Below are 71,734 nucleotides of genomic sequence, written 5' to 3'. Positions count from 1 at the left end.
GGTCTCTTGTACACAACATATATATGGGTCTTGTTTTTGTATTCATTCAGCAAGCCTGTGTCCTTTGGTTGGAGCATTTAATCCATGCACATTTAAGGTAATTATCGATATGTATATTCCTATGACCATTTTCTTAATCGTTTTGGGTTTGTTTTTGTAGGTCCTTTTCTTCTCTTGTGTTTCCCACTTAGAGAAGTTCCTTTAGCATTTGTTTTGGAGCTGGCTTGGTGGTGCTGAATTCTCTTAGCTTTTGCTTCTCTGTAAAGCTTTTGATTTCTCCGTCGAATCTAAATGACATCCTTGCCGGGTAGAGTACTCTTGGTTGTAGGTTTTTCCCTTTCATCACTTCAAGTGTATCATGCCACTCCCTTCTGGCTTGTAGAGTTTCTGCTGAGAAATCAGCTGTTAACCTTATGGGAGTTCCCTTGTATGTTATTTGTCATTTTTCCCTTGCTGCTTTTAATCATTTTTCTTTGTCTTTAATTTTTGTCAGTTTGATAACCTGTGTGTCTCGGCATGTTTCTCCTTGGGTTTATCCTGCCTGGGACTCTATGAGCTTCTTGGACTTGCGTGGCTATTTCCTTTCCCATGTTAGGGAAGTTTTCCACTATAATCTCTTCAAATATTTTCTCTGGTACTTTCTCTCTCTCTTCTCCTTCTGGGACCCCTATAATGTGAATGTTGTTGCATTTAATGTTGTCCCAGAGGTCTTTTAAGCTGTCTTCATTTCTTTTCATTCTTTTTTCTTTATTCTGTTCTGCAGCAGTGAATTCCACCATTCTGTCTTCCAGGTCACTTATCCGTTCTTCTGCCTCAGTTATTCTGCTATTGATTCCTTTTAGTGTATTTTTCATTTCAATTATTGTATTGTTCATCTCTGTTTGCTTGTTCTTTAATTCTTCTAGGTCTTTGTTAAATATTTCTTGCATCTTCTCGATCTATGCCTCCATTCTTTTTCCGAGGTCCTGGATCATCTTCACTATCATTATTCTGAATTCTTTTTCTGGAAGGTGTCCTATCTCCACTTCATTTAGTTTTTTTTCTGGGGTTTTATCTTGTTCCTTCATCTGGTACATAGCCCTCTGTCTTTTCATCTTGTCTGTCTTTCTATGAATGTGGTTTTTGTTCCACGGGCTGCAGGATTGTAGTTCTTCTTGCTTCTGCTGTCTGCCCTCTGGTGGATGAGGCTATCTAAGAGGCTTGTGCAAGTTTCCTGATGCGAGGGATTGGTGGTGGGTAGAGCTGTGTGTTGCTCTGGTGGGCAGAGCTCAGTAAAACTTTAATCCGCTTGTCTGCTGATGGGTGGGGCTGGGTCCCCTCCCTGTTGGTTGTTTGGCCTGAGGGGACCCAACACTGGAGTCTACCGGGGCTCTTTGGTGGGGCTGATGGTGGACTCTGGGAGGGCTCACGCCAAGGGGTACTTCCCAGAACTTCTGCTGCCGGTGTCCTTGTCCTCACAGTGAGACAGAGCCACACCCTGCCTCTGCAGGAGACCCCCCAACACTAGCAGGTAGGTCTGGTTCAGTCTCTATGGGGTCACTGCTCCTTGCCCTGGGTCCCGATGCACACACTACTTTGTGTGTGCCCTCCAAGAGTGGAGTCTCTGTTTCCCCCAGTCCTGTCGAAGTCCTGCAATCAAATCTCACTAGCCTTCAAAGTCTGATTCTCTAGGAATTCCTCCTCCCCTTGCCAGACCCCCAGGTTTGGAAGCCTGACGTGGGGCTCAGAACCTTCACTCCAGTGGGTGGACTTCTGTGGTATAAGAGTTCTCCAGTTTGTGGATCACCCACCCAGCAGTATGGGATTTGATTTTATTGTGATTGCACCCCTCCTACTGTCTCATTGTGGCTTCTCCTTTGTCTTTGGATGTGGGGTATCTTTTTTGGTGAGTTCCAGTGTCTTCCTGTCAATGATTGTTCAGCAGTTAGTTGTGATTTCAGTGTTCTCTCAAGAGGAAGTGAGAACCCGTCCTTCTACTCCGCCATCTTGAACCTATCACCATAATTTAAGTTTATTCATTTTCATCATTGTATATTCTGTTTTGTAAATATGGCATAATCTGTTCAATCATTCTATTGTTTTCTTCTCTCATTTATTTTTTAGCCGTGCCATGTGGGATCTTAGTTCCCCCAGCAGGGCACAAACGTGCGCCCCCTGCACTGGAAGCACAGAGCCTTAACCACTGGACCACCAGTGAAGTCCCCACAATCATTCTATTCTTGACGGCTGTTTGGGTAGTGTCCAGTTTGGGGCTATTACAGATAATGCTGCTATGACTAATCATACGTGTGTTTTTCAATGGATATATGTAAGCATTTCTATTAGGAATATACCTAGGAGGGATATATTCACCTTTAGTAGGTGCTATCAGTTTTCCAAACTGGTTGTACCAGTTTACATTACCCACGGCAGAGTAGTAGGGGTCTAGTTGTTCTATAGCCTCACCGATACTGTTTTTCCCTCCCTCCTCTCTCCTTCCCTTCCTCCCTAGTCTTGTCTTTTTCTTTTTAACTATTCTGGTAGGTAAGTAGTGGCATCATATTGGGGCTTTAATTTTCATTTCTTAGAGTCACTTTTTTATTCCTCTATTTCTCTCATACCTACATGCAATCTGTCAGCAAATTCTATCAGCTCTATCTTCATAATATATCCAACATCAATGTACTTTCACCATCTCTACTGCAAACACCCTGGTCCACACCACCATCATTTTTCACCCATATTATTATAGTAGCCTCGTAAGAGGAATGTATGTGTCCTTGGGGCTCCCTGAGTGTGTCTTTGCCCCTGAGCCCTATTTCCCCTATGGTAGCCACAGTGATGCTCTTCAAACAAAAATCAGATCACATCACTCCTCTTCTCAAAAGCCTCCCATGGCTTCCCACCTCACTTAGAATAAAAATCAAAGGGGTTATAATTGGCCTACAAGGCCCTAAGGGATGAGCGTCCTGCTACTTCTCTCTCCTTTGCCCAACCATATACTATAGATAAACGAGCCTCCTTGTTAATCAAATAAACCAAGCTTACTCTCGGGACTTTTGCATTTGTTCTGTCTACTTAGATTAGATTGTTCTTCCCATGGCCATGTGATGGTTCATTCTCTCTCTTCCTTCAGATCTCTGCTCACCTGTCATCCTATTTTAGAGGCCTGCCCTGACTGTGCTGTATAAAACAGCAACTCACCACACCCTGGCACTCATTATCCCTTTATTACTGTCCCTCACCTCCTTTACTTTTCCACATAGCACTTATTATCACTGACATTTTAAAACTTTACTTGTTTACTGTCTTTCTCTCCCAGTAGACAGTAAGTTCTATGAGGACAGACACTTCATTTTGTTCTCTGCTATAGTCTCAGGTCCTCAAATGGTGTCTGAAACAAAGTAGACACTCAATAAATATTTTTGGAATAAACTCATATAAATTGACAAGTCGTGATAAGTCCAGAAGAATAATACTGGGATACTGAAAAGGCACATCACATAAGGAACCCTTGAGGGAGCCAGAGATGTTTAACCTAAAGAAGAGAATATTTGGGGGGAACAGGATCACTGTCTTCAAAAGTATGCCGGGCTGTCACATGTGGTTTTGGAGGTCAGAACTTGGACCTGACCCATTTGAATACTTCTAGTGACAGGGAGCTCACTATTTTGTGAAGCTGCCCGTTCTGTTATTGGATTGCTCTGTTAGAAAGTTACTATACTGAACTAACATTTATTTCTCTCTGACTTCCTCTTATTCATTAATCTGTTCTCCGGAGCTTCCAGACCAAATATCCTTCCCTCTTCACCTCTAACTGGATGAAATGAGACACTAATAGGGGAAATTCGCTGGCAGTCCAGTGGTTAGGACTTCAGGCTCTCACTGCCAAGGGCTGGGGATCGGTCCCTGGTAGGGGAACTAAGATCCCACATGTTGCGTGGCGTGGCCAAAAAAAAAAAGAGAGAGAGAGAGAGAGAACACCAACATGTATGCCTGAGGAAATTTAAAAAACAGAATAAAACAAAAAAAATGACATGACTTTTGTTTTGCAGAAAGGAATACACATACTGAAAAATGGGAGGCTTGAAAAAATCAAGGGTGTTGTTGCTTGTTGTAAGTGGGAAGGTATTGTGAAGTTGTGAGAGGAAAGACAAAGAAGAAAGATGAGTTGATGGCTCGGGAGAGGAATCTTGGGGAAAAGTTCAGAAATATCTAAAGGAGAATTTGGTTAAGTTTCTGCTGTATGGGGCAGGCATGATGAACCTTTTTACTAGGCTCTCCATCAAGTAATCAGTAAAATATTCCTGCATTGTAGAGCTGGATCTGTTTTTGGGGGGAATATGTAGAAGTCTTGAGTCTGGTGAGTGTGGAGACAGGCTGAGGCTGCTCGTGAGAGGGCCGTCATATGCAGGTCCACATACATCAGTCCTTCAGCCAGACGAGGGGAGATCAGAGGAAACAGAGTTTTGGATTCTGTGGAAATGAGTTTTGGATACTGGAAATGAGAATAGTAACATCTGCCAGGAAATGAGAATAATAACATCTGCTAGGAAATGAAGATAATACCTGCCCTTCTTTCCTAATAAACTTGTTTGCCAGATCAACAAAAATTTCAACAATAGAATAAAAATATTTCTGTAATGATAAAATTATATATAAAAGGGATTATTATTATTAAAGTTAGTGGAAGACTGGATGAAATAACTTCCTTTCTCAAAAATTGTCCATTTATTTATTCATCTAGTCATTTGTTGTCTATCTTCTAAATCTCTGGCACTCTTCTAGATCCCTGGCACTCTTCTAGATACTAAGGCTACAACGATGAACAAGGGTTTTTATTTCCCTAGAGAAGGAACTAGTTAACTACTGCCTGTAGAATTAAGTATCACTTCTTAGCATTGCATTCTTTTTTTTTAATTGGCCACACCACACGACATGTGAGATCTTTATTTTTTTAATTCATTTTAATTTATTTACTTATTTATTTTTGGCTGTGTTCGGTCTTCGTTGCTGCGCGTGGGCTTTCTCTAGTTGCAGTGAGCGGGGGCTACTCTTTGTTGCGGTGCGTGGGCTTCTCTTTGTGGTGGCTTCTCTTGTCGTGGAGCACGGGCTCTAGGTGCGTAGGCTTCAGTAGTTGTGGCACATGGGCTCGGTAGTTGTGGCTCGCGAGCTCTAGAGCGCAGGCTCAGTAGTTGTGGTGCACGGGCTTAGTTGCTCTGCAGTATGTGGGATCTTCCAGGATCAGGGGTCGAACCCGTGTCCCCTGCATTGGCAGGCGGGTTCTTAACCACTGTGCCACCAGGGAAGCCCCGGTATGTGGGATCTTAGTTCCCCAACCAGGGAATCGAACCCTTGCCCCCTGCAGTGGAAGCACGGCGTCTTAACCACTGGACTGCCAGGGAAGTCCCCAGTATGGCATTCTTAATTTGGTACTCAAATGACCCATTTTATCTCCCATGACATTTCCTTACGTAAACTATACTCAGAGCAGCCGCATGAGACCATTTATTATTCCTCAAACTTACAGTTCTCTTTCACCCTCTTTGCCTTTATGCTTTTATGTCCATCCAGAATCCAGTCATTATTCATTCATCGAACAAACATGTACTGGACTCTTTCCTTGTGTTGTGTTTTATGCTGGGACATGTCAGGAACTTTTTTGTGACTGCGTAGGGTGTTTATTTGCAGCGCGCGGGTTCTTCGCTGAGGCACAGGGGCTTCTCTCTAGTTGTGGCTTGGGGTTTTTCCTCTTTTCTAGTTGTGGTGCATGGGCTCCAGAGCGCGTGGGCTCTGTAGTTTGCAGCACGCGGTGCTCTCTAGTTGAGGTGTGGGCAAGCTCTGTAGTTATGGCGCAGGGCTTAGTTGCCCTGCAGCATGTGGGATGTTAGTTCCCCAACCAGGGATCGAACCTGCGTCCCCTACATTGCAGGACAGATTCTTTACCACTGGACCACCAGGGAAGTCCCAGGAACATGTTGATAAATAAGATATAAAGTTTGCCCTCAAAGATCTTAGCCTGGGAGGGGAGAAACATCTTTCCCCCTTTCACCTACTGAAATCCTTCTCTTCCTTCAAGGCCCAGGTGAATCTATGGCCTCTGTGTAGCTTTCCCAGATCCTTTCCCTCAGTACATGGCTTATAATTACTTTGTATCCTTTTCATTCCTATTGTGTGAAATTAAACTGTTTTGTATGCCTCTCCTTCTAGACTATGAGCTCCTTTCAGGGATCATGTTTTACCCATTTCTGCATCCTGAGAGCAGTTAACACGATGCTTTACATCAAATAGGCCCCAGCAACAGCTGGTTGAATTGGAAGAAGAATAAGTTACAGAAACCTACACCTCAGACCTGGCAGGAGGCATAAAATCAAAACATACATTGTTTTGCATTTTGTTTTTATTTATATTTATTTATTATTTTTAAATTGGAGTATAGTTGATTTACAATGCCGTGTTAGTTGCTGGTATACAGCAAAGTGATTCAGTTATATATATATGTATATATGTATAATGGAAAAGAATATGAAAAAGAATATAAATATATATGTTCTTTTTCATATTCTTTTCCATTATATGTTATTACAAGATATTGAATATAGTTCCCTGTGCTATATGCTAGGACGTTGCTGTTTATCTATTTTATACATAGTAGTTTGTATCTGCCAAACCCAAACTCCTAATTTATCCCTCTCCCCCCCTCCCCACCCCGCTTCTCCATAAGTTTGTTTTCTATGTCTGTGAGTCTGTTTCTGTTTTGTAGATAAGTTCATTTGTGTCATATTTTAGATTCCACATAAAAGTGATATCACGTGATATTTGTATTTCTCTGTCTGACTTACTTAGTATGATAATCTCTAGGTACATCCATGTTGCTGCAAATGGCATTATTTCATTCATTTTTTATGGCTGAGTAGTATTCGTGTATATACCACAGCTTCCTTTTTTTATATAAATTTATTTATTTTATTTTTGGCTGCGTTGGGTCTTCGTTGCTGCACGCAGGCTTTTCTCTGGTTACAAGTGGGGGGCTACTCTTCCTTGCAGTGCGCGGGCTCTAGGCGTGCAGGCTTCAGTAGTTGTGGCTCGCGGGCTCTAGAGTGCAGGCTCAGTAGTTGTGGTGCACGGGCTTAGTTACTCCACGGCATGTGGGATCTTCCCGGACCAGGCCTTGGACCCGTGTCCCCTGCATTGGCAGATGGATTCTTAACCACTGCACCACCAGCGAAGCCCTACCACATCTTCTTTATCCATTCATCTGTCAATGGACATTTAGGTTGCTTCCATGTCTTGGCTATTGTGAATAGTGCTGCTATGAATATTGGGTTGCATGTACCTTTTCGAGTTAGGTTTTCTCTGGATATATGCCCAGGAGTGGGATTGCTGGATCATATGGAATTCTATTTTTAGTTTTTTAAGGAACCTCTATACTGTTTTCCATAGTGGCTGCACCAATTTATATTCCCACCAACATTGTAGGAGGGTTCCCTTTTCTCCACACCCTCTCCAGCCTTTATTATTTGTAGATTTTTTTTTTTTTTTTTTTTGCAGTGCGCGGGCTTCTCACTGTTGTGGCCTCTCCCGTTGCCGAGCACAGGCTCCGGACGCGCAGGCTCAGCGGCCATGGCTCACGGACCCAGCCCCTCCGCGGCATGTGGGATCTTCCCAGACCGGGGCATGAACCCGTGTCCCCTGCATTGGCAGGCGGACTCTCAACCACTGCGCCACCAGGGAAGCCCATTTGTAGACTTTTTAATGATGGCCATTCTGCTGAGTGTGAGGTGATACCTCATCGTAGTTTTGATTTGCATTTCTCTGATAATTATTAGTGAAGTTGAGCATCTTTTCATGTGCCCACTGGCCATCTGTATGTCTTCTTTGGAGAAATGTTTATTTAGAGCTTCTGCCCCTTTTTTGATTGGGTTGTTTGTTATTTTGTTGTTATTGAGTTGTGTGAGCTGTTTGTATATTTTGGAAACTAAGCCCTTGTCGGTCACATATTTTGCAGATATTTTCTCCCAGTCCGTAGGTTGTCTTTTCGTTTGTTTATGGTTTCCTTTGCTGTCTTTTCATTTGTTTATGGTTTCCTAAGCAAAAACTTATAAGTTTGATTAGGTCCCATTTGTTTAGTTTTACTTTTATTTCAGTTGTTTTGGGAGACTGACCTAAGAAAACGTTGCTATGACTTAGGTCAGAGAATGTTTGCCTATGTTCTCTTACAGAAGTTTTAAGGTATCCTGTCTTATATTTAAGTGTTTAAGCCATTTTGAGTTTATTTTTGTGTATGGTGTGAAGGAGTATTCTAACTTCATTGATTTGCATGTGGCTGTCCAGCTGTCCCAACACCACTTACTGAAGAAACTGCCTTTTCTCCATTGTATCTTCTTGCCTGCTTGGCAAAGATTAATTGACCATAGGTGAGTGGGTTTATTTCTGGGCTCTCTATTCTGTTCCATTGATCCATAAAAACATACATATTGAACTGAATTAAAAGGATGGGGAAAAAAAAAAGGATGGAGAAGACAGTAAGCCAAGCTACCCAGAAGGAGGCTTTTAGAATACATTAGGGAGTCACTTGTTTACATTTATTCCAGATTTGTTTACTTCTTGTGCAAACTCAAATTTGGCCTCCAGTAGTCTGGCTATTGGCAGGTAGGCATAAGCCAAACATTCTGCAGTTGTCTGGGAAGAAGAATGGGACTTCTAGAACTCTTACATTTGCCCAAAGGCCAGCTGTCTGGACTTAGGAACTTAGAATCCTAGTTATCAGAGCTGGAAAGTATCTTAGAAAGTATAAGCTCCCTTTCAGAGAGGCATTGACTTAGCCAAGGTCACACAGCTATGAACAAATATTCACATGTGTAAGCATAGGCAATGAACCTTCCATTCATACTCTACTCGGTGTAGAACCTTCTAGAAATGAGGATCATATCGTCTCCGTAGAAGGTCAGAGTTACTGATCCCATTGTTTTTCTGACGCTTTACCTCTCCTTCTTCGGAATGTGAATAAGAACTTTAAGAGAATCCCTGCAAATAATCCCATTACTTCTACAGCTTATGACTCCCACCACCTTTCACAGCATGGTGTAGCAGCATTAGCTCAGGGTCAAAAGTCAGAAGTCCCAAGTTCTAGTGCTAGTTCCTACACCAGATAACTGTGGAACCTTGGACAAGCAGCTTAGTCTCTCCCAGATTCAATTTTACCATCAGGTCAAGAATATATGATGTAGGGCTTCCCTGGTGGCCCAGTGGTTAAAAATCCGCCTGCCAATGCAGGGGACATGGGTTCGAGCCCTGATCCGGGAAGATTCCATATGCTGCAGAGCTACTAAGCCCATGAACCACAGCTACTGAGCCTGCGCTCTAGAGCCCGTGAGCCACAACTACTGAGCCCACATCCGGGAAGATCCCACATGCCGTAGAGCAACTAAGCTCGCGAGCCACAACTACTGAGCCCACGTGCCACAACTGCTGAAGCCCGTGGGCCTAGAGCCCGTGCTCCGCAACAAGAGAAGCCACCGCAATGAGAAGCCTGTGCACTGCAACAAAGAGTAGCCCCCGCTTGCAGCAACTAGAGAAAACCCGCGAGTAGCAATGAAGACCCAATGCAGCCAAAAATAAATAATAAATAAAATAAATACATAAATACATAAAATTCTAAAAAAAAAAAATAAAGTTGAAAGTTGAAATGACTCCTTGATCCATGGGCTACAGAATGGCTGTTGTGTCAGCAGGCATGAAAATAACATTAATTTCAATTAAAAAAAAGAAAGAAAGAAAGTGTCAACAAGCAGAGTATATTAAAAAAAAATGACATTGATCTCACTGTCCATCTCCATCAGAGCTCTTGGGTGACCAGGTGCATTAATGAGCAGTAATATTTTGAAAGGAGTCTTTTTTTTTTTCCTGAGCAATAGGTCTTAACAGTGGGCTTGAAATATTCAGTAAACCTTGTTGTAAACAGATATGCTGTCATCCAGGCTTTGTTGTTCCATTATAGAGCACAGGCAGAGTTGGTTTAGCATAATTCATAAGGGCCCTTGGATTTTCAGGATGCTAAATGACTATGTCTTCGATTTAAAATTACCAGGTGAGGGCTTCCCTGGTGGCGCAGTGGTTGAGAGTCCGCCTGCCGATGCAGGGGACACAGGTTCGTGCCCCGGTCCGGGAAGATCTCATATGCCACGGAGCGGCTGGGCCCGTGAGCCATGGCCGCTGAGCCTGTGCGTCCGGAGCTTGTGCTCCGCAATGGGAGAGGCGACAACAGTGAGAGGCCCACGTACCGCAAAAAAAAAAAAAACAACAAAACCCCCCCAAAAAAACCAAACAAACAAAAATAAATAAATAAATAAAATTACCAGGTGCATTAGGCCCTAACGAGAGTCAGCCTGTCTTTTGAAGCTTTAAAGCCAAGCATTGACTTCTCCTCTCTAGTTATGACAGCCCTAGACAGCATCTTCCAATATAAGGTTGTATCATCTAACATGGAAGATCTGTTGTTTAGTGTAGCCACCTTCATTAATTGTCTTAGCTACATCTTCTGGATAACTTGCTGCAGCTTCTACATCAGCACTGGTAGCTTTACTTGCACTTTTATGTTGCAGAGATGGCTTCCCTCCTCAACCTCATGAACTAACATTTGCTAGCTTCAAACTTTTCTTCTGTAGTTCCTCAGCCTTCACAGAATTGAAGATAGTTAGGGATTTACTCTGGATGAGGCTTTGGCTCAAGGGAACATTGTGGCTGGTTTGATCATCTCTCCAGAACAAACTTTCTCCATATCAGCAATAAGGCTGTTTCACTTCCTTATCATTCATGTGCTACTGGAGTAGTGCTTTTAATTTCCTTCAAGAACTTTTCCTTTGTATTCACAACTTAGCTAACTGTTTGGTACAAGAGGTCTAGCTCTCAGCCTATTTTGGCTTTCAATATGCTTTCCTCACGAAGCTTAATAATTTCTAGGTTTTGATTTAAAGTGAGAGACATGCAACTTTTCCTTTCACTTGAACAGTTAGAAGTGTTATAACACTTAGAATCCACTGTAGGATTATTATTGGCCTAATTTCAATGTTGCTGTGTCTCAGGGAATAGGGAGGCCCAAGGAGAGGGTGTGAGACAGAGGAACAGTCAGTTGGTGGAGCATTCAGAACACACACAACATTTAGTAAGTTCGCCATCTTATATGAATACAGTTCATGAAGTCCCCAAACAATTACAATAGTAACATCAAAGATCACTGATCACAGATCACCATAATAGATGTAATAATAATGAAAAAGTTGAAATACTGTGAGAAGTACCAAAATGAGACACAGAGACAGGAGGTAAGCAAATGCCATTGGAAAAATGGCTCTGATAGACTTGATCAATGCAGGGTTGCCACAAACCTTCAGTTTGTAAAAACTGCAATATCTGTGAGGTGCAATAAAGCAAAACACAATAAAACAAGGTACACCTGTATTGAGATATAATTCACATACCATAAAATTCATCCATTTAAAGTATGCAGTTCAATGTTTTAACTGTATTGTGCATCCATGATCACAGTCTAAGTTTAGGATATTTTCATCACCCCCAAAATAACCCTGTGTCCTTTAGCAGTCACTTTCTATCACCACCTCCTCCTCCCAGCACTAGGCACCACTAATCTACTTTCTATATCTATGGATTTCCTATTCTGGACATTTCATGTAAATGGAATCATACAAGATGTGGTTCTTTGTGACTGGCTTCTTTCATTTATTGTAATGTTTTAAAGGCTCATTCATGTTGTAGCATGTATCAATACTGCATTCATTTTTATGCTTGCAGAGTATTCTATTGTAGAAATATACCACAATTTGTTTATCCATTCATCAATTGATAGGTATTTGGATTGTTTCCACCCTTTGGCTGTTATGAATAGCGCTGCTATGAACATTCATGTACAAGTATCTGTGTAGACATGTTTTCAGTTCTCTTGAGTACATACCAGGAATGGAATTGCTGAGTCAATTGGTAAATCTGTGTTTAACTTTTTGGGAACTGTCAAATGTTTTCCGAAGTGGCTGTACCGTTTTACATTTCCACCAGCAATATCATAGGGTTCCACTTTCTCCACGACCTCACCAACACTTGTTTATTGTCTGTCGTTTTTAATTTTAGCCATTTTTGATGGTGTGAAGTGGTATCTCATTATAGTCTTGATTTACATTTCCTTAATGACTAATGGTGTTGAGCCTCTTTTCATGTGCTTTTGACTACTGGTATATATTCTTTAATAAATGCCTATTCAAATCCTTTGCCTATTTTTAAATTGGGTTATCTGTCTTTTTATTTTTTTGTTGTAAGAACTTTTTATATATTCTCAGTACTAGATCCTTATGAGATATATGATTTCCAAATATGTTCTTCTATTCTGTGGGATATGTTTTCACTTTGATAGTTTCCTGTGAAGCACCAAAGTATTTTATTTTGAAGAATTGCAATTTATCTATTTTTTTCTTTTGTTGCTTGTACTTTTTAATCATATCTAAGAAACCATTGCCTAATCTAAGGGCAGTATTTACACTTATGTTTTCTTCTAAGAGTTTTATGACTTTAGATCTTATATTTAGTACTTCGATCCATTTTGAGTTAATTTGTGTTTAGAGCGTGAGGTTGGGATCCCAACTTCATTCTTTTGCATGTTGATATACAGTTGTCCCAGCACCATTTGTTGAAAAAATTATTCCTTCTCCATTGAATTACTTTAGCAAATTGTAGGAAATCAACTGACCACAACATAAGGGTTTATTTCTGGAGTCTCAGTCTTTTTCTACTGATCTATATATCTCTTGTTATGCCAGTAAAACACTGTGTTGATGATTGTAGCTTTGCAGTCAGTTTTTAAGTGAAGAAGTGTGAGTCCTCAACTTTTTTTCAAGATATTCTTGGGAGCTATTTTGGGTCCCTTGCACTTCCATATGAATTTTAATAGGGACTGCATTGAATCTGTAGATTAGTTTGGGTAATATTGCTGCCTTAACATATTAAGTCTCTGACCAAGGAATGCAGGATTTGTTAATTTATTTAGGCCTTCTTTAATTTCTTTCAATAAGGATTTGTAGTTTTCAGTGTGTAGATCTTATGCTCCTTTTGTTAAATTTATTCTTAAGTATTTTATTCTTTTTCATGCTATTATAAATAGATTTCTCTTCTTAATTTCATTATTGGATGGTTTATTGCTAGTGCATAGAAATACAAATGTTTTTTACCAATATTTTATTTTTTAAAATATTATTTTATTTTATATTGGGGTATATTTGATTTACAATGTTGTGTTAGTTTTGGGTGTACAGAAAAATGATTTAGTTATACATATACATAGTATCTATTCTTTTTCAGATTCTTTTCCCTACAATTGTTTTTTATATATTGATTTTGTATCCTGCAACATTGCTAAACTTGTTTTATTAGCTCTAATTGTTGTTTTAGTACATTCTTTAGGATTTTCCATATATAAAATCATGTCATTTCTGAATAGATGTACTTTTATTTATTCCCTTCTAATACAGGTGCCCTTTATCTTGCCTGATTTTACTCTTGCCTGATTGCTCAGGCTAGAACCTCAAGTACAATGTTGAAAAAAAAGTAGGGAGAGCAGAAATTCTTGTCTTGTTTCTGATTTTAGGGAAAAGGTTAAGTATGGTGTAAGCTGTGGGTTTTTCTGTAGATAACATTTATCAGGTTGAATAAGTTCCCTTCTGTTTCTAGTTTGTTGAGTGTTTTTATCATACAGGGTATTGGTTTATAACAAATGCTTTTTCTGCATCTATTGAGATGATCATGTTGATTTTGTCCTTTATTTTATTGATATGGTGTATTACACTAAGTGATTTTTATATATTGAGCCAATTTTGCATCCCTGGTATAAATCTCCCTTGTTCACGGTATATCATCCTTTTTATATGTTGTTGGATTCAATTTGTTAGAATTTGTTGAGGATTTTCGTGTCTATAAGATATTTGTAGTTGTCTTATAATCTATCTATATGGTTTTGGTCTCAGATTAATACTGGCCTCATAGAATGACCTGGAGAGTGTTCCCTTTTCTGTTTTTCGGAAGAGTTTATCAAGGATTAATGTTAATTCTTCTTTAAATGTGGTGGAATTCACCAGTGAATTATTTTGGGGCTGGGCTTTTCTTTGTGGGAAGTTAAAAATTACTAATTCAACATCTTTACTTGTTATAAGTCTATTTAGATTTTCTGTTTCTTCTTAGTCTGTGTTGTTTGTGTTTCTCTAGGAATTTGTCAGTTTCATCAATGTTGTCTGATTTGTTGGCATACAGTTGTTTGTAGTATTCCTTATAATCATTTTTATTTCTGTAATGATATTTGTAATTTGATCTTCTCTCTTTTTTTCTTGATAAGTCTAGCTAAAGTTTTGTCAGATTTGTTTATCTTGGGCTTCCCTGGTGGCGCAGTGGTTGAGAGTCCGCCTGCCGATGCAGGGGACATGGGTTCGTGCCCCGGTCCGGGAGGATCCCACATGCCGCGGAGCGGCTGGGCCCGTGAGCCATGGCTGCTCCGCAGCGGGAGAGGCCACAACAGTGAGAGGCCCACGTACCATAAAAAAATAAATAAATAAAATTTAAAAAAATAAAAATATGCTTTTAAAATTGGTAAATCTAAAGCACAGTTGGGTGAAGAGAAGTGGTAGGGAAAAAAATTTGAAAAGTAAGATGGGGCCAGATTTTACAAGGCCTTGACAGTCATTTTGCAGATTCTGAATTTAGCTCAATAAATACGGGAAATTTGAAAAACAGAACAATGACATGATCAGAACTGTATATTTTTATTGCCATGTAGAGGATTAGAGAAATTAGAGACCAGGAGAAAAATGAGGAAGAGCTATTGCCATGGTCCAGTCAAAAGACTGATAGACTTTCTCAATTTGGAGACAGACAGAGAGAGAGATTGTCAATCACAGGTTGGGCCTTCTGGAAGCAGATGCCAAGACAGGGTTTGAGGTGCAAGATATTATTAACTAGGGGGAGGAAGCAGGATTGAATAGAGGAAGAAATCAGACTGTAGTGTAGATCCAACAAAGACCCAGCCAACCTGGTGAGGAGCTCTGGAATGAACACAGCTCATCAGAAATACAGTGGGTCAGAATGGCTGAACCTGTATACCCGCTGCTGCGTTCAGGCACTGGATGAAGACAGCCCCAGGATGAGCATGACCTTGTGCAGGACTGTTCTCTGTGGGTGAGGCAGACCCTGAAGGAACTGAAGCAGCTAGGGGCTATCTGCTGACTATACTTCCTGTAGCTGAATAGCACGTCTTTCCTTTTGAAGGCAGAACTGGGTGGTACACCTCTGTGCCTACCAGAGAGGAGGAGATGAATTATGACATCTTGAACAAAAGCAATAGAGTGGAAAGGAGGGAGAGGATTCTACAGATATTGTATTTTATAGGTTGGGATAAAAAGGGAGTAAATAAAGGTTAACAGTGAGGTCTCTGTATTGATATGATTTGATGCTTATTCTGTTTAACTGAGAGTAAACAGAATAGGGAGACCATGTTTGGGGAGACAGATATGGAATTTCATTTTGAACATGTTGACTCTGAAATATCTGCAAAATATTAAGGTACAGATGATTTTCAAGAAGCAAGGCAAATGGGGGGGTCTGGAGGTCAGCAGCAAAGGCTATATTTATTGAGTATATATATTACCTTATATTATCTCATTTAATATTCATAATGCCTCTATGAGATAGGTATTGTTTTTATTATACCCTTTTAGTATATTTTATTATACCTTTTGTTTATGAAGAAACTAAGACTTGAAGAAGTTAAATGCCTGGCTCATAGAGGTAAAACTCGAGCCTGTCTTATGACAAAACACATGCTCTCAAAGACGCCATGACATTGTTTCCCCATGGAAACCACCACATAGAGACAGTATTTGAAGTCATGGAAGTTAGTAGGTCACCAGAAAGGGTACAGTTTAAAGGGGAACAAAAGGAGCCAAAAAAAGGAATTCTAAGGAAGTCAACATTTCAAAGGTGAATTGAGGAAGATGACATAGGCAAAGGGATTGACTGAGCAGCCAGAACACTTTTTAAAGATGAGAAGTATGCTATCTCAGAAGTTGGGGTAAAAAGAGAGCCCTAGTCCACAAAGTGAAATGTTGCAGATATCATGGAAGATGAAGGTTTCACAATTAGAGGTCATTGATGATCTTAGACCAGTTTACAGAGAAGTCAGATTGCAGTGGGTTGAAGAGAGAATGGGTGGTGAGGAAGTAGAAGCAAAGGGTATAGGCTACTTTCCCCAAAGTTTTGCAAAGTAGAGGAAATAATAATGCTGTATACATAAGTAAGGAATTTTATTAATGTTATTATTAATTGATTAATTAATAATTCCTTGCTCCCATATTACTTCGATTGCACACTTCCATCATTTCTCTGGTTATTTCTACCTCTATTGTATAATACCAGTGTCCCTTCCCAAGTCTAACATACCCGGAAGCACTGAATGTTGGTTGTTTGGGTTGTGGATGACTTGTTTTATTTGGTTATGTGTTTTGAACGCCTCAGGTGATTCTGTCTTTGGAAGATGGGTGGGCCACAGACCACCTCCGTTGCCCCAACTCCATCATCTGTTTTCCACAAACATAGATAAGCATTCACTTCGCAGACCAGTTCGGCAAAGGTGCCAGTTCTTAGGTTCTTAACAAACCAACTACCCTGTCTACCTAGGCTCCTCCCCTCCCCTCCCTCAAACTCTTGGTGGGCGGGTCTCGGAGAAGAAATGAGCTGCCATTCTAAATCTTCTGGAGTATAATGTCCCGGATGGGGAATCTGTACAGTTTTGCAGTGAGCTGAGATCTTCCTTTGCCAGGCCCCATCAGTCTAGCTCTTTTTCAGAGAGGGCTGGAGAGTAATTAACACCGCTGCCGTCCACCTGTGCACAAGAAGATGCCTACAGCCACTCCAGTGATGATGAAACAGCCCACCAGGATGCCCAGGACCAGCGAAGTGTAGGAGCGGCCTACTTGGCTTCCTGTAGAACACGCGGAGAGTTAGCTTGAAGAACATACCCCCAAGGAGTCCATGGTTTGAATCAAACCCCAAGGGATTCCTTCCCCAAAGGAAGCGGGGCGGGGAGGGCTAGTTCACCAATTTACGGAAGGTGTGTGTACTCTGTCCCAAACCGCCAGCCTTGGGCCTTCTGTTGCTCAAGGTATCCATCCTTCAGGTCCACGCATTTGCCTGGAACCCACCCAACACACAGGACCCTCCCCGATCCCACCATACCTTTCGAGTTGTTCCCGGTGATGTGTTTCTGCACGTACTGCACACAGGTGTCCTGCAGAAATTCCCTCGGTTCGTACCGAGTACGATTGTACTTGTTGAGCTGCTCCAGGGCGTAGGTGACCACACTGGAAGATGCCTGAGGCCCTGCCGTCCATGAGGCTGTCTTCGGTTGGAAACTCATAAAGGAGCTCCCATTCACAGCCACTTCGAAGAAGACACGGGCTTTCAAGCCCTCAGGAGGCAGCTCACATCCCAGGAAGCAGCGAATGGTCAGAGGAACTGTAGATGGGGGATTCAGGGTCAGGGGGCTATGTGGAAGGGTGTCTGGTGTCGGGGCATGTCCGCCAGGGGGAAGTGAGCTTTCAGGGTGCAGGGTGGATCAGGGACAGGGCCTCTTAACAGGGGCTACCCCGAGGTCATGCCAGCAGGAAGAGGACCTGACGGACAGTACAGTACGTCAGCTAGGACACCCACTCTTCTCCAGCCTCAATCTCCCACCCAGCAATCAGCAAAGGCAAAAAGACCACGCCCGGCAAGCACACCCGTCCCAGAACTTGGCCCCGCCCGGTTCTTCCACAGACCCTCACCCCGGTTAGGTCCCGCCCATAGGCCGCGCCTCCCACCTCAAGGGCCCACCCTCGCCAGCCCCCGCCCCTGCGTGCGTCACTCACAGGCCACGCCCCGCTCGTGGTGCACCACCTGCACCAGGCCCAGGAACTCCTGCAGGTAGCGTTTCACACTGTTCTTTGTGAGATCCCAGCTCTCGGGCTCCTGCAAGGGCTGCAGCTGTTGGATCGAGACGTTGTTGCCCGGGCCTTCCAGAACGTGCGTCAGGACCCCCCCGAGCGTCACGTTGCCCCGGTGCCACACTTGAGAGGGGTTGCGGAAGTAGGAGACCTGGATCATGTGGAGGTACCGCGGGCCTGGGGGCAGGAGTCAGCGCGTCGGGCCCAGGCCGGCGTGGGAGGGGTCAGCGTGTAACCCGAGATAATAACTCCCCACCCAGAGGTCGGCCGCCCACCTTCTTGGCCCTTCCTAAACCATAAAGTGCCCTCCCACCCTTCCTTCCATTTGACGCTCTCAGGAACCCTGCCAGGAAGGCAGGACAGGGGTTATTATCTTTGTTTTTACAGATGAGGAAACTGAGGCTAGAAGTGCAGGAGCCACTTGCCCCAGGGTAATCCAGACGGTCAGTGGAAGAGCCACTCTGGTCTGCTTTCTCTCTCTCATCCCTTCCTCCCCACCCTCCCATTTCTGGTTGGTTAACAAATCCTGACCTACAATGAAGTCCCAATTCCATCTCCTGTTCTCTGTCTCCTCTGCCACTGCCCCACTTCAGGCCTCAGTGGTTCTCATCTGTCCTGGAGTAGTAACTTCCTTCCTCATCCCCCCCTCCACTCATCTTTCAGTGTCACCCCTTCTAATCTGCCCTCCACCTGGCCCAGAAATAAGATTATGTCCTTCTGCTTAAAAATCCTCCAGGGACACAGTCCCCTATCAACAACAACAATAGTAATAGCCATTAAGTGCTTATTCTGACCTGGGCACTGTACTTTACATGCATCATTATCTTATTTGTGCTTTCCTTCCATTAACTTGATGTAGTAGCTACTATTACTAACCCCAGTCCATGTGGAAAACAGGTGAAAGTGGCATAGCAGAGTCAAGGTTAGCATGCAGGCAGTCTGAGCCCAGCACTCTTAGCCACTCAACTATACTGTCTCCAAATAGGATATCTGTCCGTAGAATCAAGTCCAAAGTCTTTAGCCTGACATTCAAGGCTGCCGGAGACTGGGCCCCACCTGCCTTTTTTGGCCTCTTCCCTATGCTTAGATAGTACCTCAAAGTACTTGGAGTCCGTCATACTGCCTTTCAGGTGACATGTGAATAGCATGCCAGGGTTGCTGTGCCTCCTGGCAAACTTCTGTTCATGCTTTAAGACCCAGCTGTTGCCCTCTCCTTGAAGAAGTTTTCCTAATGCTTCTCTTTACCCTCTCAGACACAGTGGGTCAGTTTCAGCGATCCCAGATTCTGCATAACTGTCTCCAAACACACAGGCTTCCATTCCTCTAGGCTATGGAATCATGTCTGGTTATCTCTGCCTCCTACACCCACTAAGGGCCTGGCATGGAGTTGGTGCCCAGAGAATGTCTGAGGGGGGAATGAGTCTGGCGATGTAAATCTCCTTGGGGACATGTGTCTTGTCCACGTTTGCATCTGAGAAGTTGTGCTCTGTGTCTGCGGATGTGAACGAGTATTTCTGTGTGGGTCACCCCCAGACAAGGTTCTTAACTGCTTTGACCAGTCTCCTCCTTTGTAAAATGGAGATAATAATATCACCCACCTTGTAAAGATTTTGTGGGAGTGAAATGAGTCAATACACGTATTAAGCATAGTGAGCACTGATTGAATACTGGTTATTATTTGCTCCCTCTCTGAGGGGGAGACTGAAGCTACAGAGGCTGTGGGAGAGGGGAGACGAGGCCCCTGTGCAATTACAGTGCAAGGCAGTAACTCCCCTTCCCTGCTTAAATGGATCCACTGTGGCAGCCTGATCCTTCACAAGTTCTCCCATCAACCGCAGCTTGTCTCTCCCCCGGGTTTCCCCTCACCAGCTGCCCCCAGTCTTCCTCCACCTTATCTAGTCTCCTCTTCTGCCTCACAGGTCTCAGCCCCAGTCTTTCCCCAAGTCTCCCGTCAGTTCTCCCAGTGTCTCTCATTCCTTCCATCTCTTGTCTCATCCCTAAGTCTCTTCCCATCTTCCCTAAACTCACCTCCATCCACCATCACCCTCAGACCTCCCTCTCCAGACTTTGCCCCATCTTTCCTCTCTCCCCATGGCTAATTCTCTCACCCTTTCTACAAGCCCCTTTCCCATTTTTCCAGTCTTGTTTCCCCCCAGCCTCCTGCATCTCCCCCTTCCCAGGGGCTGAACCATGCTTCCTCACCTTGGCTTTGGGACACGAACCAGTCCCCAGGACGTGCCTGCCCGCTGGAGAGATCCAGCCGGCTGCAGACACAGACACTGTGGGATAAGCTCCCCTCTGGTCTTGCCTGTGTACCCAGACAGGCTGAGAGTCTCCAGAACCATCCCGGGGCACGAGATGTGCCCTCGACTCACCATCTGAGGCTTCCTGGCTACAGAGGGCCCAGCAGGGCAGGAGCAGTAGTGGCGGCAGGGGCAGCAGTTTTGTCAACATCCTGTGGCTGAGGTTCTCGACCCCACCTGGGCTCTTGGCTCTGGCAGGCTGGGGGCTCCGGCTGACTGCAGCCTAGGGGAAAAAGAAGTGAGGACTGTCTGGGAGGGGAGGAGACTGGACGGAGGAGGCTGGAAGGTGGCCAGGGCATGGGAAGAGAAAGAGGTCGGCAGGCTTACAAACTGTTACTCTTACCCAGTCACATTTCCTACTAGGAGGCGGGCCTCTCTCTTTTCCTCCCTCTGCCCCACCCTGAATCACACTCTCCTGCCCGCAGGGACCTGCCTTTTCCCTTTTCCCTGGGCCACTCCTGAGGAACAGGGAGCGGAAAAGGGGGAGAAGGGCCAGAGAGAAGTCCTGCCTTCGCTGAGTCAGGGGGTGGGGCATCAACTTAGAGCAGATTCTAGGATGTTGAGATCAGCATGTTCCTGGTGGGGAAACCGAGGCCCAGAGAGATGTAAGGAATTAAAAAAAAAATAAAAGAATGACATAGAACAGTATAAAAGTTTTCAGTGCATCACCCTTAATAAGGGTAAACATTATTTCATGAAATATTTGTTCAGTTGTATATGTGTGTGTGTTGGTTCTGTGTGTGTATATTTCTATGGCGGATGGCAGTGTGAAGTTTATTTCTTACTCTAGGAAGCAAGTAGAAAAATTTGAAAGTCACTCTCCCAAACTATGTTAATCTATACTGTGGGATACTATGCAGTTGTTAAAAAAAACCCTTTCTGCCCAATGCCCACTCTGTTTTCATAATATTACTTAGCACTACCTGAAATGATTTTACTTATTCATTTACATGTTTATTGTCTGAATGTCCCATCAGGATGTAAGCTCCATGAGGATAGAGGCTGTCCATCTTATTTGCTACTGTGCCTGGAACAGTGCACATCATAAATAATAGCATAATAAATAATAAATGTCAGCTAAAGGATGACTCAGTGAGATAGTGATTATATGCATAAATCACCAAGAGTAAGTTACAGAATATTATGTACAGTTTAGAACCATTTATGTGTCAGCCACGCACACAACAACTAAACAACCTATTTCTTTATGCGAGTAAAGGAATCTGGAAAGATGTACATCAAATGTAGCAGTAGTTCATCTCCAGGGAGGGGCCTGAGATTAAGTGTGTGTGTGTGTGTGTGTGTGTGTGTGTGTGTTTGGTGTATGCGTTAGGGGTGACAATCTTGTGAAAGGCTTTCTCTATTTTGTGAAGGATTTTATCACTCTATCTGTATTGTTTGAAAATTTTGCATCTAGAATGTGATCATATATCTCTTGTTGGATTAAAACTAGAAGTTTAAGTAACGGATTGTGGTAGAAGACACATTATGAACTGATGTGTTGACATGAGACACTGATAAATGAAAAAAGGAACTGCAGAACGATTTATATAGTAAACGATACATATAGTAAAATTCCATCTATTTTTAGTTTAAAATTTTTACTTCTGTCCAAGTAATCCATATTTAATTCCATTCTTATATTTAAAAAAAACTTTATGTGTGTATCTATGTATTTATATATGCATAGGGAAAATGCCTGGAAGGGTACTGTCAGTAGAGATTACCTCTGGGGAATGGGATTAGATAAAGGGCTGAGGGGGGACTTTAACTTTTTATTTTATACACTGTTTCTTGGAGGGAGAGTAGATGTCGTAGTAGAATTGGGGCAAACCCTAGGCATATACCAGACTCCCAGTCTCTGAGCTGAAAATATGCAAGAGTGTCCATACTTACCTCTCAGTTGTTATAAACCAGCATAGAAATAACAAAGTTTTTTCCAGTTCGTCAAAGTGGTCTAGTTAGAAGGAGAATGGGGGCCTTGTTTTCCTGGACTGGGACTCAGGAAAGCAAAAGGACTTAAATCACTGCCAATTATATTGTCTTGCCTTTTGTAAAAAAATATTATGAAATAATTCATATTTGAAGAATTAATTCACGCTTGAATTTTATTACAAACATACAAGGCCCCACTACTCGGCATAAGAAATAAAATATTACCAATATAATTGCAGCCCCCTCTGTACTCCTCCCCAACTGCATCTCTCTCCCCCGTGCCCCACCACCAAAGTAACCACTAATCAGAATTTGCTATTTTTTATATCCTTACATTTCTGTATACTTGCACAATATATGCATATATCCTTAAGTAATATATAGTGGTATTTTGCATAAGTTGAGCTTTATAGAAATAGTATTGAAGTGCTTTTTTTACCTGACATATTAATGATTCATTCATGTTGCCCTGTGTAGGTCCATTAATTTCCACTGCTCTGTAATATGCCATCTTATGACTATGTCACAATTTATTTATCCATTCTCCTGTTGTTAGACATTACAGTCTTTTTTCCAGGTTTTTGCTGTTATAAACAGTGCTGGTATGAATGTTCTTATGAACATTTTCTTGTGCATGGGTGGGAGAGTTTTTGTAGGGGCAAACCTGGGAGCAGCATTGCTGAGTCATAGGGTATATGTATACCTTCAATTTTACTAGATATTGCCACACTGATTTACAAAAAGTTTGGGCCAATTTATACCCCAGCAGTGCGTGAGAGTTCCCTAGCTCTACTTCCTTGCTAGCCATTGACGTCAGATGGTTGGATGTAAAATGGCACTTTGTTTTGGTTTTACTTTGCTTTATCTGATTCCTGGTGAGTTTGTGCATTTTTGCTTTGCCTTTTTTCTCCCTTGGGGGCTTAGAAGGGTACTTTGGGATGGAGGGTAATAAAGCATATGATTGAACCAATTGAGAGCTGTGAGTCTTTGATCTAAGCAGATAGGGCCTGGGTCACTGGGGTTAAAGTGGATCCACACCAATATGCACAGAGCTAATTACAGAGAGATCTTTCCCACCAAGCTAAGATCTGTCATGGACAGAAGTGGCAGCAGCTACAGCTGTTTCCCAAACACCCTCCTCACACACCAGTGTCCTGAAAATTAAATAGCAGAGACAACAATTATTATAGGTAACATTTATCGTGTTTAGGAACAGTGTTAAGCTCTTTACACAAATAATCTCACATTCATATGCCAGCCCTACCAGGTGGGTTTCATTAACATCATTTTACTAATAAAGAAACTGAGGCTTTGAGAGGGTAAGTGACTCACCTAAGGTCATATAGCAAAAGCTACAATCTGAACCCACATCTCTCTGATGCCAAAGTTTGTGAATTTAACCACCACATAGTATCTCAAAAATTTGAGGAGATAACTCTCCATCAGTATATATTTTTTTGCATTCTATTGTGTGGCCCAGTTTACATCCATCAGTATATTTTTGAACACATACTTCCAACATGCTTGAATATTTATGTTATGTATAATATAAAATGTGCCAAAAATTTATACTAAGTGCTACACCTTTATAGCTTCCTCTGGGGCAGATAGCACCAGGCTCGTTGTCTCCATGTGACTGATTGGATAATTAAAGGACAGAAAGTGTAATTAACTTGCCCAAGGTCACAGAGTTGAGAAGTTCAGAGCAGAGATTGGAACTCAAAGAGGATGGGTGTATGGGGTTGGGTACAGGGAGAACAAAGAGAGTACTGGGGCTGGGGAAGCTGGTAAGTGGGGGCAGCTTAAGGGGTGTCCCCATTCCCTTTCTAAAGCCAGGGGTGAGGGTTGGAGGCAGAGCCTCTGCTGCATCTGGCCTGGGTGGCTGAGGGGCAGAAAACCACTGAGCAGAGTGGGCACAGGGCCAGCTGCTGGGATTTGACTGCGGCCTAAAGAATGAGGGTCCTGTTGAGTAAAGGAAGCAAGTGGTAGCATTTCCCACTGCCGAGCGCACATGTGGGGGGTAGATAAGGGAGACAGGAAGCTGAGCAGGGGCCAGTGCCGGTGCAGCCCCAGTAGGTGAGGAGAGGCCCTGGCAGGGCCGTAGGAGCTAGGCTGAGCTGGGGACTGGCAGAGTGCCCGGCGGGACTTCACAGGACCAGCCCTCTCCCTCCCTGTTAGCTACTGAAGAGAGGCAGTTGAAGCAACCAGGCCCAACTCAGATAACAACAGATAACAGCGGAGTGTGGTCCCTTCAGAGATCACCTACCCCTTAGGATGTGAAATAATAACAATAACATGTATTGAGAGCTTACAATGTGCTAAGCATGGTATTAAGTCAGCAGAGTACTTGTGTTTTATTCTCACTAGTGCCCTATGAAAAGCAGGAAGACATAGCCATCACTCCCGTTTCACAGATGAGGACACAGGAGCATAAAACAGTTACTTGACCTGCTGGAAGACACCCAACTAGTAAAGACAGATCTCAAATCCAAGCGACTTGTATCCCAAATATGTTTTCTTAACTATCAGGCCATCCTAAAAGAGTAAATGAGATGACTCGTACAAAGTGCCAGAACACAGTACGTATTCAGTAGGTGGGAGAGAGGAGAAAGAAACTTGGCTTTGGGGGCAGCAAACAGAACTGACTGTGCCACAGGAAGAATGGAAGGCAGACATTAAGTAGGATTTCCTGAAGGAGAGGCAAAGGAATAGATATGAATCTTCCTCAAGATTTCCCCCTGTAGGAGGGGGAAGGGTGAGCTGTGACAGGGCGAGAGAGAGAGTCATGGACATATATACACTGACAAACGTGGGGTAGATAGCTAGTGGGAAGCAGCCGCATGGCACAGGGATATCGGCTGGCTCGGTGCTTTGTGACCTCCTGGAGGGGTGGGATAGGCAGGGTGGGAGGGAGGGAGACGCAAGAGGGAAGAGATGTGGGAACATATGTATATGTATAACTGATTCACTTTGTTATAAAGCAGAAACTAACACACCATTGTAAAGCAATTATACCCCAATAAAGATGTTAAAAAAAAAAAAAGATTTCCCCCTGTACACACTCACACACCCCAACTTAGGAAACACGAAAAGAAGCCCCTAAAGTAGGATGATTCCAGCTCCTGCCTGCCTAGCAAGTGGTGGGAGCCTGGCGTTCCTGGCTTGGTACCTGCTTATCTTTCCAGCCTTATCTTTCCACGTATTCCAGTCTCAGCCAAACCTGCTCCTTCTGGTTTCCTGAACACAGAGCACACAAATGTTATCTTTTCACTTTCTTTATCTTATCTTTAGATAAACAGAAATTCCTAATTTTAAGATGGTCAACTTTATCGTCTTTTCTGTTAGTTCATGCTATTTGTTCCTTGTTTGAGAAATCCTTCCCTACTCTGGGATCACGAAGATATTCTCCTATTTATTTTCAAAAGCTTTATACTTTTGTCTTTCACCTTTAGGTGTATGGTGGGAAATAGAGTTCAAGATTAGTTTCCTTCTACCTCAACATAATAAAGGCCATATACGGCAAACCCACAGCAAACATCATTCTCAATGGTGAAAAACTGAAAGCCTTTCCTCTTAGGAACAAGACAAAGATGTCCACTCTCACCACTATTATTCAACATAGTTTTGGAAGTCCTAGCTGTGGCAATCAGGGAAGAAAAAGAAATAAAAGGAATACAAATTGGAAAAGAAGAAGTAAAACTGTCACTGTTTGCAGATGACATGATACAATACATAGACAATCCTAAAGATGCCACCAGAAAACTACTAGAGCTAATCAATGAATTTGGTAAAGTTGCAGGGTACAAAATTAATGCACAGAAATCTCTTGTATTCCTATACGCTAACAACAAAAGATCAGAAAGAGAAATTCAGGAAACTCCCATTCACTACTGCAACAAAAAGAATAAAATACCTAGGAATAAACCTACCTAAGGAGGTAAAAGACCTATACTCAGAAAACTATAAAACACTGATGAAAGAAATCAAAGATGACACAAACAAATGGAGAGATATACCATGTTCTTCGATTGGAAGAATCAATATTGTGAAAATGACTATATTACCCAAAACAATCTATAGATTCAGTGCAATTCCTATCAAATTACCAATGGCATTTTTTACAGAGCTAGAACAAAAAAATCTTAAAATTTGTATGGAGACACAAAAGACCCTGAATAGCCAAAGCAGTCTTTTTTTGTTTGTTTGTTTTTTGCGGTACGCGGGCCTCTCACTGTTGTGGCCTCTCCCGTTGCGGAGCACAGGCTCCGGACGCGCAGACTCAGCGGCCGTGGCTCACGGGCCCAGCCGCTCCGCGGCATGTGGGATCTTCCCGGACCGGGGCACGAACCCGTGTCCCCTGCATCGGCAGGCGGACTCTTAACCACTGCGCCACCCGGGAAGCCCCCCCCCTTTTTTTTTAATGTATTTATTTTATTTATTTATTTTTGGCTGGGTTGGGCCTTTGTTGCTGCGCGCGGGCTTTCTCTAGTTGCGGTGAGTGGAGGCTACTCTTCGTTGCGGTGCACGGGCTTCTCATTGTGGTGGCTTCTCTTGTTGCAGAGCAGGGGCTCTAGGTTCACGGCTTTCAGTAGCTGCGGCACACAGCCTCCATAGTTGTGGCGCACAGGCTTAGTTGCTCTGCAGCATGTGGGATCTTCCCAGACCAGGGATCGAACCCGTGTCCCCTGCATTGGCAGGCAGATTCTCAACCATTGCGCCACCAGGGAAGCCCAAGCCAAAGCAATCTTGAGGGAAAAAAATGGAGCTGGAGGAATCAGACTCCCTGACTTCAGACTATACTACAAAGCTACAGTAATCAAGACAATATGGTACTGGCACAAAAACCGAAATATAGATCAGTGGAACAGGATAGAAAGCCCAGAGATAAACCGATACACCTATGGTCAACTAATCTATGACAAAGGAGGCAAGGATATACAATGGAGAAAAGTCTCTTCAATAAGTGGTGCTGGGAAAACTGGACAGCTACATGTAAAAGAATGAAATTAGAACACTCCCTAACACCATACACAAAAATAAACTCCAAATGGTTTAAAGACCTAAATGTAAGACCGGACACTATAAAACTCTTAGAGGAAAACATAGGCAGAACACTCTTTGACATAAATCACAGCAAGATCTTTTTTGACCCACCTCCTAGAGTAATTGAAATAAAACCAAAAGTAAACAAATGGGACCTAATGAAACTTAAAAGCTTTTGCAGAGCAAAGGAACCCATAAACAAGATGAAAAGTCAGCCCTCAGAATGGGAGAAAATATTTGTGAACTAATCAATAGACAAAGGATTAATCTCCAAAATATATAAACAGCTCATGCAGCTCAATATTAAACAAACAACCCAATCCAAAAATGGGCAGAAGACCTAAATAGACATCTCTCCAAAGAAGACATACAGATGGTCGAGAAGCACATGAAAAGCTGCTCAATATCACTAGTTATTAGAGAAATGCAAATCAAAACTACAATGAGGTATCACCTCACACCAGTTAGAATGGCCATCATCAGAAAATCTACAAACAACAAATGCTGGAGAGGGTGTGGAGAAAAGGGAACCCTCTTGCACTGTTGGTGGGAATGTAAATTGATGCAGCCACTATGGAGAACAGTGTGGAGGTTCCTCAAAAACCAAAAAATAGAATTACCGTATGACCCAGCAATCCCACTCCTGGGCATATACCCAGAGAAAGCCATAATTCAAAAAAGACACATGTACCCCAATGTTCATTGCAGCACTATTTAAAATAGCCAGGTCATGGAAGCAACCTAAATGTCCATCAACAGGCGAATGGATAAAGAAGATGTGGTACATATATACAATGGAATATTACTCAGCCATAAAAAGAGACGAACTTGGGTCATTTGTAGAGACGTGGATGGACCTAGAGACTGTCATACAGAGTGAAGTAAGTCAGAAAGAGAAAAGCAAATATCGTATATTAACGCATATATGTGGAATCTAGAAGAATGGTACAGACGAACCAGTTTGCAAGGCAGAAATAGAGACGCAGATGTAGAGAACAAATGTTTGGACACCAAGGGGTGAAAGTGGGGTGGTGGTGGTGTTGGGATGAATTGGGAGATTGGGATTGACATATATACACTAATATGTATAAATAGATAACTAATAAGAACCTGCTATATAAAAATAAATAAATTAAATTAAAAAAAAAGAAAAGATTAGTTTCCCTTATGTGGATAGCCCATTTTCCCAGCACCACTTCTTGAAAGTCTGCCCTTCCTTACTGATCTGCAGTGACATCTCTGACTTATAGTAAATGTGTTTCTTTTGTTTCAGTGGCCTATTCTTCTCTCCCTGCACCAATGTCACAGTCTCTCAATTAGTATAGACTTATAATATATCTTCATTTCTTGCAGATCAAGTCTTCCCACCTTGTTCTTCAATAGTGTCTTGTTTTTTGTTTTTTGCCACACCACACAGCCTGTGGAATTCTAGTTCCCCGACCAGGGATCAAATCTGGGCCCTCGGCAGTGAAAGCAGGAGTCCTAACCACTGGGCCACCAGGGAATTCCCATGTCTTGGCTATTTTCGAGTCTTGAATTTCTATACATAAATTTTAGAATCATTTTGTCAAGTTGTTGGGATTTTAGTTGGTATTGCATTTAATGTGTTAATGGCTTTGGGGAAAATTGACATCTTTACAATATTGAATTGTCCAACGCATGATAGAGTATATCTCTTCATTTATTTCTATTTCTGTCTCCTTTGGTGTCTCCCAGAGTTACATGAGTTTCTCTCTAGACATCTTACCCATCCTTTGTTAGATTTTTTTCCCTAGGTCCTTCATATTTTAAAATGTTATTGACAATGGTAATTACAAGAAATTTCATGTTCTGTTTATTGCTGGTATATAGAGATACTGATAATTTTATTGCATTGATTTTGTATCTAGAAACCTTAACTATTTTATTTATTTCAGTAATTATTTGTAGATTCTTTCGATTTTCTATATGCATAGTCACATCATTAGTAGGTAGTGATAGTTTTATTCCTTCCTTTCGTTTTTGTAGTTTCTTTTTCTTAACTTATTGTTCTGGCTCTGATCTCTAGTACAATGTTGAATAGAAATGATAGAAAATATAACTGAGTATTCTTTTCACTTTCCTGCCTTAAAAAGGAAAGCTTTTATGATGTTTGCTATATTGAAAAAAAAACCAGATACCGTTTATTGGAGTAAGGAAGAATCTTTTTTCTTTAGGAAGATTATTTTTATTCCCAGTTTGCTGAGTTTTTAACATAAATGTTTTGAGTTTTTTAAATCCTTTATCATCATCTAATGAAATGATCATACGATTTTCCATCTTTAATTTGTTAATGTGGCAAATGCATTGTTTCTATTGTTAAACTAACCTTGCGCTGTTGAAGACAATTCTTCATGAGGTATTATCCTTGTTATATATATTTTACTCTCCTGCTGTTTTTCTCTAGCCTTCTCCATGTCCTCTCCATTCCTTCAAAGCCCTGCTGGGATACCACTTCCTTCTGAAAGCCTTGCAGGATGACCCCAGCTATATTTGACTTCTCACTCTACTCACAAAACCAATGGAACATTGCCTCCCCTGGTAGCTTCATTGTAGCTATATTGTCACCTTCTATCCCCTTGCCTTCTCTCCTGGACTGTAAACCCCTGGAAGGCATCTTTGTGTTCTCTTCTCAGCCTGCTTCCTCCTCCCAGGACCCAGAGCAGAGGTGGTATTGAGTGTAACACCAAGGATGAGGCCATGGGCTCTGGGGTGAAGCTGCCTGGGCTCACATCTCAGCTTGGCCACTTGCTAGCTGTGGGATATAGGGCATGCCACCTGGCCTCCCTGAGCCCATCAGTTAAATAGGAAGAATAATAATACCTGTCTCATAGAGTTGTGGTGAGAATGAAATGATATAAGTGAACCACTTAGTACAGATCCGGGCACGTAGTATTTTTGCTATCTTAGTCTATAGCACGTAGAGGACTGGGGTTGGGGAGCATGAGGGGGATCGAGCTTATGAGAGTAGAGTCCTCTAACTTAGCCTGGGAGTCAGAGAAGGCTTCTTGGAAGAGGTGATGCCTAAGGTGGTCCTGCAGGGCAAATGAGGGATGGCAGTGGGGGAAGGGCAGAAGGTGTGGGGAAGAGTTCTTTCAGATAGAGGGAGAAGAAGGTGCAAAAGAATATAATATGAGAGGAGAAAGAATATAACATGCTTTAGAAATTGGTAGTACTTAAGTGTGGCCAAAACGGAATAGGTGGGCAGCGGGGAGGGCAAAGTGATGTGAAGAGGTAAGTAGGAGTCCGATGAAGAGTCTGTCATACTATACTAAGGAATGGAGACTTTATCTTCAGATAATTCTCACCCCCTTTTTGGCGCACCTAACACCTATTAGAGTAGGTGTCTTTTACTCCAGGAAGCCTTCCCTGATGTCACGCAAATCTGTGTTGGATATTCCCTCTGTTCTACCGTAGCCCTCTCCCCTCATCACAGCTAACTTCTTTCCATGATAATTGTCTGTTTAAGCATCATCTCTCCTTCATACCAAAAGTTGTAAGAGGGCAGGGAATGGGTTTTAACGTTTCTGTAACACAAGGCTAGTAGAGTACCTGGCACATGGTAAGTGCTCAATAGATATTTATTGGATGAATGAACAAATAAATAGAACATCTAGGGAAGGAGAGAAAATTGTGACCGGCAAAATGCCTGGCACATAATTGGCCCTTAGAAAATTATTTAATCTTTTATTGTGCATCAGCTTTATCATCTGGAAAATGGGAATAAAAATAGAAACTACCTCAAAGGGGTATCATGGGTCTGTGAATTGCTTAACCTAGGATCTGACATTTAGTGTAAAGGCTAATTCTCAGCATGTTAAACACATAATTCTCATACAAACAGTGAGCATGGGTCAAAATTTCATTTAACTCATTAATAAGGGGGCTAGCAGGATGACAAAGCTAGTTCAAAACAGAATATAAAAACTGGGTTTTTTAAAAATTTAATTTAATTTATTTTTTTATACAGCAGGTTCTTATTAGTTATCTATTTTATACATATTAGTGTATACATGTCAGTCCCAATCTCCCAGTTCATCCCACCACGGCCACCTCCCCCTCCCGAAAACTGGGGATTTTATAGTCACTGAGAAAGAAAAATATTGAAATGATATTGCTAAATTATATTCAAATGGATTAAGGTCCTACAGGGTAATAAAACCATAACCTTAAGGATTATCTTCTCTACTAGACAGAAAAGGAAATCATCCCGTCCTATTACTTAACAGAATTGTGAAATGTCTGGGCCCTAATCAGTTGTGTAACTAATGTTAAATTGCTCTTCAGAGGCAGATGACTCTTGGGTAGACTTGCTGATCAGTGCTTTATTGTGACATCAAAAGGTCACATAATCATCTTTTTACTTTAGTAACATGTTTTAGATAGTTTTTCTTACCACTGGTAAGTTTAGTTTAGTAGATACTGTTATTATTATAAGGCTCTCAATAAATATTTGCTGAAAGGATTTTCATTCTGTTAGGCTTTTTTCCTTCTCCCCAGCATCAGAGTTGGGACCTACAGAACTGGTAGACTGAGTGGGGAACCCTGCAGGACCCTATGCTCTTCCTTCCTTCAGCCTGGGGTGTTGTAATGCCAATTCTGTCTCATTAAATAGGCAGAAGAAGTATCTGCTTTGGGCATCAGCAAAGCAGGCACATATCTCTCCCCTCCGTAAGAACATGTATATATATTTTTGAAAGAACTGGATATTTCCAAAAAGGCAGTGAAGTAGGCAACATGGAAAAAAATCAGAAATTTTGGGGACCACTATCCATTTATTTTTTTTCAATTTTTCAATTTAGAAAATTGTGGTAAAATACATATAACATAAAATTTACCGTCCTAACCATTTTAAGTGTACAGTTCAATGGCATTAAGTACAGTCACATTGTTGTGCAACGATCACCACCATCCATCAGCAGAACTCTTTTCACCTTGCAAAACTGAAACTCTGTACCTATTAAACAGTAACACATTGCCTTTCCCCTAGCCCCTGGCAACCACCCTCTACTTACTGTCTCTATGCATTTGACTACTCTAGGTACCTCATATAGATGGTGTCATACAACATTTGTTCTCTTGTGGCTGGCTTATTTCACTTAGCATCGTGTCCTCAAGGTTCATCCAAGTTGTACCACGTGTCAGAATTTCCTTCCTGTTTAACACTGAATAATATTCCATTGTATTTATATCACATTTTGTTTATCCAGTTATCCATTGACGGATGCTTGCATTGCTTCCATCTTTTGGCTATCACCTCCCTTTATTTTATAGAATAAGATTATTTTTGTTTTGAATTGCATATGAGGGATGGATACCATTTTCAAGGCTTGAGATCTCAAAGATTATAATCTGGCTCAGGGCCTGGGACTAACCAGACTATGAGGCCATCTGTGGGTGGTCATTTCTTGATTTTGTACTTTTGCCTAAATATAACCAGGATGACTAAGTTTCTCTAGGCAGATTTAGCCTAGAGAATGTTTACATGGAATATGAGCATTAAAAACGTGTTCTAGGGCTTCCCTGGTGGCGCAGTGGTTGAGAGTCCACCTGCCGATGCAGGGGACACGGGTTCGTGCCCCGCTCCGGGAAGATCCCACATGCTGCGGAGCGGCTGGGCCCATGAGCCATGGCCGCTGAGCCTGCGCGTCCGGAGCCTGTGCTCCGCAACGGGAGAGGCCACAACAGTGAGAGGCCCGTGTACCGCAAAACAAACAAACAAACAAACAAAAACGTGTTCTAGGGCTGTGACGTGCTCTAGATTTTGTATATACTGGGGACAGGGGAAATTCGAGCATTTCTACAAAGCAACAGATGGGAAATTTCCCAGGAACAAACTAGCTATCTCTTGGCAGTCCAAAAGTATGTAGTATGCAAGCTCTGCTCTGGGAGTTGAAAGAATCTGCTTGATCCACATGACCTCCAGATGCTAGAAAAGGAATCTCCAGATACTTCCCTGCTAAATGTATTTAAGAGTACTGGGTCAAAGGAGAACTAAAATGCCTGGGCTTCCAGCTTCAGGGAATTGAACCTTTTATTCTGACTTTCCAGCAAAAAGGAAGGGAATGGTGAATGTAGAATCGCATGAAGCTAAGGTTAGAGGATACTGCCGAAGTCAATCCCCACGTTTTAATTCTGTTTTGGACTTTTATTTATACAATTGTCATTAATTTCATCAATGTAGTAGAATATAGACTAGGTCTGAATCTTGGCTCTACAACTTATTCAGTGTGAGACGTTGATTATTACTAAACCTCTCTTCAATTTTTAAAATCTGTGTCTCAATTTTTAAAATCTTTAAAATGGTAATAATAATAGTATTGTCTCAGAGGATCGTGGTGAGGACTAACGTCCCAAGAACAGAGCCTGGGACATAGTAACTGCTATATAAATTCTTGCTATTATCTAGACATTTTGGCCTTCTCCTTCTCCTCTTCTTTATTATTAATATTATTCAGTTGGGAAGTAATCAAATTTTATTTGGAGTGTCATCCTACAGTTTTATTCTGCTTCTTGATTGTTTCTGGGGGAAAATTTCTGCAGTTAATGTGTATTGAATTCTGCTTCTTGATTTTTTGCAATAACTCTATGAATCTGTTAACATTTTCATTGTACTGAAAGGTAGTCTCATTCTCTCATTTTCCAGATTTGGAAACTGAATCCCCAAAAGGGAAAGTGACTTGCCCAAGATCACACAGAGACAATGACTAAACCAGTAATAGAACAAAGGACTTCTGACCACGAGTCCACGGCTTGCTCCACTCGACACAGAGTTCAAGAATACTGACCTGGGGTATTAATACACTCTGCCCATCCTCGAAACACGCACAGGAAAACTTGAACACTCTGTGATTCCAGGTATTCTCCAAAAGATGTCTTTCCTTTCTATCAAAATTTCAGGCAGTTCAAGGGAAAGTTCTGTGGCTTGACTTGTAATCTTCGTTGTATACCCAGCACTGTGCTTCAAGTTCTTGAGGGCAGAAATTATTGCCTATAACAGCTGGGATTATTAGGGACAGATGCTTAATAAATGGAACTAATTAACATACCCCCACTTTTAAAAAAAGAGGAATGGGACGCAGGGAAGAGAATATTTATTAAGAAATTAATACGTTCTAGTCACTGTGCTAGAATTTTCACCACTATCCCATTTAATTCCCAGACATCCTTTGTAGCATTGTCAATTTCCAGATTTTGAATCAGGAAATTAAGGTTACTCTGAGTCTTCATGAGTAAATATTCAAGATTGACATTTCTCTGATGGACCACAACCTTTTAGAATCTAATATGATAATCACAGAGTGAGAGGTAAAGCCAAGAAGGAAGAGACCTAATACATTCCAAAAGGTAAAAAAAAAAAAAAAGAGTTTTTTCTCATGAAAAACCATGAAATCAACCATATAAATTGTGAAAATATAAGTCATGATTGTATTTGCTCTGTGACAGTGTGGAAATGCACATTTTTATCAAGCTAGAAAAAGAAAACAAAGAAAAATTATGAGTATTTCAATCTTGCTCATCAAAAGAGACCCATCATTACCAAATCCAGGCAACCTGGCCCCACTCTCCCTGCAAACATTTAATCCACATGAGAGTTTTGAATGGAGACAAGAAGGTAAGTGACAGGACTTATGTAGAGAAGGACACTTAGGCCTGGCTGAGTTTCATAGCATGGAAGAGCCCAGACCCGAAAAATGCTTAGTACCTATTATGCTAGGCTAAAAAAATGGCCCCATAAAGACAATTAGGTCCTAGTTCCTGGAATCTTTAAGTGTACCCTGTTTGGAAAAAGGGTCTTTGCCGATGTGATCAAGTTAAGGCTCTTGAGATGGGAGATTATCCTGTATTATCTAGGTAGGGCCCAAATGCAGTCACAAGTGTCCTTAGAGAGGCAGAGGGAGATACGATACTAATCCACAGAGGAGGAGGTGATGTGAACACGGAAGCAGAGATTGGAGTGACACGGCCACAGGCCAAGGAATGTCAGTAACATTCTCTTTTCCCTGGGAAGCTGGAGAGGCAAGGAGCAGATTCTTCCCTAGAGGCTCCGGGCCTGCCAATATCTTGATTTTGGCCCAGTGAAACTAATTTCAGACTTCTGGCCTGCAGAACTGTGAGAGAATACATTTCTGTTGCTTTAAAACACCAAGTCTGTGGTAATTATAATTTGTTAGCATAGTCGCAGAAAACTAACACCATGCCCCTGTGTTGTTATCCAAGTCTCAATTTACTGTCATCTCCTTTCCCTTCCATCTGGCACTTCCAAGAAGAGTTTCCAAAAGCATCCTAATATCTTTTGTTTGTCTCTTCTGAAAGGCACTGTGACAAGCACTTTATATGCAGTAGCTCACTGAACCCTCATAATCCTATTAGGTGAATATAATACTAATATTATTCCTATTTTACAGATGAGTAAAATGAGGCTCAGAAGAAAAGCTGGTAGGGCCACACTCCTAACAGGTGATGGAGCTAGTATTCCAACTCAGGTCTGCTCAAATCTAAAGCCCACACTTTTAACTTCTGTACTGTACTACCTCAAGATCTCTGGGGTAAGTCAAGGTTTTAATTCTCGTATCTACTGGCGAAATTTCAGGATATATATATCTGAGGGATATTTTCAAGGACTTTGGACCAAAGGAGACCAAACATGCCTTCATTGCAGCTCAAGGAACTGAGCTGCCATTTTTTAGTAAAGAGCAGAGGATGGCCAATCCTAGCATCACAGAAAGCTCAGGTTAAAAGGACCTCAGAGATCCGTTTGTTCAAATTCCTCATTTTACATATGAAGAAGCTGGGCTCACAGAAGGGGAGGGCCCTGCCTAGGGTCACATATAGAGGCTTTAAGTGATAAAGTTGGGACTGAAGTCCTGGTCGCACTTCAAATCTAGGGTTGATTCTACTGCACATCACACTGCCCAAAGTCATGTGTGTTGCTATGGTCCAAAGGGCTGACAAAACTCTGGGAACTTGCAAGAAGGAAAATGGAAAAATGGGTCACAAACTTCTCAAAGCTATAGTGTCCCAGGTCTTCATTCTCACATGGGGTAACCTACAGGGCTGCAGCCCTGAGGTGCAGGGCTGAGATGGTCCAGGGGATTGGGAGTGGGTAGATTCTGCATTGGGACGGAGACTGAAGAGACCATGATGATGTGACCATGTCCCAAATAGGAGGAAAGGAATGTCAAGATTTCATGAATTCCTAGAACTGAAGGGATTTCTGAAAATCTTGAGAGTAGCAGCTTTGGAAGTAAGTTGTCTCTTACATGATTAGCAAGGAGCTCGTTTGGGAAACTCAATAAAATTCTAATTATGATAAAGGCTGAACATTCTTCATCCATCTTTAAATACATCCACTAATAAATATTGAGGCCCCACTGGTCTCTGCCTTCATGCTTAATAAGGTGGTTTTAAAAAAAGATAATATATTTAAAGTACCCATACAGTCTTAGTACACAAGTCCTTTAAAATGCTGTTGCTAAGAAAGAAATTGAAGATGTCACAAACAGATGGAAAGATACACTATGTTCTTGAATTGGAAGAATTTTTATATATATATATATATATATTTTTTTTTTTTTTTGCGGTACATGGGCCTCTCACTGTTTTGGCCTCTCCCGTTGTGGAGCACAGGCTCCGGACACGCAGGCTCAGCGGCCATGGCTCACGGGCCCAGCCGCTCCGCAGCATGTGGGATCTTCCCGGAGCGGGGCACGAACCTGTGTCCCCTGCATCGGCAGGCGGACTCTCAACCACTGCGCCACCAGGGAAGCCCGGAAGAATTAATATTTTTAAATGGCCATACTACCCCAGGCAATCTATAGATTCAGTGCAATCCCTATCAATCTACCAATGGCATTTTTCACAGAACGAGAGCAAATAATCTTAAAAATTGTATGGAAACACGAAAGACCCTGGATAACCAAAACAATCTTGAGAAAGAAGAACAGAGCTGGAGGAATCATTTGCTCTGACTTCAGATAATACTACAAAGACAAATAGTAATCAAAATAGTATGCTACTGGCATAAAAACAGAGACATAGATCCATGGAACAGAATAGAGAGCCCAGAATAAACCCACACACTTATGGTCAATTAATCTATGACAAAGGAGGCAAGAATATACAATGGAGAAAAGGCAGTTTCTTTAGTAAGTGGTGCTGGGAAAACTGGACACTTACATGTAAAAGAATGAAATTAGAACATTGTCTAACACCACATACAAAAATAAACTCAAAATGGATTAAAAACATAAATGTAAGACCTGAAACCATAACACTCCCAGAATAAATCATAGGCAGAACATTCTTTGACATAAATCACAGCAATATTTTTTTGGATCAGTCTCCTATAGCAAAGGAAATAAAACCAAAAATAAACAAATAGGACTTAATCAAACTTAAAAGCTTTTGCATAGCGAAGGAAACCATCGAGAAAACAAAAAGACAACCTACTGAATGGAAGAAAATATTTGCCAATGATATGACCAATAAGCAGTTACTATCCAAAATATATAAACAGCTCATACAACTCAATATCAAAAAAAAAACAAAACCCAGTTAAAAAATGGGCAGAAGATCTGAATAGACATTTCCCCAAAGAGGACATGCAGATTGCCAACAGGCACATGGAAAGATGCTCAACAATGCTAATCATCAGGGAAATGCAAATGAAAACCACAGTGAGATATCACCTCACACCTGAAGGAATGGCTATCATCAAAAAGACCACAAATAACAAATGTTGGCAAGGATGTGGAAAAAAAGGAACCTCTGTAAACTGTTGGTAGGAATGTAAATTGGTACAGCCACTGTGAAAACAGTATGGAGGTTTCTCAAAAAAAACAAAAATAGAGATACCAAATGACCCAGCAATTCCACTTCTGAGTATATATCTGAAAAAAACAAAAACACTAATTCAAAAAGATACACACACCCCAATGTTCATAGCAATATTATTTGCATTTGCCAAGTTATGGAAGCAAGCTAAGTGTCCATCACAGATGACTGGATAAAGAAGATGTGGTATATGTATTCAATGGAATACTACTCAGTCATAAAAAAGAATGAAACTTTTGCCATTTGCAACAACTTTGATGGACTTGGAGGGCATTATGCTAAGTCAAATAAGTCAGACAAAGAAGGACAAATACTGTATGATATCACTTATATGTGGTAACTAAAAAAACCAATAAACTAGTGACTATAAGAAAAAAGAAACAGACTCATATAGAGAACAAACTAGTGGTTACCAGTGGGGAGAGGGAAGGGGGGAGGGGCAACATAAGTGTAGGGGATTAAGAGGTACAAACTATTACGTATCAAATAAGCTACAAGGATATATTGTATAGCACAGGGAATATAGCCAATATTTTATAATAACTATAAATGGAGTTATAAACTTTATAGATTGTGAATCACTATACTGTACACCTGTAGCTTATATAATATTGCACATCAACTATACTTAAATAAAAATAATTAAATTTAAGAAATATTTTTAAAATGCTGTTGCTAAAACATTAATAATAGTAGCTGTACTAGCCACTGTCTTTTAAGACACGTAGATCTCCGCTTCAGAGACTACATGTTCCAAGATGCTCTTTGCTTGGGTTCCACCGCCCATTGTATTCTGGGGCTTGTAGTCCGGAAGTGAATGGATGATTCATCGGCCCGCAGGCGCAGTGCTCCTAATTCCCGGAAGAACCAGCAGAGGGTCGCAGGATGTGCGGGTGGCTGCGGCTGCTGCTGCAGCGGCGGCGCTGACAGGGCACGTGCTCTATGCCTTTCCGGCTGCTCGTCCCGTTTGGCCTCCTGTGTGCGCTGCTACCCCTGCACCATGGTGCGCCCGGCCCGGATGGCACCGCGCCCGACCCCGCCCACTACAGGTGAAGGGGGTCAGGCTCCCCGCCCTTCCATAGTTGGGGAATGGGAATCCCAGACCTAGTCCCTTCCCCATTCCCTCCATCCCAGACCCCCCCACCCTGACCTGCTGGGACCCCGCCACTGGGCTCCTCGCAGAAATCAGGTGGTGATTACCATTTTCCGCCCTAATTCTTGTTCTTTCCTCTGCCTGGTTTCGTTTGGTGGCCCTCTGACTTATTTCTCGTACCCCGCACCAGGGCGCGAGTCAAGGCCATGTTCTACCACGCCTACGACAGCTACCTGGAGAATGCCTTTCCCTACGACGAGCTGCGACCTCTCACCTGTGACGGGCACGACACCTGGGGCAGGTAGTGCGAGCGGAGGAGCAAGGGGGCGGCCTGGGTCTGGCAGTCCGGTCCTAGGCGGGCGGGTATGCTGGAGCTGGTGGCTTCATGATCTCACCGGTTCCAGAAAAACCTCCTAGCTAGCGTGGGGTCGCGTTCCCCCTAATTCAGGCCAGCACCACCAGGATCCACCCAGCCTCCTGGAAAGTTGGATTCCCATAGTGGAAAAAGGCTGGGTTAGCCTGGTGATCTGGACCTCCAGGCTCTGGCCACAGCAGTGACAGACACCAGCTGTTAGGACTTGGGCAAATCTCTGGAGGCTTAGGATATGTGGAAGGGCTTCAAAAAGTCAGAAGACCCAACCCCTTCATGTTATAAGTGGGCAAACAGGCCTAGGAGGGGATGTAACTCTCCTAAACATGAAATTTCAGAGCCTTTGTTGTTAGTGTAACTGAAACCCACTTCCCCCATTACCCTCACATCCCTGACTGCTTCTTGAGATCTCAGCTCAAACTGTCACCTTAGCATCAGTTCCCCTACATACCCACCCCGACAGGTCACTCTCACAAACTTCTCTTTTTATTTTCTTCGTAGCACTTCTCACTCTTATACTGTTATTTTCACTTATGTGTTAGTTTGTCTTTCTCACTTCCACTAGAAGAAAAATCTGTGAGAGATGGAATTCTCTGTCTTGTTCCTTGCTGAGTAAGTGAAGAATCATTGCATTTAGCTGAAGCTAACCTTGATTAAACACTCTGCTAAGCATTTTACTTGTGTCATCTCATTTAATTAACACCCCTAGGAGTTAATTGCTGTTATCTCTGTTTTACAAATGAATATGCTAGGGACTGGAGAAATTAAGCTCAACACAAATTGTGCTGGTTTTCGTTTTTTAGTTGAAAAAAGTAATACAAGTAAATGGCAAATTCAAGCAGTCCAATATCATAAAATAAATATCTCCCATACCCTAGAACTCCAACCACTGTTAACCTTCTTGTGTATCCTTCCAGAAATATTTTTGGTTTATACCATCATATAGGTATGTATATGTGTATCTTTTAAAATAAGCTTTTAAAGGTGTAACTTATATAAAATGCACCCATTTTAAGTGTGTAGTGACCACCATCACAGGATAGAGAACATTTCTGTCACACTGGAAAGTTCCCTGGTGGCCCTTTATAGTTAATCCCTCCACCACCACTGGCCCAAAAAACCGCTAATCTGCTTTCTGTCTATATTGTTTCTTTTTGAAAAATGCAGTTAGAATACGACACACGACACTGCCTATTCTGTACCTTGTCTTTTTCATTTAACTATATAATTTGAATGTCTTCCCCTTAGCCCATAGAACTCTTGATAGCAATCTTTTTGACCACCTCATAGTTTCGCATTGTTTGAATGTATTACAGTTTGGTTAATCACTTTTCAACTGGTATACATTTGGGTTATTTCTAGCTTTTTGCTGTTCTAAAAACAATATTGCCATGAGCATTCTCAAGGCTACAGTTCTGTGCACTGCGAGATAAATTCTTAGATGTGGAAAGCCTGCGCTCTGAGCTACAATCTTATACTGCCTCCCTATGGTGGAGAAGAATGCCAGAGAATATAGGCAATGCGTTTAACTACAGTCGAGCTATTTGCATAAGATGTTATACATCAGCCCACCTCCCAGGTACGTTAAATGGGTCAGAGGTTCCCGGCGATTTTCACGATGGCTTCTGTGTTGTGATTTCAGGTGGGACTGGCAGAGGCATCGCTGTGCTTCACTTATTAGTTTTTGGGGTCTCTGATCTGGGGCAGCCTTAATAACTGGTGTTTGTTTGATTTTCTTACTAAGCAGCTGGGGGTTTTGTCCTTTTACAGTTTTTCTCTGACTCTTATTGATGCTCTGGACACCTTGTTGGTAAGTGTCTCATCTATTCCTTTTCCTCTCCAACATTGCATGACCAATATCCTTCTTCTTTTGGTAACTTGACTGTGGGTGAAAAAATGAATTCTTCACCTGGGCTTTTTATTTTCATCTTTCATTTTGATCTTTAATTTGGGGGCAGTGGAAAGCCAGTGGAATTTTTTCAAGAAGAGGGTAGGAAATGAGATTCCTGTTTTGAGAAGATCACTGGCTACAGTGTGGAGAAAGATTCATGTCATCATTTAACAAACATTTTATGAGTAATTGCTTCATGCACTGTGCTCAGCCCTCTGGGGGAGTGCAGGAATGAGTGAGGCTCCTGCCTATGCAAAGATTCTCGTAATGTGGAAAGAAACAGATGCCCTAAGAGTTGTGGGGATAAACTTGCTGGAGTCTTTTAAAGGAGGAAGAGGTTAATTTCAGCTGGAGGAATCAAAGGATTCCTAGAGAAGGTGACATTTAGATAATCGAAGATAGGTTGGATTTGGAAATGGGAAGACACAGGGTGAGATTTCTGGTAGAGGGAACAGCATGTCTGAGGGCAGAAAATCAGGGAATAGTGGATACTGAAGTCGACAGAAGAACAGTGAGAGACATGGTTAGAAGGATAGATTAGGTCTAAATCATAGAGGGCTTTGAATGCTGAGATAGTCAGGATTGTTTCAGCTGCAAGTGATCAAACTGATTTAGACAGGAAGGAAATTTACTGAGTCAGATAACTAAAAAGTCCAGGTAAAGACTGACCTCAAACCCAGCTGGTTCCAGACATTTAAATAACGTCATTAGGAATCTCTTTCTCCATCTCTTATTTCTACTTTCCTTGCTGGCTGTATTCTCAGGCTCTCCTTAAGCTGGCAGGGTAGCCAATGGTAACTCCAGACTCACATCCCACTCATTTAGTAACCTGTGTGTGGAGAGAATTAGTCCTTTTCCATTAATTCCGTGGACTGAGTCTCACTGATCTGGCTTGGGTTACACATCTATCCCTGAATCAATCAGTTGGCCAAGGGATATAGTACGTTGGCTGGTCCAGGTGAAGTGCCCATTCTTGCAGCTGAAGGGATGGAGTCAGCTTCTTCAAATTACAGGAGTGACTGTGGAAGAAGGGTGATTCCTCAAGGGAAAATTGGAACACTGATATCAGAATAAAAGGCATCAGGATTGCATTTGACTGATGGTTTAAACAAAAAGGTTTAATTTTCTCAAGTATAAGAAAATCTGAATGAAGGTAATTTCTAGCATTGGATCAGCTGCTCAACTGTGCCATCAGAGACCCCATGCTCTTTGTATCCTGCCATTCTACCATCATTAGTATACTGACTTTCATTCTCATGCTTAGTACCTCATGGCCTAAGATGGCTGCCAGCTCCAGAAATCAAGTCTGCTTTCAAAGCAGAAAGAAAAAGAGTAGAAGCCATGCCAACTGTGTCTTGTCCCTTTCTATTAGGAAAACAGGAGCTTTCTGAGAAGTGCCCCTAGTAGACTTTACAAAGCTCAGAATTGACTGGGTAACACAATCACCCAGTAGCAAATGAGACTGCGAAAGCAAATATGTGGATTTCTAGTCTCTATGGCTGGGAGCTACAAGGGTAAAGAAGATTGAGAATCAATGTTGGGCCAACCAACCTGCAGTATTTTCCATAAGGATGAATGTGACAAGGTTAAAAACAATAAATATCCACTGTAAATGTCAAGCTAAGATTTCCTCATGTGGTCTACAGTCTTTATATTGGTTTCATTTAAATGAGTACATAAAAATTCTTAAATTGGTACCAAAGAATTTACTTTACCAGTCTCTTGATACTGGGTCTGTGTGATTTCCAGCTCTCAGTGTTTTCTCCTGTTACCAGCAGTCCTAGAACAGAAACTGTAGGTCTGAAGTTGAATAAGTGGGATTCACACCAGCATAGGATCCTAGACTCTGAATCTAGCATCTTCAGTGCCCACAAGCCTGAGAGCCTCACTGTCAGGTCTCTCTTTCCTTCAGATTTTGGGGAATGTCTCAGAATTCCAAAGAGTGGTTGAAGTGCTCCAGGACAACGTGGACTTTGATATTGATGTGAACGCCTCTGTGTTTGAAACCAACATCCGAGGTGAGGGCTGCCTTCTAGGGCACTTGGAAGAAAGGAGAATGTGGAATTTTGGCTTCTGTGTAAACCAAGAGGTGATAAACAGGATCTTAAGCGCCAGCCTTGCCAGGGCACTTGGCTCAAGCCAGATTGACAGAGTCTTCCCTCCTGTAGGGTTGGGTAGGGAGGTCTCGGGATCCCTCATCACTTTCAGACATGAAAGTGAGCAGGGGACAGAGAAAAGACTGAAAAGAAATATGCCAGGATTACTCACATATTTAACATATATTTGGTACCAGGCTTTCAGCCAAGAGCAAGAAAGATGTAATCCTTGCCTTCTTGTAGCTTATTGCCTATTGAAAGTTTGTTAGAACTTTCTGCATTGTTGATGGAAATGTTTTATATCTGTGTTGTCTAGTCCAGTAGCCACTAGCTACATGTGGCTATTGAACATTTGAAAGGTGGCTACTGCAACTGAAGAACTGAATTTTAAATTTCATTTAATTTTAATGGATTTAAATTTAAATAGTGACATGTGGTTACTAATTACTGTATTACATAGTGCAAGCCTAGGGTATTAGTTTCCAAACGTGGCTGCCCATCAGAAGCATTTGGGACATTTTAAAAAGTTCAGCTGTGTAGACTCCACTCTAAATCTAATGAATTGGGATCTCTGGGTTGGGTCCTACAGTCAGTATTTTTAGCAGGTTCCCAATGAATCTTTTTTTTTTTTTAATGAATCATTCATTTTATTGAGGTAAATTTACATATACTGAAATGCACAGATTTACACATTTCAATGAATTTTGACCCAGTGATTCTTTTTTTTTAAATTAATTAACTAACTGTTTATTTTTTTTGGCTGCGTTGGGTCTTTGTTGCTGCGGGTGGGCTTTTTCTAGTCGTGGCGAGTGGGGACTACTCTTCATTGCAGTGCATGGGCTGCTCATTGCAGTGGCTTCTCTTTGTTGCAGAGCATGGGCTCTGTGCACGTGGGCTTCAGTAATTGTGACTCGCAGGCTTAGCTGCTCCGCAGCATGTGGGATCTTCCTGCACCAGGGTTCGAACCCGTATCCCCTGCATTGGTAGACGGGTTCTTAACCACTGAGCCACCGGGGAAGTCCCTTATTTATTTATTTATTTTTAAACATCTTTATTGGAGTATAATTGCTTTACAGTGGTGTGTTAGTTTCTGCTTTATAACAAAGTGAATCAGTTATACATATACATATGTTCCCATATCTCTTCCCTCTTGCGTCTCCCTCCCTCCCACCCTCCCTATCCCACCCCTCTAGGTGGTCACAAACCACTGAGCTGATCTCCCTGTGCTATGCGGCTGCTTCCCACTAGCTATCTATTTTACGTTTGGTAGTGTATATATGTCCATGCCACTCTCTCACTTTGTCACAGCTTACCCTTCCCCCTCCCCATATCCTCAAGTCCATTCTCTAGTAGGTCTCTGTCTTTATTCCCGTCTTAGCCCTAGGTTCTTCATGACCCTTTTCTTCTTTTTTTTTTTCCTTAGATTCCACATATATGTGTTAGCATACTGTATTTGTTTTTCTCTTTCTGACTTACTTCACTCTGTATGACAGACTCTAGGTCCATCCACCTCACTACAAATAACTCAATTTCATTTCCTTTTATGGCTGAGTAATATTCCATTGTATATATGTGTCACATCTTCTTTATCCATTCATCTGATGATGGACACTTAGGTTGCTTCCTTGTCCTGGCTATTGTAAATAGAGCTGCAATGAACATTTTGGTACGTGACTCTTTTTGAATTATGGTTTTCTCAGGGTATATGCCCAGTAGTGGGATTGCTGGGTCGTATGGTAGTTCTATTTTTAGTTTTTTAAGGAACCTCCATACTGTTCTCCATAGTGGCTGTATCAATTTACATTCCCACCAACAGTGCAAGAGTGTTCCCTTTTCTCCATACCCTCTCCAGCCTTTATTGTTTCTAGATTTTTTGATGATGGCCATTCTGACCAGTGTGAGGTGATATCTCATTGTAGTTTTGATTTGCATTTCTCTAATGATTAATGATATTGAGCATTCTTTCATGTGTTTGTTGGCAATCTGTATATCTTCTTTGGAGAAATGTCTATTTAGGTCTTCTGCCCAATTTTGGATTGGGTTGTTTGTTTTTTTGTTATTGATCTGCATGAGCTGCTTGTAAATTTTGGAGGTTAATCCTTTGTCAGTTGCTTCATTTGCAAATATTTTCTCCCATTCTGAGGGTTGTCTTTTGGTCTTGTTTATGGTTTCCTTTGCTGTGCAAAAGCTTTTAAGTTTCATTAGGTTCCATTTGTCTATTTTTGTTTTTATTTCCATTTCTCTAGGAGGTGGGCCAAAAAGGATCTTGCTGTGATTTATGTCATAGAGTGTTCTGCCTATGTTTTCCTCTAAGAGTTTTATAGTGTCTGGCCTTACATTTAGGTCTTTTATCCATTTTGAGTTTTATTTTTGTGTATGGTGTTAGGGAGTGTTCTAATTTCATACTTTTACATGTACCTGTCCAGTTTTCCCAGCACCACTTATTGAAGAGGCTGTCTTTTCCCCACTGTATATTCTTGCCTCCTTTATCAAAGATAAGGTGACCATATGTGCGTGGGTTTATCTCTGGGCTTTCTATCCTGTTCCATTTATCTATATGTCTGTTTTTGTACCAGTACCATACTGTCTTGATTACTGTAGCTTTGTAGTATAGTCTGAAGTCAGGGAGCCTGATTCCTCCAGCTCCATTTTTTGTTCTCGAGATTGCTTTGGCTATTTGGGGTCTTTTGTGTTTCCATAGAAATTGTGAAATTTTTTGTTCTAGTTCTGTGAAAAATGCCAGTGGTAGTTTTATAGGGATTGCATTGAATCTGTAGATTGCTTTGGGTAGTAGAGTCATTTTCACAATGTTGATTCTTCCAATTGAAGAACATGGTATATCTCTCCATCTATTTGTATCATCTTTAATTTCTTTCATCAGTGTCTTATAATTTTCTGCATACAGGTCTTTTGTCTCCTTAGGTAGGTTTATTCCTAGATATTTTATTCTTTTTGTTGCAATGGTAAATGGGAGTGTTTTCTTAATTTCACTTTCAGATTTTTCATCATTAGTGTATAGGAATGCAAGAGATTTCTGTGCATTAATTTTGTATCCTGCTACTTTACCAAATTCATTGATTAGCTCTAGTAGTTTTCTGGTATCATCTTTAGGATTCTCTATATATAGTATCATGTCATCTGCAAACAGTGACAGCTTTACTTCTTCTTTTCCAATTTGGATTCCTTTTATTTCTTTTTCTTCTCTGATTGCTGTGGCTAAAACTTCCAAAACTATGTTGAATAATAGTGGCGAGAGTGGACATCCTTGTCTTGTTCCTGATCTTAGTGGAAATGGTTTCAGTTTTTCACCATTGAGGACGATGTTGGCTGTGGGTTTGTCATATATGGCCTTTATTATGTTGAGGAAAGTTCCCTCTATGCCTACTTTCTGCAGGGTTTTTATCATAAATGGGTGTTGAATTTTGCCGAAAGCTTTCTCTGCATGTATTGAGATGACCATATGGTTTTTCTCCTTCAATTTGTTAATATGGTGTATCACGTTGATTGATTTGCATATATTGAAGAATCCTTGCATTCCTGGAATAAACCCCACTTGATCATGGTGTATGATCGTTTTAATGTGCTGTTATATTCTGTTTGCTAGTATTTTGTTGAGGATTTTTTATCTATGTTCATCAGTGATATTGGCCTGTAGTTTTCATTCTTTGTGACATCTTTGTCTGGTTTTGGTATCAGGGTGATGGTGGCCTTGTAGAATGAGTTGGAGAGTGTTCCTCCCTCTGCTATATTTTGGAAGAGTTTGAGAAGGATAGGCGTTAGCTCTTCTCTAAATGTCCCTATTTATTTTTTAATGAACACTTATTGCCTAGGTTTTACCTGTGGGATTCTTTGAGGCCCGGGTTGAATGTGGGTTTTTCCAGATATATTTTTTGTTTACTCTTGCCATGTGGCTGGAGGCATTATCTGCTAAAACCACCTTAGGCTAAAGATTTGAGGTTTTCTAGACAACACAGTTAGTGTGAATTCAGTCTGTAAAACTTAGTGAGTACCAGTTTGTGGTTATTAATTCTTAGGAGAGATTTTTTTTTCTTCACTTTACTTGGCATTGAGATTTGAGGTATACAGTTTTCCTTACTGTATGCTAGGGGAGGTGTGTAGGGTTTATTTTTAATTCATCTTTACAAAGGGTATATAATTCTTCCAGATCCCAACTTCATGGAGGGATCTTCTATCAGACTTCCCACTCTGGGTAGGTCCTGCCTTTGTCTCTTATTCCTGGTCTGCCAGGAGGAGGGGAAAACTGAAGCTCAAGGTCACCAGTTTTTTCAGTGGGAGGGCCATTCAGGATATCTGTTTAGCCATATTTCCAGATAATCTTTGTGTCTTTTTATAAGTCCTAAATATTATGTAATAAATTGAAATAGATAAATGAATAAAATGAAGGTAATAAGTATCCTCCCTTGGTCTTGGGGTGATGGGGAGACAGTGACCAAGTGCAATGAGCATGGACTTTGGAGTCAGACAGACCTGGCCCTACCACCTAGTAGATGGATGACCCTGGGCAAGTCAGTTTACCTCTCTGAACCACAGTATCTCCGTCTGAAGAGGGCACAGTAGTACCTAGTGCTTGGTATACGGTAGGGACTGCAAAAAAATGATAACCTTTTTTTTTTTTTTGGTGGTACGCGGGCCTCTCACTGTTGTGGCCTCTCCCGTTGCGGAGTAAAGGCTCCAGCCGCGCTGGCTCAGCGGCCATGGCTCACGGGCCCAGATGCTGCACGGCATGTGGGATCTTCCTGGACCGGGGCACGAACCCATGTCCCCTGCATCAGCAGGCTGACTCTCAACCACTGCGCCACCAGGGAAGCCCGATAACCATTATTTTTGTGACCCACCAAGAGAAAAAAAAACTTCATGAACTTAACACTGTACCAGTGTGGGGGGTTAAGGACTCTTCTTTTGCTACATGGCTCCAGCCCCTTCCCAGTGAGCCACTGAACAGAGCATTAAGTTTAATTTGTACAAGGGAAAGACTGGTCCTTAGGATTCTGACACTTGCTTTTTGTACCATCTGTAGTAGTAGGAGGACTTCTGTCTGCTCACCTGCTATCAAAGAGGGCTGGGGTAGAAGTGGAGGCTGGATGGCCCTGCTCGGGACCTCTCCTGAGGATGGCTGAGGAGGCAGCCCGGAAACTCCTCCCAGGTAAGACCCACGTGGAGATGGGGCAGAGATGAAGTCCAGTAGGTCCTGCTGCTCTTGCTGGAGAAGAGAGTGGCTGTGCAGAATTATTTGCTCGTGTTGCTCACCCAAACACTTGGTATTTCTACCTCTTGGCGCCCACCATGGAAAACAGGAGAGTCCTTGGCATTTTGACGGCTAGGCTAGGATGGATGAGCTGACCTCATTAATGTTTGCGAGGAGCGCTGAAGGCCAGCCTGGTGGCTGGAAGGCTCTTGCCCTTATTTGAGTGAGTGCTTTTGCCCCCTCCCAGGCCCACACGCCACTGGAATGAAAGGGTTCCAGAGAAGAGCCTAGGTCTGAGCGTTCGGAACCTCTGGTTCCAGACTCGGCTCTGACAACCAATAGCTTGACCAAGCCGCTCTTCCTCTCCTTGGTTCAATTTCCCCGTCTATCAAATGGGAGTCATAATTCCTGCCTCCCTCTGGGGAGACGTAAAATGAGGTCAGAGAGGAGAAAGTTCTTGGAGAACCTCAAACACCGCTGAGACATGAGAGGGACTTGTTTTGTAGCTGAGCCATGTCCAGGGCTGCAGGCCAAGCTGCAGTGTTTGTCCAGAGGGGCAGTAGCTGGGCTCGGCAGCATCAGCGGGACGCTGTGTTCTCTTCAGGGTGTGGTGGAGGCTCTGAGAGCTGTTCACACCCAAACACGTTACACTGCTTTCCACCAACCTCTTGGCCGTCTCACTTCTCCCCTTCACCCAGGACTTGCCTCTCATCCTTGGGGAAGAGCTGAGGAGAGTGAGCGAACTGGGTTCAGGTCTCACTCATGGCCTGAATGTCTCCTTACAAACGTCATGTCCTGTGTGACTCATCCCTGGAGGGAAACTGTCTGGTTGCTCCCTTCTTTTTTTTGTATTGAGAAATATACATATTGAAAAGTGCATTCATGCTGAGAAACAGGATTTTGTCACCTCCCCACCCCCTTTTAAATACTGCCTGACTTCTCTGAACTATCCCTTTGGGTCCTTCTTGCTCGTGACTTGAATCCTCCTTGCTTACCACTCATGTCTGCCAGATAGCAAGTTTCTCTTCTTACAGTAAAGTTGCTGAACCTTGTGGTTCTTAGAAGTTTTGACAACTTTGTTCACAGTTTGGTGACGCACAGGCTGCTTTGGGGTTGTTGGACCTTTCAGCCTGGAGAGGAAATCTCTGCCTCTGACTTGCTGTCTTAGTTCCTTGCCTTGAATTGGAAGGCACTGGGGTGAGGTGGACAGGGCACTGGGCCCATTGCGGGGGGAAGGGGAGTGGGCACGTGATAGTCATTCCCATCCCAGTTCCGTTTGGCTCTCTCTGATCTCTGAGTGACTTCTTTACAAGCCTGACCTTTCCTACCTGTGAATTGAGGGTTGGACCACATTGGCAGTTTTGTGGTTTATATCCTTTTTAAAGAAAATAATGTAGCCCCTGAAACTCTTTATTTAGAGCAGGGATCTTAAACTGGCTGCTCTGGGACTGTTTACAGTCTTCAGATGTGTTTCATTTGGTCAGAATGGTGTTTTAAGAAGTAGATGAATGGCTTTTTCATTGTGCCACCAGCTCCCCCACTGCCTGTGGCTTAAGCCCTGCCTGCTTCACACTAAGTTACTTGCCTGGCCTCTGAGGCATAATATAAAATAAGTAAAAGTAGAGCTGCTCTAGCTAAAGTGAGCATGTGTGGAGTGTGATACCCCAGAGCACAGCCTGCTGCTTCCCTGCTCACCACAGGCAAGAGCCCAAGGCATGAGGAGCAGTGTTTGACAGCATCTGGGTTAGGTGGCCACTGAGGGCCCTCCAGTTGTGACATTTATCCTTCTCTGGCTCAGTCTCTAGCAGATCACCCAGGAGACAAAAGGGAAGTGCTGGCCAAGGCCTCAGGCTTTGGTCCTGTGTCCACCCATGCCCACCTCCCCGCTCCTATCTGGGGTCTTAATTTTGCGATTGTTCAGCCTTTCAGACCCCCACTGGCATGCCGTATGGAACGGTGAACCTGCTTCATGGCGTGAACCCAGGAGAGACTCCTGTCACCTGCACAGCAGGGATCGGGACCTTCATCGTGGAATTTGCCACCCTGAGCAGCCTCACCGGTGACCCTGTGTTCGAAGACGTGGCCAGAGTGGCCCTGATGCGCCTCTGGGAGAGCCGGTCAGATATTGGGCTGGTAGGTCCGCTGCCACTCTTCCTGTCTAGCTCAAGTTGGCCACCTTGGCCCCTGCTTATGAGGCTCAGGGCTCTGAGCAACAAGTTGCGGTCCAGCCGAAGGAAACTAAGGGTGACCTCAGGAGTGATCCAAGGCTTAGGCTCACAACACCAAAAGTAGACCAAGCCTCCAGTTCATGCTTTGGCACAGAGGGGAGGAGAACATGAGAGCACATCCTCTGGCAGGAAAAGGGGCCATGATAAGCTCTGGCTCCTTGAGCTTCTCTGATCTAGGGAGTGGGTCATATGCTTCATGCCCCTGACTCACTCGGTGACCTTAGATCGTCAGCCTGTCTGGCCCTCATTTTTATATATTTTTGTTTGTAAAACTGTGTTTCTTAGAACCAAAAGATTTGAGAGATGTTGAATGGCTGTTCCATGAGGAAATGATTACTGGTCAATTAAATTTGGGCAACACTATAAATAGTATTCTTTTTTTGGAGAGTCATAATGAACACGAGCAGGTTAAAGGTTATGAAATCCTATGATAAATTCATCTATTTAACTTTGCTTAACTCAATGTTTCACAAACTTATTTGACCCCAGAGCTTTTCTTCCCCTACAAACCTACTCACCTATGGAAATTTAAGGTTGGTTTCGGCTCCTAAACTAGATGATCCAGTGAAACTAACAGTAATTGAGCCAAAGCTGTCCAGGAAATAGCACTAGATTTAGTCAGAACTGAGACTGAGCCCCAGCCTTACTATGTTGAAACTGTGTGACCCTGGCCAAGTCACTCAACCTTTCTGATCCACAGTTACTTCAGCAATAATATTGATGGATTAATACCTCCTTGCTGAGTCATTATGACTTATGAAGACTGTGTTGTCCGAAAGTGATTCAGGTGGAGGCACGTTTTATGCAAAGTCTGGTTCTAAGTCAGCTTGAAAAGTGAAACTTGTGTGAGGACTCCTTGACAGTCACTTAAGAAGGTGCCACTCTGGAGACCTAGAGTAACTCCCTTAGTGTCCAACACAGGCAGTTTTTTCTCCAGCTCGGGAGCCATAGTGACTCCGTGACCACCCTGCCCACATCCTCTCAGCCCTTTATCATTTCCGTGCACACTGGCCTGTCTTCCAGTTGCTGTCACCCATGTCTCTTTGGCTACGGGCCTTTTCTGGTGCCTGGATCCTGCTCTGCTTGCACTTGGCTGGAAACGCCAGGTCTTAAATGCTACCCCAGAGCAGTTCTCAATCAGTGGCTGATACTGATGGGAGTTTATGGACAATCACCCTTGTTCCCCGGCCCTCGGGTGGGACCGTGCTGAGGCTTGTGCTCTACACTGACTCCCAGAGCTGCCCGGTGGGATGGAGCTCCGTTTCCCATGGTGGTAACTTGCCTGACAGCACACCCTTTAGGGCTGCCTCCCTGCCCTGCCTCACTTTTCCCCTCCTCTTCCAGAGTTTCCAGGGACTCACCGTCCAAATCAACTACTTCCTGGCTTCCTTGCTGGGGCTCTGCCCAAACTAACACAGGACAATTAGCTGTTTCTTTGAATGAGTACCAAGTGAAGTTATCAGCTTCCATCGGGGTCTAAGTTATATGGACAACATATCTCTTCATTTAAATCTTTAAAATTTATTTTTAAATGGTTCACAAGTCAAAGGATACAAAAAAGTACGCAGTGACATCTGTGACCCGTCCTCCAGCTACCCAGTTCCTCTCCTTACAAGCAACTACTCTATCAGTTTCTTGGATGTCCTTCCCAAGTTGATTTATGGAAATACGGAAAGTATATCTTATGTCTTTAGACACTGGAATCGCATGCAGATTCTCAGGCTGAGAAGTCTGAGACATTGTGGGAACAGCACGTTCTCATCTCCCAGCTCACACACACTCTAGACAGGGCATGAACACTCCAAGTCATTGTTCTTTTTTCAGTTTTTGACCAGTGTGTATAATTAAGTCCTCCTAAATGTGCATGAGATGTGTCTCCACTGTACATATATGCAAGAGAGCTGGCCATGATCCAGCCTTGCCCCCCAACCCTGTACCCCGATAGCCTGCATGTCTCCCAAGAAGCACTGGGGTGCCTGCCTTGTATCTCACGGGACAGTCAGGGGTGTGGGGACATCCTTGTTTGGTCTTGGGCCCTCCTTTGACACCAAATGTCTCTCTCCTAGGTCGGCAACCACATCGATGTGCTCACTGGCAAGTGGGTGGCCCAGGACGCGGGCATTGGGGCTGGCGTGGACTCCTACTTTGAGTACCTGGTAAAAGGAGCCATCCTGCTTCAGGATAAGAAGCTCATGGCCATGTTCCTAGGTAAAAAGGGCAGGGTAAGGGGGCTTTTCCCCATGGTTTTCCCTATTGACATGTAGTTTATTTATAAACTTTCAGTTGCTCCCAAGTGCCTACAGAATCAGCTCTGCATTCAAAACCACCATGGACTTACACTGCCCACTTGAGGCCCACTACACCTTTTCATGCCTTCCTGCAAGAGCCAACTGAACCATGCTGGCTTCTCTATATGCAGCCCTGGATTTTTTATTTCCTGGCCATTGCACATGGTGTTTCCTTTGCCTAAAATACCTTCTTTCCTGCCTTTATGTGTCCAAATTCTGTCCACCCGTTAAGGCCCAGCTTAAACGTCACTTTGCCCAGAAAATAGCTTGATTCTTCCTCAGAATTTAGGGCCTTCAGAATCTTTTTTTTGTTTTTTAATATATAAATTTATTTATTTATTTTGGCCACGTTGGGTTTTCGTTGCTGCGCGCGGGCTTTCTCTAGTTGTGACGAGCCGGGGCTACTGTTCGTTGCAGTGCACGGGCTTCTCATTGCAGTGGCTTCTCTTGTTGCGGAGCACGGGCTCTAGGCGCGCGTGCTTCAGTAGTTGTGGCACGTGGGCTCAGTAGTTGTGGCTCGCGGGCTCTAGAGCGCAGGCTCAGTAGTTGTGGTGCACGAGCTTAGTTGCTCCGCGGCATGTGGGATCTTCCCAGATCAGAGCTCGAACCTGTGTCCCCTGCATTGGCAGGCGGATTCTTAGCCACTGCGCCACCAGGGAAGCCCGGCATCATTTTTGCAGTCAGCTATCATCACAGTTATACCTCTTCTAACTGAGTGCAGCATCCAGGCCTTATTCATCTGTACTCCCCACAGTGCTTTGCAGGAGGTAGCTGTAGATTAATGCCTGTTGAATAAAAGCAGTTTACCCTTCAGGCCCTTAGACACTAGTAGTAATGATATTGAGGAATTGTTGGGCACCTAATAATAATTATAGCTACCATTCATTTATTCAGCAAATATTTACTGAGTACCATTGATGTGTTAAGTTTTGTGCCAAGCACTGAACATGGACTATTTCATTTCATCCGTACAACACTGTTTGAGATTGTCTTATTTATTTGCATGTTTTTGGTACTTTGTTCATTCAGATAATGCTTATTGTGCATATTTATTATGTACTATCTTCATGTTGGGGATTCTGCAATCAACAAAACAAAGTCCTAGCTCTCATAGATTTACAGTCTAGGGGGAGTTATAAGTCCAAGTTCCCACTAGAATGCCAGCTCCCTGAGGGCTGGACTTTGTCTTATTTGCCACCCCCCAGGTGCCTGGCACCTGTTAGGCACTCAGTGAATATTGTTGAGTGAATAAATGACTGCACAGTCCCATGAGGTATATAACATTACTCTCCTCACTTTACAGATAATAAGACTGAGGCTTAAGAGGGAAAAACTTGCCCGAGGTCACAGCTAATAAGTGGTAAAGCTGGAGCTGGAATTTGAGCCTGGAAGTTTGCTTCTAGAACCCATGCTCCTTCCTCTGTGCCTCCTTGCGTCCTAGTGTGCTTTGAGGCTGGGCCACCCTAGGGTCTTGCAAATGTTTAAGTCCATCCTTCTGTTGCCAAAGCCTGCTTTTTGTGTCCCTCATCACTGATGTGTCCATCATCTTATCTCCTCTGCAGAATATAACAAAGCCATTCGGAATTACACCCGCTTCGATGACTGGTACCTGTGGGTGCAGATGTACAAGGGGACTGTGTCCATGCCAGTCTTCCAGTCTCTGGAGGCCTACTGGCCTGGTCTTCAGGTAGGAACGATCAGAGAGGGTGGTCCTTTTACTATGGAACCGGCAAAGCAAGCTCATTCTAATGTATGAGTCAAAAAAGTGCTTGAGCACTTTTTTTTGGAGGGGTGGATTGGGGATGGGAGAGGGGCTTAGAGTGAGACAGATTTAAAGTTCTGCCAAACTGAATTTTCCAAGGGGAGCTTTAAGGTGTCAGGAACTGAACTTCCAGCTTGCTGTGGAATGTTGTACCACTTAAAGTAGACAGGGCGGTAATAGCCATTGGCAATGACCATTTCTCCACTGGACATTTCTGTCACGTATCCTCATTCTTGACAGCGGGCCTAGGAAAGGGCGTGACAGCAGCTGGGACCGCTCTGTCTGCCATCATTATGCGTGTCCATTACATGGTCTGATAGAGTTGCAGCTGGAAGGGATCTTAGAGCCCATCTAATCCAGCCCCTATGTGTCCCAAAATATTTTTAATATTTTTATAAACAACTTCTTTTTAATCTTAAGAAATTAAGAAAAGGTAGTAACATGTAGAAGGTGGTAAATTTTTTTTTTTTTTTTTTGCGGTACGCGGGCCTCTCACTGCCGTGGCCTCCCCCGTTGCGGAGCACAGGCTTCAGACGTGCAGGCTCAGCAGCCATGGCTCACGGGCCCAGCCGCTCCGCGGCATGTGGGATCCTCCCGGACCGGGGCACGAACCCAGGTCCCCTGCATCGGCAGGCGGACTCTCAACCACTGCGCCACCAGGGAAGCCTGGTGGTAAATTTTTAAAGCACAACAAGGAATACAATGATAAGTCTCAAGCCCCCACACTCAGATTCTCTCCCCAATCCAGCCCTTGTTGTCAGTTTTCTGTACCTCTTTCCAGAAATCCGTATACATAGATATATGCATATTTATAGCACCCTTTTTTCTTTACGTAAATAGGAACATTTTTATTCTTTTTCACTGAATGTATCTTGGAGATCATTCTTTATTGATACATAAAGATCAATTTTACTTTTTTAAACAGTTGCATATATTCCATTGAATAGATATATTGTCATTTATTTAACTTGTTCCCCATTATATACTTTTAGCCAACCCTCTCATTTTATAGATGGGGAAAGAAGCTCAGAGAGAACTTGTTGATAACATTAAATATTGGTTCAACTCTTCTAAGATCTTCAAATTTAGCTGAGTGTCCCCTAAAAGAATTTTGAAAAATTATAGAGCCCCATGCATGTTTTAAATCTTATGAGTTTAAATAGTTGCATACCATTCCTTTTTCTCCTCCAACTCATATTTCCATTCTACCACTCCAACAGGATTTTATCCTAATTATTATATTTTATGCTGAAAGCATTTTATTGTTCACCCTATCATATGTCTCTGTGACAAAATTTGTTCATACATAGAAATTTAAAATGTTTTTAAATTTCCCGTGATCATAAGCTCTGAGTATTAAATTTGTTTTCTTCTGGATTTAGTTATCATTGGTATGTAACCGATTAAAACGACATTTATAGCTTACAATTTTGGATGATTATAAACCTGAAAGTAATTTATTGGAAGTGCATTTCTTAATGAGATTTTTGGGGCTTTTTAAAGTTTTTAAGTAGTTCATGTGTTTGTGCATGAATAATACGTATTGCTAAAACAGAGCACTGTTAAGCATCAGTTTTATTCCTGCCTTTAATTTTTTTAGATGTAAGTGCCACGGAGCCTATGCACATAAATAAGTAGATGGAGATGGAAGGAGTTTGATGTTGTAATATCATTCAGTTCTTTGAAATCATTGAGTTAATAGATTGAACCATATAAAATTGCCAGCATCAACCATTTCTGGCCTGCAAATGTGGCAGTATTTTATGGTTCACTCTTTATATGGTTAAAAAAATATCACAAATGATCTGTCATCAAAAATTATTTTTAATGATGTCTCTGCTGACAACTTGACCAGTTCCTCTTTCAGTTTTTTGAAGGCAAAGAATTGAAAGCCATCTGATTTGCAGAAGGATTTGTTACCCAGTGGTTAGAGCCATTCATTTTTCTCAACACCTACACTAATATTTTAAATTTAACGTAGTTCAGTGCTCAGGACATTTTTATATCCAAGGACAATGTTCCGCAGTAAGGCTGGAGATTGTTGGTGGGTACACCTTGCTTTTATAAGATGGTAGGACAGTTGTGGAAGAGGTAGAATGGGTAGCCTGCCTTTGTGTTGTAAGCATCTTCAGGCAGATCCATTTCAGGAAAATTAAGGGTAGGAAATCTATTTCCTTAAAACTATTTGTGACTACATTCCTCTTGGAAAACCTGCTTGCTACCCAGCCATACAACTGATCACACCCTTTGACTTTGCATGATTCTATTTCTGTGCATGTTCCTCAAGAAAATAATTGAGCAGGGAAAGATGCAACCTGTACATGGATGTTCCCAGCAGCAAAGTTCATGACAAAGAAAAACTTAGAAATGGTCCAAATGCCCAGTAATGGAAGAAAAAAATAAATGATTGTATTTTTTTCTTTTTTTTAATTGTGGTAAAATACACATAACATAAAATTTACCGTGTTAACCGTTTTGAGTGTACAGTTCAGTGGTATTTATGTTCATGTTGTGCAGCCATCACCACCATCCATCCCCATAACTCTCTTCACCTTGTAAGACTGAAATTCTATACCTTTGAAACAATAACTCCCCATTCTGTCCTCTCCTAGCCCCTGACAACCATCATTATTATTTTGTTTAACATCTTTATTGGAGTATAATTGCTTTACAATGGTGTGTTGGTTTCTGCTTTATAACAAAGTGAATCAGTTATACATATATCCCCATATCCCCTCCCTCTTGCGTCTGCCTCCCACCCTCCGTATCCCACCCCTCTAGGTGGTCACAAAGCACCGAGCTGATCTCCCTGTGCTATGCGGCTGCTTCCCACTAGCTATCTCTTTTACATTTGGTAGTGTATATATGTCCACGCCACTCTCTCACTTCGTCCCAGCTTACCCTTCCCCCTCCCCGTATCCTCAGGTCCATTCTCTACGTCTGCGTCTTTATTCCTGTCCTGCCCCTGGGTTCTTCAGAACCTTTTTTTTTTTTTTTTAGATTCCACATATATGTGTTAGCATATGGTATTTGTTTTTCTCTTTCTGACTTACTTCGCTCTGTATGACAGTCTCTAGGTCCATCCACCTCACTACACATAACTCAATTTCGTTTCTTTTTATGGCTGAGTAATATTCCATTGTATATATGTGCCACATCTTCTTTATCCATTCGTCTGTGGATGGACACTTAGGTTGCTTCCATGTCCTGGCTATTGTAAATAGTGCTGCAGTGAACATTGTGGTACATGACTCTTTTTGAATTATGGTTTTCTCAGGGTATGTGCCCAGCAGTGGGATTGCTGGGTCATACCACCATTATGTTTTGTGTCTTTATGATTTTGACTACTCCAGGTATCTCATATCAGTGGAATCATACAGTATTTGTTTTCTTGTGGCTGGCTTATTTCATTTAGCATAATGGCTTATTTCATTTAGCATAATGTCCCTCAAGGTTCATGCTTGTAGCATGTGTCAGAATTTCCTTCTTTTTTAAGGCTGAATAATATTCCTTTGTATGTATATACCACACTTTGCCGTCTTTGTATAGGATTTGTGTGCTTTGTGTGTGGCACTTTTCCTGCTTTAAGAACGGGTCCTGGGGTTATTTCTCTATGAGGTTATAATAACACTAATAGCTAACATTTAGCTGACAGTCTGTCTGGCACATAGAGGTGATAAATACTTATGAAAGAATGATTTACGTGCTGGGCATTTTACACAGAATAGTCACAACACACCGAGGTAAACGATGTTTCATAGATGAAGAAAGGAGGCTTATAGACATTAAATTTGTTCATTTACTCAACAAATATTTGTGCCTGCTGTATTCCAGGCCCTGTCCTCGTGAAGTTGATAGAGGGTGAGACACAAAGAAAAACTTAGACAAATTCATAAAATAATAAGTTGCAATGAAGGAAACAAATTAGAGGCTAAAAGAGAGAATATTGGATGGGGACTTACTTTAGATAAGAAGGCCTCTCAGAAGTGGTGATGCTCAAGCTGATATGTGAAGAACTGGGGTGGGGGACGATGTTCCAGGCAGAGGAAACATGATGTGTGAAGGTCCCGAGGCAGGAAAGAGTTGGGTGTTTATCAGAGACAAAAGCAGCATGGCCACAGTCCAGGGAAGGGAAAGATCGGTCAATGGAAAGTCAGCAGTGGCCAGATTGCTCAGGACCTTGAGGGCCATGGTGAGGTGTCTTGACCTTAAGCTGAGCCTGTGGAAAGCCACTGAGTAAGACAGTTACTCTGGCTGCCTTGGGAAGAGTGGACTGGAGAAGACAAGTGGTAGGACCAGTGAGGAGGCCTTTGAGGTCATCCCAGTGCAAGATGCAGGTGAACAGGTGGTGGCTCTGGAGATAAAGAGAAAACTCTTGATGTTTTAGAGAGAGAGAATTGATAGGAGTTGCTGATGGAATGGATGTGGGAGTGGGGGAAGAGGGAGGAGTCAAGGATGGCCAGCAGGTATCTGGCCAGAGTGGAATCAGTGGAAGGTGGTGCCGTTTACTGAAAAGGGAGAGAGGTGAGAGGAGGGAGGCAGCTTTGCGGGAGAGTGAAGGGACCGATAGTTTTGTTTGGAAACTGTCAAGTTTGTTCTATCCTTGAGACATCCAGTGGAGATGTCAAGAAGGTCAGCTGTTTCCCTGTGAGCTTACACTAATATGAATAGCTACATAGAAGCACCTAGTAAAATTACAAGTGCATATATTCTCAGATTCAGCAATCCCAACTCTGGAAATGTGTCTTACAGACACACTTCACATATGTTTAAGGTGACATATGTATGGGGTTATTTATTGCAGCATTGATTATTGTAGCAAATAGCAAAAGATTGGAAGCAAGCCAACTAGCTATCAATAGGGAACTAATTAAATTGTGGTCCAAGCAATGGAATACTACGCAACTGAATAAATAGGCGGAGGGAGTGCTTTATGTACTTACATGGAAAAATTGAGATGTATTGTTAAATGAATAAAGGAAGCTACAGAAAAGTATATTTAATAAGCCGTATTTAATGTGGGGGAAATAATACATACTCATACATCTTTGCTTATGTTTACAAACTAATGCAAAATGGTTATTTGCTGGGGGGTAGGGTGTGAGTGAGATTAAGTACAATCAATCTTTTTCTTATTCTTAGAATTTTGAATCAGATGGCTGACTTACCTACTTAAAAGCAGTTAGTAGCCAGTATTGACTGAGCACGTACTGGTAGGCAGGGACATTGTATACAGCCTCTGTCCCTCACAACAATGTAAAATATACGTTGTATTTTGCATGTTAGAGACGAGGCTCAGAGAAGTTAAGTGTCTGGTTTGAGGCAGCACACTGAGTAAATGGCCGACTCTGGGTTTGGTCACAGGTCTTTTTGGCCCCAAAGCCTTCGCTTCCTCTTTTCCCTGAGGTTGTGTGTGGGGTTTTTGTTTTTGTTTTTGGTGTACGCGGGCCTCTCACTGTTGTGGCCTCTCCCGTTGCGGAGCACAGGTTCCTGACGCGCAGGCTCAGCGGCCATGGCTCACGGGCCCAGCCGCTCCGCGGCATGTGGGATCTTCCCGGACTGGGGCACGAACCCGCGTCCCCTGCATCGGCAGGCGGACTCTCAACCACTGCGCCACCAGGGAAGCCCGTGTGTGGGGTTTTGTATGTGGGTTTCCTGCCTGGTGGCTGCTTGCCTGACAACCACTTCTCTCCTACAGACCCTCATTGGGGACATTGACAATGCCATGAGGACCTTCCTCAACTACTACACCGTCTGGAAGCAGTTTGGGGGGCTCCCAGAATTCTACAACATTCCTCAGGGATATACAGTGGAGAAGCGAGAGGGTTACCCGCTTCGACCGGGTAAGCAGCATCTCTGGCCTACTGCCAGCCCACAGGCTCTGATTCTCAGAACCCCAACCCCTCGCATTTCTATGAGGCTCCATGCCTCACAAGTGCTCACAGCTCCATTTTTTTCCCATCTGCTTCTTCCAGTGGCTCTGGATGGTTTTCCTTCTAGGAATTATTTATCCCCTTTATTTTCAGAGAAGGAGATGGAAGCCTGGTGGGTTGAAATGGCTTGCCCAAGGCTGTTAAGTATAGGAGCTAGGACTGGAACCCAGGTCTCCTAATTACATCTTATGCTCTTTCAAACCCAGACAAGCAAGTGAGATGGAAAAAGCCAGGCTGACGCCTTTTGAGTTCTTGCCATTGGGATTTCAGACGTGGAGGCACACTTCGTTAAGTCAGTGGGTCAGGTCAGATAAGTTGTGCATCTATGGAACGTTAGAACTTTGGAATGGACTTTAGGAGTGAATCATCTCTTCTCGTCCACCTCCCCACTTGCAGGTCAGCAGTCAAGATGTAGAGAAGAAAGGGGCAACACACTTGAGAACTCTTCTAAGTTCCTTTCCAGCTCCGATCTTATGACTCACTGAAGGAAAGTTAAACATTGTGAGGAGAGGAAGGGAAAGGGGGACAGAGGAAGGAAGCTGAGTCAGCACACAGTCATCTCCCCTCCCCCCCAAAATAGGTTACATTCCCATTGTTTTAGACTCTTCCTACCTGAATGCCTTTTAGCTGTGGGATGGGCCTTGTAATGGGTTCTGCCCATCCTGCCATCCTCGGCTCCACTTCCTTCCTCCTCTAACCCTGTAGTCCCCTAAGTGATTGCTGTAGGAGTCTTGGAGGGGGACCAGAAACAGGAGTAAAGCAGCAACTGGAAGCAGCAAATTAGTCACTTTTGACTCCTTAGAGGCTGCTGTTTTTAGTATTTCTCATGCATTTATTCTCATGGCATTTTTTTTTTTTAAAGAGAAAATACTCAGATGGTATTGGATCCCATGTTACCAATAGATAAAATGAAGACAGAGATTGGGACTAAATGTAAGACTTAGACATGTGCATTCTCAAGGTTAGAGGGAACCTGAGAGGTCTTCTAATCGAAATCCCCCTGCAATAGCCCTGTCAAGTGGTTATCTCATCTTTGTTTGATTACCACCAGTGACAGGGGGCTCACTACTTAAGGAGGCAACATGTTTTGTTTGCAGGAATGCTCAGTGGAAAGTAAGGTACCACAGCCAGGAATCCAGAAATGTCTTAGACCAGTCACCCTTCCTATCCCAAAACAATAGCAAATGGGAGATAAGGTACTATTCTATGATTAGATTGGCTAGTCCCTGACGCTCTGGTGCATGTATCCGATCAGCAGTGCTGGAGCACAGAACCTAGCCTAAAAGCCTCTGAAGGGCTTAACCTCCACCTAAGTCCAAATCTAAACCTTGGGCTGTCACCCTCTTCTAGAGAGTTGGCTAGATATACAGGAAATTAAAGCATTTACTAGCATACACAGGCCCATGTGTGAGGAAGAGAAAACAAGAAACAAGATACTTGGCCCTGGGCACTGAGTCAGCCAGCTGTGAGAAGCATAAGGAGAGGCTTCCCATGAGGACACCATCTTTTCTGTCTTTGAACACACACAGCGTGTTCATCTACCAGTAAATGTGCCCCAATCCTTGCTTAGAATATGAGTGATTAGATTAGCCAGTGTCTAGAGGCCTGTGGGGTAAACAGAGAGAGAAGTAGGAGAAAACTGGAGAGATAGGCAGCGATCTTTTCTCCAAAAATAAGTAATGGAGTTTGCAGTAAAAAATCAAAAGGGGGAAAAGTACTGATCAAGGGCTAGGAGGAAACAGGATGTAGAACATCAGGAGGAGACATTGGTATAGGGAGGGGAGAGGTGTTCTTTCCTCTCTGAGAAAAAAGAGGTGAAGAAGTAGGAAAGTCTGTTGAACTGTAGCTTTTGCCTACTGGGCCCACCCTAGAAATCAAATCTTTTCCATAACAGCTCTCTAGATATCTGAAAGCAACAAACACATTTTGCTAAGTTTTCTTTTCTCTGGAATAAATATTCCCATCTGGTCCAATTCCTGTTGGCTAGTTGGCGAGTATTCATCTTATGATGGGGCCCATGTGTGAACGTCAAATTCCAGTTGTGGTGTAGAACAGGGCAAGACTGTTGCCTTGTTCTGGGCACAGAGAACTGATGGCTGCATCTTTGTTAGATTGGAAGTTGATTCTTGAGTATTTTAACCTTTATCTTTTGGCCTATCCCATCTTGGAAAGGGCCTTGTAATGACAGGCTCATACTCTTTTAAGTTTTAGGATTAGGTTAGGCTGTAAGTGACAGATACAAAGTAGTAGCTTAGATAAAATAGAAATTTATTTCTCTGGCCTTACGTGACTCTCTTTGGTGGCAGGGACCTTAATCCCACACCTGCCTGCTGGGAATAGTTGTTAGTCTAGGCGTCCATGTGCTTGGATAAAGTTAGCTCTTCTGTTACTAAGGAAGAAGGAGGGAACAGATATTGGGAGATAGGCAGCCGCCTCTGCCACCTTCCCTATCCCAGAACCTGGCTGCCTGTCTCTCCCTTGGGATGGGATTCCATGGTCCACTAAGTCCACTAAGCTTCAGACTGGGTATATTGGCTCTGAAGATTCAGTATTGAGTGAGTTGTCCCATGTTCCCCCTAGTTGGGACCCTGTGGACATGGTGTGGAGAGAAGGAATCTCTCACTGGCCCAGGCAGTCCCCAAGCCTTCTCTGCCCAGCCACTGGGTGAAGGAAGGTCTACTTTGAACTTTGCAGAACTCATTGAGAGCGCCATGTACCTCTACCGTGCCACGGGGGACCCCACCCTCTTAGAACTCGGAAGAGATGCTGTGGAATCCATCGAAAAAATCAGCAAGGTGGAATGTGGATTTGCCACAGTAAGTGTTTCCACGGGCCCAAGAATTGGGAAATGTCTCCCCCTGCTGCTAAAGAGCCTCTGGAATATTAGCACTGGAAGGAACCTTAGAGATATAAGCAATGCCTTTATTTTATAGATGGGGAGACTGAGGAGCAGAAGCTGAGAGCCTCGCTAAAGGTCACAGAGCTAGTAGAGGTGGAGCTAGGATTAGTTCCCAGGGGTCTTGACTCCATGCCCTTGGCATTCTCCCTGCTTCATAGATCCTTTAGCTGTCGGAATAGGCTACTTGGCAAGGGTGAGTATTGTGAAACATTTTGCGAAAAGGCTTGTAAAATGGATTCTAGAAGGGAATTACAGAGTCCTATAGCCTTATTTGCAAACCCAGGGATCCTTAATGGAACAGCTGTACTGGTCTCACAGATATTTACTGAGCGTCTTTCACGGGCCAGGCGCTATGCTAGGCTGAGGGTTATAGCAATGAAGAAAGACCAAGCCCCTGAGCTGACATTTTAGTAGAAAAAACAAAGAATGTGTATCTGGAAGACAGAAAGAAGGCCAGTGTGGCTGGAGGGCGTGAACGAGGAGGAAAGTGGGAGGAGATAACAGCCCCAGAAGTAGGCAGGGGCTAGATTGTGCAGGGCTTTGTATAAGTCGTGGGGAAGAGTTTGGCTTTTGTTCTGCTTGGAATGATAAGCCTTGGGAGCATTTACAGCAGAGCAGTGACATGCTCTGATTTGTATTTTAGAAAGATCACTCTGGCTGCTCTGTGGAGAATGGACTGGAAGGGTTAAGGATGAGAGCCATGTCACATCCTGAGAGGACCCAGGCAGGCAAGACAGAAATAAACAGTGGTTACAGACATGTAAAAACCAAATGTGTAAGCAAATAGCCTGGAAGTCTATTTGCCAAAAAGCCTGCAGAGGTCTTTTTTAGGGTAAGGAATTAAAAACAAACAAAAACCTTCTTTTTCAAAAAGTTGTAATGTGATTATCTGTAAGTAAAACATAGATACATGTTTTTAAAGAAAAGACCTATATGTGTAGGAGAAATATAAAGCAATGATATGTTTTAGTTTCTAATATGTTGTATTTTATGAAAAGCCAAAGTGGATGAGCCCGTTGGGCCCTTAGGAACTCTTGACTTATTTCCATGAAAATGAAGTCTTTTGGAGCCCTTCCAAGGCAAATGATGGGAACAGGCAACTGACTCCTTGGCCTTTGGCAAACAGGGCAAGAGAATAATAATTCTTGGTACATCAAGTCCATGTTTTAGTCACATTTTTTTGGTGTAAAATAGATGTCTACTGAGAATTAGTTTCATTTAAGAAAATGTATTGCTAATTCTGAGAAGCTAAAATAAATATTTGTAGCAAGTAAACTTACTCATCCCTGACTGTAAACTCAGTATGAATCTCTCTTCATAAGGACTCCTAATTCGTTGTTTACAAGAGCAGAAAACTTGGTAACCTCCTTAATGTCTGTCAAGGGAGGATTAGCTAAGTAAATGATGCTACATTTTTACATCATTAAGAAGGGAATGATTAGATCAATGTTTAGAGTCACAAAAGGGTAAGATAAAGGGGTTAGGAGATTGTTGTATCATGTAGGGGGGCCAGGGAAGACCATTCTGATGAGGTAGCATTTGAGCAGAGACCTGAAGGAAGTGAAAGAGTGGGAGGGCGTCTGAAGGAGGAGTGCTCCAGGTTGCAAGGACACCAATGAAAAGAACCGGGCTGGGCATGTGCTTGTTCACAGAACAGAAAGGCCATGTGGCTGGAACTGCGAGAACCAGGGAGAGAGCAGGAAGAGATGAGGTCAGGGAGGGAGCAGAAGCCAGATCACCAAGGACTTGTTAGGCCACGATAAGGACTTTGATTTTAGTCTGTGGGCAATGGGATGTCAACAGAGGGTTTTCCGTGAAGGAGTGACAGGTAAGATTTATGATATAAATATACTTTAGGGTAAGGATGGAAGCAGGAAGCCCAGTTGAAAATTGTGATAACCTGGGTGAGAGATGTTGATGGCTGGGAAAAGGGCAAAGTTCTGGAAAGTTAAGTGATTTGCCCAAAGGCCTGCAGTCACCTAGTGGCAGAGCGGGAATGCCTGACAGGGTCCCCTGACCCTTTCTGCTGTACTTTGATGCTGGCCTGACTTGCTTCCCTCCCCCACGTGGCAGATCAAAGATCTGCGAGACCACAAGCTTGACAACCGCATGGAGTCTTTCTTCCTGGCCGAGACCGTGAAATACCTCTACCTGCTGTTTGACCCGACCAACTTCATCCACAACAATGGCTCCACCTTCGATGCGGTGATAACCCCCTACGGGGAGTGCATCCTGGGGGCCGGGGGTTACATCTTCAACACTGAAGCACACCCCATTGACCCCGCCGCCCTGCACTGTTGCCGGAGGCTGAAGGAAGAGCAGTGGGAAGTAGAAGATCTGATGAGGGAATTCTACTCTCCCAAACGGAATAGGTCGAGATTTCAGAAAAAAACTATGAGCTCAGGGCCATGGGAACCCCCAACAGGGCCAGGGACATTGTCCTCCCCTGAAAACTATGACCGGGCAAGGGAGAAGAAGCCCACCAAGCAGAAAATCTCACTTCTCAGCTGCCCTAGTCAGCCCTTTACCTCAAAGTTGGCATTACTGGGACAGGTTTTCCTAGATTCCTCATAACCACTGGATGATACTTTGTTTGTTTTTGAAACTAAACTATAACAATAAATCTGCTTTTGATGATCATGGTTTTCTATTTTACATATTGGATCATTTCATGAGATTTCATTCAAAGAAAGAGTTCATGGCTAAAAACAATTGCGAATCTAGTTTGTTTTTCTCATACAGTTGGAGAAACAGCTAAACATAAAAGACTCCAGGGGTTGATAATTGAATCTCCCTTCCTTTCAAAGTTCCCATTTTCTGGAGGGTGTTATAAATGTATTTGTTAGTTCTTTTCTGGGGGGGAGGGATTTTCATTTTTTACTTTTTATTTGAAGTATAGTTGACTTACAAAATTACATAAGTTCCAGGTGTACAACATAGTGATTAGATATTTTTATACATTACAAAATGATCACCACGATAAGTCTAGCTACCATCTGTCACCATACAAAGTTATTACAGTATTACTGACTATATTCCCTGTGCTGTACATTACATCCCTGTGACTTATTTATTTTATAACTGGAATTTTGAATCTCCCTCACATATTTCATTCTTCCCCCCACCCCACCACCCCTCTGGCAACCACCAGTTTGAGTTTGTTTCTGTTTTGTTATGTTTGTTCATTTGTTTTTTTATGTTTCACATAAGTGAAATCATATGGTATTTGTCTTTCTCTGACTTACTTCCCTTAACATAATACCATCTAGGTCCATCCATATTTTTCAGAGGGCAAGATTTCATTCTTTTTTGTGGCTGAGTAAATATTCCACTGCGTGTGCACACGTGTGTGTGTGTGTGTGTGTACACAAACCATATCTTTTTTATTTTCAACATCTTTGTTGGAGTATAATTGCTCTACAATGGTGCGTTAGCTTCTGCTGTACAACAAAGTGAATCAGCCATACGTATACACATATTCCCATATCCCCTCCCTCTTGGGTCTCCCTCCCACCCTCCCTATCCCTCCCCTCTAGGTGGTCACAAAGCACCAAGCTGATCTCCCTGTGCTATGCAGCTGCTTCCCACCAGCCATCCATTCTACATTTGGTAGTGTATATATGTCCATGCCACTCTCTCGCTTCGTCCAAACCACATCTTTATCCATTCATCTGTTGGTGGACATTTAGGTTGCTTTCATGTCTTGACTATTGTAAGTAATGCTGCAATGAACATAGGCATGCATAATCTTTTCAAATTAGTGTTTTTGTTTATTTCAAATAAATGCCCAGAAATGGAATCGCTGGATCTTATGGTAGTTCTATTTTTATTTTTTTGAGGAATCTCCATACTGTTTTCCACAGTGACTGCATCAATTTACATTCCCACCAACAGTGCACAGGGGATCCCTTTTCTCCACATCCTCGCCCACACTTGTTATTTGTTGTCTTTTTGATGATAGCCATTCTGACAGGTGTGAGGTAATATCTCATTGTGTTTTGATTTGCATTTCCTGATGATCAGTGATGGTGAGCATCTTTTCATGTGTTTGTTGGTTATCTGTATGTCTTCTTTAGAAAAATGTCTATTCAGGTCCCCTTTCCATTATTTAATTGGGTTGTTTGTTTGTTTTTGCATTATATTCATTTAATGTTCACGTAATATTGAATACATACAAAAGATTATATATTCTTTTTTTGAATTTTATTTTACTTTTTTATATAGCAGGTTCTTATTAGTTATCTATTTTATACATATTAGTGTATACATGTCAATTCCAATCTCCCAATTCATCCCACCACCACCGCACCCCACCCCCACTTTCCCCCCTTGGTGTCCATATGTTTGTTCTCTACATCTGTGTCTCTATTTCTGCCTTGCAATTCGGTTCATCTATACCATTTTTCTAGGTTCCACATGTATGCGTTAATATACAATATTTGTTTTTCTCTTTCTGACTTACTTCACTCTGTATGACAGTCTCTAGGTCCATCCACGTCTCTACAAATGACCCAATTTCATTCCTTTTTATGGCTGAGTAATAGTCCATTGTATATATGTACCACATATTCTTGATCCATTTTTCTGTCGATGGACATTTAGGTTGCTTGCATGACCTGGCTACTGTAAATAGTGCTGCAATGAACATTGGGGTACATGTGTCTTTTTGAATTATGGTTTTCTCTGGGTATATGCCCAGTAGTGGGATTGCTGGGTCATATGGTAATTCTATTTTTAGTTTTTTAAGGAACCTCCATACTGTTCTCCATAGTGGCTGTATCAATTTACATTCCCACCAACAGTGCAAGAGGGTTCCCTTTTCTCCACACCCTCTCCAGCATTTGTTGTTTGTAGATTTTCTGATGATGCCCATTCTAACCAGTGTGAGGAAATACCTCATTGTAGTTTTGATTTGCATTTCTCTAATAATTAGTGATGTTGAGTAGCTTTTCATGTGCCTCTTGGCCATCTGTATGTCTTCTTTGAAGAAATGGCTATTTAGGTCTTCTGCCTGTTTTTTGATTATGTTGTTTGTTTTCTTAATATTGAGCTGTTTATATATTTTGGAGATTAATCCTTTGTCCATTGATTCATTTGCAAATATTTTCTCCCATTCTGAGGGTTGTCTTTTCATCTTGTTTATAGTGTCCTTTGCTGTGCACGTGCTTTTAAGTTTCATTAGGTCCCTTTTTTTTTTTTTTTTTTTTTTCGGTACGCGGGCCTCTCACTGTTGTGGCCTCTCCCGTTGCGGAGCACAGGCTCCGGACACGCAGGCTCAGCGGCCATGGCTCACGGGCCCAGCCGCTCTGCGGCACATGGGATCTTCCCGGACCGGGACACGAACCCATGTCCCCTGCATTGGCAGGCAGACTCTCAACCACTGCGCCACCAGGGAAGCCCCTAGGTCCCATTTCTTTATTTTTATTTCCATTACTCAAGGAGGTGGGTCAAAAAAGATTTATGTCATACAGTGTTCTGCCTATGTTTTCCTCTGTTTTTTTAGTGTCTGGTCTTAAATTTAGGTCTTTAATCCATTTGGAGTGTATTTTTGTGTATGGTGTTAGGGAGTGTTTCAAATTTATTCTTTTACATGTAGCTGCACAGTTTTCCCAGCACCATTTATTGAAGAGACTGTCTTTTCTCCATTGTATATCCTTGCCTCCTTTGTCATAGATTAGTTGACCATAGGTGAGTGGATTTATCTCTGGGCTTTCTATCCTGTTCCATTGATCTATATTTCTGTTTTTGTGCCAGTACCAGATTGTCTTGATTCCTGTAGCTTTGTAGTATAGTCTGAAGTCAGGGACTCTGATTCCTCCAGATCCATTTTCTTCCCCTCAAGATTGCTTTGGCTATTCATGGTCTTTTGTGTCTCCATACAAATTTTAAGATTTTTTGTTCGAGTTCTGTAAAAAATGCCACTGGTAATTTGACAGGGATTGCACTGAATCTGTAGATTGCTTTGAGTAGTATACTCATTTTCACAATATTGATTCTTCCAATCCAAGAACATGGTATATCTCTCCATCTGTTTGTGTCATCTTTAATTTCTTTCATCAGTGTTTTATAGTTTTCTGAGTACAGATCTTTTATCTCCTTAGGTAGGTTTATTCCTAGGTATTTTATTCTTTTTGTTGCAGTGGTGAATGGGATTGTTTTCTTAATTTCTCTTTCTGATCTTTCATTGTTAGTGTATAGGAATGCAAGAGATTTCTGTGCATTAATTTTGTATCCTGCAACTTTACCAAATTCATTGATTAACTCTAGTAGTTTTCTGGTGGCATCTTTCAGATTGTCTGGGTATAGTATCATGTCATCTGCAAACAGTGACATCTTTACTTCTTCTTTTCAGATTTGGATTCCTTTTATTTCTTTTTTTTCTCTGATTGCCATGGCTAGGACTTCCAAAACTATGTTGAATAATAGTGGCGAGAGTGGGCATCCTTGTCTTGTTCCTGATCTTAGAGGAAATGGTTTCAGTTTTTCACGATTGAGAATGATGTTTGCTGTGGGTATGTTGTATATGGGCTGTATTATGTTGAGGTAGGTTCCCTCTATGCCCACTTTCTGGAGAGTTTTTATCATAAATGGGTGTTGAATTTTGTCAAGAGCTTTTTCTACATCTGTTGAGATAATCACATGCTTTTTATTCTTTAATTTGTTAATGTGGTTTATCACACTTATTAATTTATGTATATTGAAGAATCCTTGCATCCCTGGGATAAATCCCTCTTGATCGTGGTATATGATCCTTTTAATGTGTTGTTGGATTCTGTTTGCTAGTATTTTGTTGAGGGTTTCTGCATATATACTCATCAGTGATATTGGTCTGTAATTTTCTTTTTTTGTAATATCTATGTCTGTTTTTGGTATCAGGGTGATGGTGGCCTTGTAGAATGAGTTTGGGAGTGTTCCGTCCTCTGCAGTTTTTTGGAAGAATTTGAGAAGGATGGGTGTTAGCTCTTCTCTAAATGTTAGAATTCACCTGTGAAGCCATGTGGTCCTGGACTTCTGTTTGTTGGAAGATTTTTAATCACAGTTTCAATTTCATTACTTGTGATTGGTCTATCCCTATTTTCTGTTTCTTCCTGGTTCAGTCTTGGAAGGTTATACTTTTCTAAGAATTTGTCCATTTTTTCCAGGTTGTCCATTTTATTGGCATAGAGTTGCTTGTAGTAGTCTCTTAGGATGCTTTGTATTTCTGTGGTGTCTGTTGTAACTTCTCCTTTTTCATTTCTGATTTTATTGATTTGAGTCCTCTCCTTCTTTTTCTTGATGAGTCTGGCTAAAGGTTTATCAGTTTTGTTTATCTTCCCAAAGAACCAGCTTTTAGTTTTATTGATCTTTGCTATTGTTTTTCTTGTTTCTGTTTCTTTAATTTCTGCTCTGATCTTTATGATTTCTTTCCTTCCACTAACTTTGGGTTTTGTTTGTTCTTCTTTCTCTAGTTCCTTTAGGTGTAAGGTTAGATTGTTTGTTTGAGATTTTTCTTGTTTCTTTCTTTTTTTTTTGCAGTATGTGGGCCTCTCACTGTTGTGGCCTTGCCCGTTGCAGAGCACAGGCTCGGGGCGCACAGGCTCAGCGGCCATGGCTCACGGGCCCAGCCGCTCCGCGGCATGTGGGATCTTCCCGGACCAGGGCACGAACCCATGTCCCCTGCATCGGCAGGCGGACTCTCAACCACTGCTCCACCAGGGAAGCCCTTTTCTTGTTTCTTGAGGTAGGATTATATTGCTATAAACTTCCCTCTGAGAACTGCTTTTGCTGCATCCCGTAGGTTTTGGATTGTCGTATTTTCGTTGTCATTTTTCTCTAGGCAGTTTTT

At 42.4% G+C, this 71,734-nt stretch overlaps 2 protein-coding genes across 3 annotated transcripts; one reads left to right on the top strand and one right to left on the bottom strand.

The window, feature by feature from the left end:
• Window positions 1-15,283: 15,283 nt before the first annotated feature.
• PROCR (protein C receptor) lies at window positions 15,284-20,532 on the bottom strand. Its single transcript, XM_022592587.3, has 4 exons — window positions 20,384-20,532; window positions 17,934-18,185; window positions 17,263-17,541; window positions 15,284-17,008 (listed from the first exon to the last, which is right to left on the bottom strand). Exons 1-4 carry the CDS (start codon window positions 20,460-20,462, stop codon window positions 16,890-16,892), a joined length of 729 nt encoding a protein of 242 aa, XP_022448295.1. The 5' UTR covers window positions 20,463-20,532; the 3' UTR covers window positions 15,284-16,889.
• Window positions 17,973-66,546, top strand: EDEM2 (ER degradation enhancing alpha-mannosidase like protein 2). 2 transcript variants are annotated; one of them, XM_022592583.3, is made up of 13 exons: window positions 17,973-18,174; window positions 33,954-34,165; window positions 38,984-39,192; window positions 39,427-39,537; window positions 41,377-41,416; window positions 43,410-43,515; window positions 48,632-48,757; window positions 50,721-50,932; window positions 53,094-53,235; window positions 54,878-55,002; window positions 60,776-60,920; window positions 63,705-63,826; window positions 65,983-66,546. In XM_022592583.3, the coding sequence occupies exons 3-13, from the start codon at window positions 39,086-39,088 to the stop codon at window positions 66,481-66,483; spliced, it is 1,737 nt and encodes a 578-aa protein (XP_022448291.1). In that variant the 5' UTR covers window positions 17,973-18,174; window positions 33,954-34,165; window positions 38,984-39,085; the 3' UTR covers window positions 66,484-66,546. The 2 variants fall into 2 exon arrangements, with proteins under 2 accessions (XP_022448291.1, XP_022448290.1); XM_022592582.3 differs by having other exon boundaries at window positions 33,954-35,856.
• Window positions 66,547-71,734: the final 5,188 nt, after the last annotated feature.

The sequence above is a fragment of the Delphinapterus leucas genome, chromosome 15 (genome assembly GCF_059928025.1).
Source record: "Delphinapterus leucas isolate spDelLeu-1000000601 "Yukka" chromosome 15, BTC_Dleu_Yukka2, whole genome shotgun sequence".
NCBI classification, from domain to species: Eukaryota; Metazoa; Chordata; class Mammalia; order Artiodactyla; family Monodontidae; genus Delphinapterus; species Delphinapterus leucas.
Note: the sequence above shows the minus strand (reverse complement) of the source record. Positions and strands in the feature narration are given on the sequence as shown.

Bases quoted from the DNA above. Each gene is read 5' to 3' on its own strand.
- EDEM2 (XM_022592583.3), top strand. From the start codon at position 39,086: ATGCCTTTCCGGCTGCTCGTCCCGTTTGGCCTCCTGTGTGCGCTGCTA. The intron at 43,516-48,631 runs GTGAGGGCTGCC...TACCATCTGTAG, and splicing joins GTTTGAAACCAACATCCGAG to TAGTAGGAGGACTTCTGTCT. The intron at 50,933-53,093 runs GTAGGTCCGCTG...TCTCTCTCCTAG, and splicing joins GCCGGTCAGATATTGGGCTG to GTCGGCAACCACATCGATGT.
- PROCR (XM_022592587.3), bottom strand. From the start codon at position 20,462: ATGTTGACAAAACTGCTGCCCCTGCCGCCACTACTGCTCCTGCCCTGC. The intron at 18,186-20,383 runs GTGAGTCGAGGG...TCCTGCCCCCAG, and splicing joins TAGCCAGGAAGCCTCAGATG to GCCCGCGGTACCTCCACATG. The intron at 17,009-17,262 runs GTATGGTGGGAT...CGTGTTCTACAG, and splicing joins CACCGGGAACAACTCGAAAG to GAAGCCAAGTAGGCCGCTCC.